The sequence below is a fragment of the Dendropsophus ebraccatus genome, chromosome 15, assembly GCF_027789765.1.
Source record: "Dendropsophus ebraccatus isolate aDenEbr1 chromosome 15, aDenEbr1.pat, whole genome shotgun sequence".
Taxonomy (NCBI): Eukaryota; Metazoa; Chordata; class Amphibia; order Anura; family Hylidae; genus Dendropsophus; species Dendropsophus ebraccatus.
The window spans coordinates 28,209,270-28,271,990 of NC_091468.1; the positions used below are offsets into that span (position 1 = coordinate 28,209,270).

General features: G+C 43.4%; 2 protein-coding genes across 2 annotated transcripts; one reads left to right on the forward strand and one right to left on the reverse strand.

The window, feature by feature from the left end:
• Positions 1 to 231: 231 nt before the first annotated feature.
• FH (fumarate hydratase) lies at positions 232 to 32,389 on the forward strand. Its single transcript, XM_069955018.1, has 10 exons — positions 232 to 400; positions 4,114 to 4,248; positions 13,142 to 13,252; positions 14,080 to 14,256; positions 14,625 to 14,807; positions 25,129 to 25,294; positions 26,104 to 26,307; positions 27,142 to 27,269; positions 30,505 to 30,658; positions 32,179 to 32,389. The coding sequence occupies exons 1-10, from the start codon at positions 296 to 298 to the stop codon at positions 32,319 to 32,321; spliced, it is 1,506 nt and encodes a 501-aa protein (XP_069811119.1). The 5' UTR covers positions 232 to 295; the 3' UTR covers positions 32,322 to 32,389.
• Positions 32,390 to 37,950: 5,561 nt separating this feature from the next.
• MAP1LC3C (microtubule associated protein 1 light chain 3 gamma) lies at positions 37,951 to 43,501 on the reverse strand. Its single transcript, XM_069954844.1, has 4 exons — positions 43,377 to 43,501; positions 42,437 to 42,492; positions 42,242 to 42,348; positions 37,951 to 38,207 (listed from the first exon to the last, which is right to left on the reverse strand). Exons 1-4 carry the CDS (start codon positions 43,429 to 43,431, stop codon positions 38,048 to 38,050), a joined length of 378 nt encoding a protein of 125 aa, XP_069810945.1. The 5' UTR covers positions 43,432 to 43,501; the 3' UTR covers positions 37,951 to 38,047.
• Positions 43,502 to 62,721: the final 19,220 nt, after the last annotated feature.

Sequence of the window (62,721 nt, forward strand, 5' to 3'; positions counted from 1 at the left end):
ACAGTGTGTGTATAGTATGGTGTGTGTGTGTGTGTGTGTGTGTGTGTGTGTGTGTGTGTGTGTGTGGTGTACAGCAGTGTGTGGTGTGGTGTGCTATGGTGCGGCGTATGAGGAGCCGCGGGTGAGCGCACACTGTACATTACGGAGCGATTTATCTGGATCCATTATCTCTCCTGGCAGAGCTGTCAGCCGTCAGTCCCGCGCGCCTGCCACTGATTGGCTGCTTGGGCGGAGGTGGGCGTGGCTGCGGCCGCTTCTCTCCTGCTGTGCGGAGGTCAGAGCTCCCAGTTTCGCCATGAATCGTTATTTCAGTTCCCTCCAGTTACTCAGACGCGTCTGCTCTCAGCGGAGGAAGCTGCTGCCTGCACTGTCCGGGGGGCCGCTGCCGCACGTCAGGATGGTAAGGAGCTCGTGTCCTGTCATGTCCCCCGGGAAGGTGACCTTCTGCTGACTGTCCCCGTGCAAGGGCGCCGGGGGTCTGCACACATGGGGACACTTAGCTGGATGTACGGGGCCTCCCGGGGGGTTCGGGGGGGCTGAGATTGCTGGGCCGCTCTTCCTCCTCTATAGCAATGGAGTGTGCGCTTCCTGCCGTCTGCGTCCTGTTCACACTGGTGTCTCCGCATACATGTCCTGGCCCAGGTGTCCCATACATACATACATACATACATGTAATAGACATACAGATAATATACATACCTAGACATACACATAATATATATACCTATACATACATATTGTCATGCACCTCCAGCTTCCTGGCTGCTGGGCTCTTTGTAGCCAGTGATTTGGGCCCATTGCCATGATAACATTGCTCCCCCCTGTGTGGCAGGCAGCAGAATAGTACATAACCCATGATAACAGTATATACTGCAGCTGGTGATACGGCAGGGTTGTGGTGTGTGACACTACAGATCCCAGCATGAAGGGTAAGACATATGCTGCCCATATGGCTTTGCATCCTTAGGGTATAAACCCACACACCGTATACACAGCGTATTTACTGCTGCGATACGCAGCGAATACGCAGCAAAAACGCAACAAATACGCAACAAAAACGCAGCAGATTAGATCTAAATAACTGAACTCAGCATTAAATCTTCACCATCAAACTGCTGCGTATTTGCTGCGTATTTGTTGCGTATTTGCTGCATATACGGTGTGTGGGTTTGTACCCTCAGGGTACAAACCCACACACCGTATACACAGCAGATACGCAACAAATACGCAGCAAATACGCAGCAGATTTGTTGGTACAGATTTGATGCTGTGTTCAGTTATTTAGATATAATCTGCTGCGTTTTTGCTGCGTATTTGCTGCGTGTTTGTTGCGTATTTGCTGCGTATCGCAGCAGTAAATACGCTGCTTATACGGTGTGTGGGTTTATACCCTTAGGGTACAAACACACACGGCATATACGCTGCGTATTTACTGCTGCGATACGCAGCAGATTAGATCTAAATAACTGAACACAGCATCAAATCTGCTGCGTATCTGCTGTGTGTGTTTGTACTCTTAGGGTACAAACCCACACACCGTATACACAGCAGATACGCAACAAATACGCAGCAAATACGCAGCAGATTTGTTGGTACAGATTTGATGCTGTGTTCAGTTATTTAGATCTAATCTGCTGCGTTTTTGCTGCGTATTTGCTGCGTGTTTGCTGCGTATCGCAGCAGTAAATACGCTGCTTATACGGTGTGTGGGTTTATACCCTTAAAGGGTTTTTAAAGCCCTACAGTCATTTCCAGTAGGTTGTAACATGTGCTCAGACCTAAGAGTGACAGAATGCCACAAATATTGGCAGAATGGCAAATCTACTCAAGAAAAAGTGAGGTTCTTATCATGTGATCAAATGTGTGTAACATCCCATTACAGTAAAGTGACCTGAGAGGGACAGACGCTGCGCTGTACGCTGGCCTCTCCTGAGCTCATCTGTCCGGCAATTTCTAAAGTCAGTCCCAGTCACTGGCTGAGCAGCCAGTCCATCAGCCAGGTTGTGACGTGTCAGCCGGAGATCCCTGAGCCCAGTGGATTTCCTGCCACTCACTGCAGGCATGGGGAGAGGTAAGTTAGCGCCCCCTACCGGCTGCAGGATTTTATAAATCACCGGACTTTTCCTTTAAAGGGGAACTCCTGATAAGAAAGGCAAAAGGGATAAGCTGGCAAAAAGATGTCAAAAAGCTATATAGATTTATAATTTACTTCTATTTCCAAAGTGCCAGTACTTATCAGCTGCTTTATGTCCTGCAGGAGCTGATAAGTACTGGAAGACTTTAATTTTTTAAATAGAAGTCATTTATTTACAAATCTATATAACTTTCTAAAACACAGTTGATTTAAAAAAAAAAAAAAAAAAATTCCCCAGGGTACCCCTTTAACCCTGTTCCGTCTTTTCTCCTCCCCCCATAATTTAAGCTTGTGTAATATTTTTCTATTCCATGAATTGGTCAGTTTGTCTGCAGCACGTCCTGACTCCCTGCCTGCTCCACTCTGTCTCCACTCCTCTGTCCTCCCCCTCCCTTCTGAGACACAGGTCACATGATCTCTGCAAGGGTATGTGCACACTATGGAATACGCACTGAAATGTCCCATAGACTTAATCATATTCTGAAGCTCCATCTGCCCAAAGATCTGTCAATTCTTTAGGCGGAGACAGTGGATTGAATTTATTTTGGGTCCATTTACACAGAAAGATTATCTGCCAAAGATTTGAAGCCAAAGCCAGGAATGGATTTGAAAAGAGCAGAAATCCCAGCCTTTCCTTTATGACCTGATCTCTGTTTATAGTCTTTCTGGCTTTGGCTTCAAATCTTTCTGTGTAAATGGACGCCCCCCCCCCCCCCCCCGCCACAGTTGACATCTACTCTTTAAAGGGACAACAGAACTTTTCTTTAGTTACAGCAGGTGTCTATGGTTCTATTCACACTAGAGTCTGGGACTTCATAAAACCCAAGAAATCGTGATGAATCCATAGAAAAGAAATTTCTACAGCAAATCTTTTTATTTGTTTTTTAGCGTACATGAATGTACTCTGTCCCAGCAAACAAGGTTACACAATACAACAAATAAGTGATCAGCCAGGTTCTAGAAAGTCAGCTGTGCCAGTTAAAGGGGTACTCCGATGGGGGGAAAAAAATAAATCAACTTGTCAAGATATATATATATATATATATATATATATATATATATATATATATATATATATATATATATATATAATTTGTACTTTACTTCTATTTAAAAATCTTAAGTCTTCCAGTACTTATCAGCTGCTGTATGTGCTACATTAAGTGGTGTATTCTTTCCAGTGTGACACAGTGCTTTCTGCTACCACCTCGGTCCATGTCAGGAACTGTCCAGAGCAGTAGCAAATCCTGATAGAAAACCTCTCCTTATTGTATGTTGCTTCAATTAAAAAAAAAAGAAAAAAAGCTTTGCAGCTACGTTCACGCTACGTAAGTTCAGTGGAAATCACGCCCGTTGTTTACACTCCGGCCGGGATCCCTAGCGGCGCCGTAGAAAACTGACATGTGAGTTTTCTGCAGCCGCTTTTCATTGAATAGCGGCCGCAGAAAACCTTGTCAGTGTACACTATGGAGCAAGCGGATCCGGCCGCACGCTCCATAATGTGCTATGGGGAGTTCTGATGCGGGCGTGCACGGATGATGGATGTGGCGGCATCAGAACTCTGCGGCACTAAAGATCATCACTGCAGTACCGGCAGGGATGATCTTTTCAGAGACCGGCTGTTCTCTTACAGTGAACGTGGCCTGCCTTAGGAGCTGTTCACACTGAGCAAATTCGGCGGAATTCCACGGCCCTCCGGTCAAAGAATTGAGATGTCAACCCTTTGAGCGAAGGAGAGAGAGCCCTCCCATAGACACACTGTTTAACACTGAGCCCCACTGTAGAATTCTGCAGAATTTGTTCAGTATGAACTGACCCTTATGCAGACCAGCCCTCTTGTTTTTTGGTTTTAACTCTATATATTATAGCTTTGCGGTGGTTGTAAAAGTAGTTCTATACATTATGTTCAGATGTCTATCCCCCTGCTTGTTTTGTATGCATTATGCTGAGTAATTTCATTTCACCTCTTTCATCCTCAGGCCAGCTCTGATTCTTATAGAATAGAATTTGACACGTTCGGCGAGCTGAAGGTTCCTAATGATAAATATTACGGAGCTCAAACGGTTCGATCAACAATGAACTTCAAGATCGGAGGAGTGACGGAGCGGATGCCTGTAAGTAGTATGGGGCCCATTTATCATTGTCTTTGCGCCATTATTTTGGCCAATTTGGTGTTTTTGTGCACAGCGTACAATTTTATCCCCTTAACGACCAAGGGCGTTTTTAAGGGTGTTCAGAGGGGGTCCATGTGGCGACTCCCCCCCCCCCCCCCTCTGAACCTGCCGCGATCCCGGGTGTTATCTGCAGCCCGGTACCGTAGCTATTAGCGGCCACAGTCTGATCGCTGTGCCCGCTATTTAGCTTTTTAAATGCAGCTGGCAAAGTTGACAGCTGCATTTAAAATGCTGCCTTTCCTGGTCCCCGGTGGTCTAGTGCACAAAAGTGCAGCGGCCATAAACTGCTCAAAAAAGGGGAAAATTGGCAATTTCTTTGATAACGTCAGAGCATCTGACCAAACTAGTCAGACTAGGCAAGGCGATTTTAGATTTGGTGTACCTACCAATTGTAAATAATGACCGGGGGAATTGCAAATGGAGCACTAGAAGGCAATTAGTGACTGAGCAGGGTACGATCACTCAGGGCACAAGCAAACGGGTTGTTGTCCCGAGTGCGGGATAACCCGTAAACCCTGAGTATATCGCACCCATTACTTGTCGCCACCCACACTGTCAGTCTTGCACTATGGCGACCGTGACCAGGGCCGCCACAAATACGATCATGGCAGAGGCGATCGTCTCATTGCGGTGCTGTCAGCTGCCGTCCCGGACGCATGATAGCCCGATAGCCGCAAGTGGATCGCACTCCGACAGTGATATCGGGTTCATTCAGACTTAACTTAAGCAGTAGCTGTATGAGTGGTAATATCACTGCATCTCATTTGTTAGCGCAAGACCCGCTGAGAGCAGCGATACCCACATGTCACTGGGACTACAACAAACGAAGGTGGAAGTAACCTCGTATTATAATATACTACAGTGTTATCATAGTCCCGCTCCCTACCCGATAGCCGTGAACAGCTCACACTCTTAACAGCGGCATATAGCTGTCAGCCACAAAGACCGCAAACGCTGCTGCAGACAAGTTGTTCTATCTCACTAATAAAGCTTGACCATAGAGAACAACAATTCTCCATAAAGACTGCAAGCATATTGAGTGAATTTACAGACATAACAATAAATGGAGGTGAAGTTAACCCTGTATTACTGTCACTCATCGCAGTCTAGCCCCTAGTGCTCACATCATACCCATAAAAGACAGCCATTGAGCTAATACATTGAAGGAGTAAATAAGGAACAAAGGATTACACAGCGGGACCTTGGTTGAAGCCGGTATTCAGAGGTCAGAGAGGTCAGTGCTGACTTCAGAGGAGATAGCCTGGTGATGTAGCTGTAAATTAACTCTTTGTTATCCTGTTTTGGTGCCTCATCTCCCTCAACCCCTCCCCTCTCCATAAGAGAACCATGAAGACGGGGGAGAGTTTCAAACTGCTTTTTCTCTCCTCACCTTCACGACGGCACCATAGGAGGATGGGTTGTACCCTAGGGACAGGAAAAAGCACGAGAGGTTAAAAGCCCCTCCCCTTCCCTCCAGCACCAGTGCTTTTTCCTGTCCTGCTAGGGCAGACACGAGAGGGGGGGATCCGCGTGAAGATGAGGAGAGATCCCCCAAGAAGAAAGAAGATTAAAGGAGAGGGGTCGATCGGGGCCTTCGGTCTCCTTCCTCCCCCGTCCTTTACCTGAGGGTCCGGCGTCTTCAGAGACCTCGCTCCCGGAATCAGGTACGGTGCGCGGCGGCTGCGGCAGCAATCGGCAGTGCGAGGGGTCCGGCGGGCCACTCTCCTACTGCTAGACGGGTCCGGCGACTTCCGGATGTAGGCCGCAATCTCGGCCTTCAGCCGGAAATACGTCAGCCGGACGACATTCCGCGCGCACACCGGAAGTGCGTCATAGCACTTCCGGTCCGGCGCCATCTTTAAAAAGACAGCGCGAGCGGACCGGATCGTCTGCATGAAGATGGATTCCTCCGCTGCAGAAAAGACTACCTCGGCGGTAACCGTGAGTAACCATATTACAGTCACGCTTCCGTGTGCCGATCTCTGCAAACCAGTGCGCTTCCAATGCCAACTCTGCATATGGGGCCTACTCGGGTTCTGGTTTACACATCACCTGGTTCACTCTGCTTACACTTAGTCACCAGGGGTTAAAGTTATATCACGTCTATCTGGGTGCATAGAGAGATTCATGAGAGATTATTCTCACATAGATTCTTGGCTCTCATATTTATCTAGGAGTCTAAAGAATCTGCTGCATCTACTTCTACAAAGAAAAAAGAATTGAAGAGTAAAACACCTGCAAAGTTATGTGTATCCTGCAATTGCAGGATTCCATCTAACTACAAAAAGAACATCTGCGCAGGATGTATTGGAGACATTATTAAAAAAGATAGATCTTCCTTTTTGGAAGACATAAGGAAAATGATGAAGGACGAAATAGCTGCGTCCTTGGCCAGAGAGCCTACCATACCCGCTCAGGAGATACCTTCTACTGCGCCGCAGACCGTTGCCCCTCCAGAATCTCTGCCAGTGGAACCTATTATCAGGGATACTTCCCCAGCTATTTCCCAACTCAGGGAACCTGTATCCTTAGCACCGGCTTCCATGGAATCTGAGTCCGCTATGTCTGTGGCGTCCTCCTCTAAAAGAAAGAGACACTCGTCAGACTCATCCTGTGAATCTGGTCAGATCCCTGAGTCTCTGGATCTGATGTCAGATGAGACAGAGTATAAAGAGGAGCATAAAAAATATATGTTTTCCTCGGATCATACTCTGCCACTTCTCAGAGCAGTGAGGAGTGCTCTTGGATTCGAAGAAATTCAAGAGGAAATACCGGCAAAAGACCAAATGTTTCAGGGGCTTAGACCAAAGAAAAGATTGGTCTTCCCCGTACATGACACACTCCAGGCCTTAATTATGGATGAATGGTCGGACCCCGAGAAAAGGTTACAGATCCCGGGTGAGATCAAAAGACGTCTCCCATTTAGTGATACAGACACAGAGAATTGGGGAGAAATCCCATTAATTGATGCCCAAATGGCCAAGGTGACAAAAAAGACCCTTCTGGCATTTGAGGATTCCTCACAGCTTAAAGACCCAATGGATCGCAAAGCCGAGAGTTTGCTTAGGAGATCCTGGGAGACGGCAGCATACTCTATTAAAAACAACATTGCATCCACATGTGTAGCAAGAGCCCTACACCTGTGGATAGGACAACTAGAGGAACACCTAAACAGTGATTGCTCTAGGGAGAGAATCATTAGTTCTCTACCACTACTAAAAGATGCAACCGCTTTCCTTTCAGATGCCACGGCAGAATCAGTAAGATTCGCTGCGAAAGACGGGGCCTTGACAAACGCGGCACGCAGGGCCCTCTGGCTAAAGAACTGGACGGGTGACTCCACATCCAAAGCTAAACTATGTGGAATCCCCTTTAAAGGGAAATACGTATTTGGTTCCGCATTGGATACAATTATTGAGAAAAGTGCGGATAAAAAGAAGGCTATTCCAGAGAATAAAACGCCCCAGAAAAAAGAACAGTTTAAAAAACCCAGATACCAGGACTCCTATAGGGGCAAAGGTAAAGGGGGTCGCTGGAGTTATCCAAAAGGGGGCAAAGGTAAAAATATTTTTTATAGCCCCAAGGCCTCCCAGGATAAGCAATGACGCTTGTCCTGTAGGGGGGAGACTGTCGGAATTTTCACAAGCCTGGGACACTATCACAGACAACAGCTGGATACTAAATATTATCAAGGAAGGGTATCAGATAGAACTAACTCACCCTCCCCCAGAAAGATTTGTCATCTCCCGACAGTCTCCAGGTCCCCTACAAACAGAAATGGTGGCAAGCGTACTAAATCTCCACCGCATGAAGGTCATTTCTCCTGTTCCCCGAGAAGAAAGGGGCTCAGGCCACTACTCAAGCCTATTCCTAGTAAAAAAAACCAAACGGTACATACCGGTTAATAATAAATCTCAAACCACTGAACAAACATGTAAAATATATAAGGTTCAAGATGGAATCGATAAAATCTACTACTCCACTCATAGCCAAAAATGCCTGGATGATCTCTCTGGATCTCCAAGACGCATACTATCATGTGCCGATTCACCCACAATCTCAGAAACTTCTGAGATTTGCACTAACAATAAACACAAAGATATGCCACTTTCAATTCAGGGCCCTTCCCTTCGGGATATCGTCGGCGCCCAGGATCTTCAGCAACATCATGTCAGAAGTCGTATCACACCTACACATACAAGGGATAAACATGGTGGCATATCTGGACGATCTGCTAATAATAGCAGAGCCGCAAGAGAGGATCTTACAAGATCTACAGACCACCCAAAATCTACTCCAGTCCCTAGGGTGGATCATAAACACAAAAAAGTCGGATTTTATACCATCCCCCCGGAAAGTTTTTCTGGGGATCCTCCTGGATTCCGACCTGCAGATGTCGTTTCTCCCAGAGGAAAAAATAGTAAAGATAATGGAGAAAATCCAGAAATTCAAAACAAAGACACTTCCTTCTGTCAGGGAGGCAATGTCCGTTCTGGGGTCTATGACAGCTTGCATCCCGGCAGTCCCCTGGAGTCAAGCCCACTCCAGATCCCTACAGGCTCAAATACTAAAAATCTGGGACAAAAAACCTACGGGCCTCGAAAGGACCTTCACTCTTACTTCCCAGGTCAGGTCTTCACTGAGCTGGTGGCTTATAAGACGGAACCTGGAAAAGGGAACAGAATGGAACCCCCAAACAAAACAAGTAATGAGGACAGACGCAAGTCAGTCGGGTTGGGGTGCTCAGGTAGGAGCGAAGATCTTTCAGGGTGTATGGGATCCAGAAACCCTGAAACAATCTTCAAATGTGAAGGAACTAAAAGCAGTCCAGACATCCTTGATATCTGCTCTAGATATCCTAAAAGGGACTCATGTGCATATCCTGTCAGACAATATGACAACGGTTGCCCACCTTCGACATCAAGGCAGCGCAAAAAACAACAGGCTATGGAAAATCTCTCAGCAAATATTCTCCTGGGCAGAGATTCATCTGTTATCCCTTTCAGCTACACACCTGAGAGGAATAGACAACATACAGGCAGATTTTCTCAGCAGGAACACAATTCACCCGGGCGAATGGTGCCTAAACAACCAACTCTTCCTGCAACTGGTGGAACGCTGGGGCAAACCGCAGATAGATCTGTTTGCCACCAGGCAAAATCGAAAAGCAGAAAAGTTTTTCTCTCTGAATCCTGCAGATCACCCTACCGGAATAGACGCACTAACACAGAGATGGTGCTTCAAGATGGCTTACGGGTTTCCACCAATCCCGCTAATTCCCAGGGTGCTCCAGAAGATACGGGAAGGGAGCCTAAAAATAATACTGGTCGTCCCGTATTGGCCGAGGAGAGGTTGGTTTGGCCTTCTAAAGTCTCTGGCCTTGGAGGAACCGATCCTTCTCCCTCAGTCTCCAGACTTGCTGTTCCAGGGCCCAATACTACACCCGGAACCTCAAAAATTCCATCTATCTGCCTGGATCCTGAAGAATCAATGTTAAGGAGCAGAGGATTATCAGAGACCGTAATCTCTACTCTGATGAAAAGCAGGAAAAGGGTAACAGCAGCTATCTACCTTAAGGTATGGAAGGTCTTTTCCTCCTGGTGTGGAACCCCTCCTCCTTTTCCAGCAGAGCCCAATATTTCTCAAATACTGGACTTTTTGCAATCAGGACTATCAAAGGGCCTCAAACCCGCTACACTAAAGGTACAGGTCTCGGCGCTCTCAGCGATCTATGATATAGATTTGGCGAATCACCGCTGGATAAAAAGATTTATTCGCGCTGCCTCGAGAATAAATCCAACAGTACAAAACATACATCCACCTTGGGATCTAAACGTTGTATTGGAAGGACTTACAGGAGCCCCATTTGAACCCCTAGATGAGACAAACCTGAAGCTCCTCTCCTACAAAACCGTCTTCCTCGTAGCTATCTGTTCAGCTAGAAGAATAGGCGAGATACAGGCTTTGACTACACGACAACCGTATTGTACGATCTCAGAGGATCGTATAGTTCTGAAGACTGATCCCTCATTTCTACCTAAAGTGGTTTCCAACTTCCACAAGTCCCAGGACGTCATACTCCCCTCTTTTTGTCCAAACCCCAAAAATCACTTAGAGAGGAAATTTCAGACCTTAGATGTCAGAAGAATAGTCCTGAAATATATCGAGACAACCGCCCCATGGCGGATAGACGAAAATCTCTTTCTACAATTTCAGGGGAGAAATAAGGGGAAGAAGTCATCCAAAAGTACCATTGCAAGATGGATAAGGAATGCCATTATACAGGCATACCAAGCGCAGAATCTTCCATCTCCTATTAATATCCGAGCCCATTCTACAAGATCAATATCAACCACCTGGGCTGAAAGAGCATCTGTTTCTATAGAACAGATTTGCAGAGCAGCGACATGGTCGTCTCCTCACACATTTTTGAAACACTACCGGCTACAACTACAAAGTAACGAAGACCTGTCCTTCGGACGCAGGGTTCTTCAGGCTGTAGTCCCTCCCTAAAGGTAATTGCTGGTATTACTCCTATGGTGCCGTCGTGAAGGTGAGGAGAGAAAATAGGATTAGTCCTTACCGGTAAGCCGGTTTCTTCGAACCTTCACGACGGCACCAGTTACCCTCCCTAGTATTATATATATAATGTATGATACTCACGTGGTGCTAAAGTTCTGTTATAAAGACACTGGTGCTGGAGGGAAGGGGAGGGGCTTTTAACCTCTCGTGCTTTTTCCTGTCCCTAGGGTACAACCCATCCTCCTATGGTGCCGTCGTGAAGGTTCGAAGAAACCGGCTTACCGGTAAGGACTAATCCTATTTTCAGGATAAAAATGCATTTTTCGTCTAATAAACCCAATTACAAAGTTTCTTAAAATCGCCTGGACTATTGATTTCTCAAAAAAATTTAAACGACAGTGACACTCTTAAGTATGCCTTCGGTATGATACATAATTGTGTGAATCTGTGTTTGATCACTGGGGACACATCTATGAGACTTGAGGAGGGATTTGCACCCTTCGTTGTCCAAACCAGGAATCGGCATTTTCCATTTTTCTAGGGAAGGCATTGGTTTCTTGGCAATTGAGGCTCGATACAAAAGTTATAAAGCACAGCCAATTTTAAAATCCAATGTAGTGTTGAGGTGAACTGGAAAAGCACTAATTTTGGCAAGGTCTGTGAGTATTTGTGCAGCATGGAGAAAGTTCAAAAGCACAAAAAAAAATAATAATTGCGCAGATAATAAATGTGCCCCTATATGTTTATGCCTATACTCTGCAGATCATATGGGCTTGGGTTTTTATACTTGTAAGGTTTCAGATAAGCAGAAGGCAGGGAATTATTGATGGGACTTATGTTATGGCTTTCAGGAGAAAGTCTTATGTTTTCTCTTTTTTTTTTTTTTTTTTTTTTATAACCTTTCATTAGTGTCACCTATTATTTTGAAGGGAACCTGCCCTCAGCCTTATGCTGCCTGAACCACAGAAAGCACAAAGCCCTGACAGCATTTCAGAGTTATACCGCTGTCTCTGAGCCATCAGGGTGCTCCTTGGCTGCTTCTTCCTGCCCCTTTAGATGCGATTAATACATCTTACCATGTATGCAAACAGAGAGAGAGAGCAGGACTACTGGGGCGGATCAATATACGGAGCGGTAGCCCAGCCCCTGGTGCACCTAAACAACTTATTAGCATAATGATTAAACCGTTAGTAGCATAAATACAGCACTGAGGCTAAAGCTAAGAAACTTCCCTTCATCCTCAGTGTAAAATACATATACCATATTTTTCGAACTATAAGGCGCACTTAAAATACTATGATTTTCTAAGGAATTGTAAGTGCGCCTTATAGTCCAATGCGCCTTATATGTGGATCGGGACAGCTCCAGCCTCCATGGCGCAGATAGGCTGCTGAGCTCACATCTCCCCGCCACACAGCGCAGCGCTCCCTCACCTGGAGTCCCGGCCCATGGCTCCGCAGGCTGTCCCGCTCTCCGCAGCCCGGATAAAGGCTCAGGCATAGGCTTCAGGCATAGACTTTCATTCAATAGCCTAGGAGGTGGCCGGAGGTTATAGAGCAACACTGTACTGTACTGAGGCTCCTAACTTTGGTAGCCATAATGCTCCATGCAGAATTCTGCCAACGGGACTCGCTGGCAGAATTCTGCCTATCCTGCATGGTGCATTATGGCCACCATAGTTAGGAGCCTCAGTACTGTGACATAGTAAGGAGCTTCAGTAAATACAGTACTGTAATCAGCAGGTGACATAGTAAGGAGCCTCAGTAAGTACTGTGATCAGCAGGTGACTTATATCTTTCGTTCGTTCAAACTTATACACTATAATGCGGTGCGCCTTATAGTCTGGTGCGCCTTATATATGAACCTAGATGGCTTAGCAGGCTAAAATTGAAGGAGCGCCTTATAGTCCGAAAAATACGGTAATTAATATTAGCAGCCCAGTTTCTCTTTCCTGTAACGGATTGTGTATTTCTCGGTCAGGCAGGTGGAATGACAAAACTACACTGATATGTAAACTGCTATGTGCCATTATCCCTAGTGCATGTTGTATGGAGGGAATATACAAGGAGCCACAAACAGTCATAGCACGAACAGTATATTCAGTAAGTAGATGCCAAGTTTGCAGGATCCAAATGAGTATATGCACAGGTGGCATCACCAGCTGGCACTACTGGATGCTGATCAGTGACAGCCAGCTTACAGTAGGATAAGTGCTATGAAGTATTCAGCATGATTTTTAGTTAACAGCTTAGGGATACTGTAGCTTTAAATGTTCTGGCATAAAATTCAGATATCATTTTATTTTTTTAAGCTGCCAGTAATAAGAGCATTTGGAATCCTAAAAAAAGCAGCAGCAGAAGTAAATAAAGACTACGGCCTTGACCCAAAAGTTGCCGAATATATTATTAAAGCTGCAGATGAGGTAAGAATGAATTAGCATATTGAAATTTATATAAATTGTGAGTAAAAAGAATAAGTGTCCATCATCACTTTCATGCTGCCTGAATCATGAGTCTATGGTGGCTTCTACCTGCCTGGTCAGCTTTCATTGAGGGGGGAGAAGCTGCTGAGGAATGCCCCGTGACTCTGTTCAGACACCATGAAAGTGATGACCGGTTTCCATTTAAGGGTGCGTTCACACGTACAGGATCAGCAGCAGATATGATGGTCCAGAATTGATTTGCTTTGATTCTGCAACATCAGATCTGCTGCGGATCCTGTATGTGTGAACGCACCCTTAAATGGAAACTGGTCATCACTTTCATGGTGTCTGAACAGAGTCATGGGGCGCACCCTAAAAGGCATCTTTAGCAGCAATGTACACCGGGAAAGGGACTTGAAAATGAACAAAATGAACTCTTGCCACAAGAGACCTGATATATATGATGGTGTAACATGTGACATTCTGACATCCCGCCTACACATTAGAGCAATTAGTTCTGATTGTCATACTGGTGGTCACGTGACCAAGCTGCAGCAGTGAAGTATATGGATGCAGCTGAGCTGGGATGAGACTGTTGGCACTGCAGGAATACTGTTGGTGGCTGTGCATTATATAAAGTTTCTTTACTCTGACAAGTATTGTAATGGAAACTGAACATTTCCAATCAGCTGAGATCATAATCTGATATAAAGAACTTGTCAAAAGTGCTATTTGTTGGTGTCGGTCCTACTTAGTTGATATTTTACAGACTTACTTTTTTTTTTTTTGCTTACCCATTTCCCGCCCCAACCTCCACCTCCCTCAAGGTTGCTGCTGGTAAACTAAATGATCATTTCCCGCTATCCGTGTGGCAAACTGGCTCTGGAACACAAACCAACATGAATGTGAATGAAGTGATAAGTAACCGAGCTATTGAGATGATGGGTGGAACACTTGGAAGTAAAGAACCTGTGCACCCAAATGACCATGTGAACAAAAGCCAGGTATGTACAAAAAAAAATAGTTAGATAAATGGGCACTGCCATTTTTTTTTGACATGTGAAAAGTTTTAATTGACCGGGGTCTTGCGGCTAAAATCCCCACCAATCAGGAAAACCAGATAGAAGTGTGCACTAGCAGTGATATCCACCCAGGCGGCTTCATTTTAAGACAGCTTGATTGACAGCAGGAGGTGCACTCCCCACTTGTTCTCATCACTGGTTCTTGCCGCAGAGACCCCCACCCATCCAAGGGCTTTGATTTTGGGATGTGTTAAAATGAACCTGACGTTTAGAACTTCTGATGGATACAATATAGAGGCATTCTCTAATATTCTTTTGTTTATTTATTTTATTTTTTTTTATTTATATAGAGTTCCAATGATACTTTCCCAACAGCGATGCATATTGCTGCCGCCACAGAGGTCCATGAAGTTTTGTTACCTGCACTGAAAAAGCTTCACGATGCTTTAGAAAACAAATCAAAAGAATTTACAAATATCATAAAGATTGGAAGAACCCACACACAGGATGCCGTGCCCCTCACCCTGGGACAGGTACAGTGTAATGAGGAGGGGGTCAGGAATCTTTATATATAATTCTTGCACTTACCAAGTGAGTGTTTTTTTTTTTTCATTCACTGTTAGTATACATCTTAGGGTGTCTTTACGCAGACAGATTTATCTGACAGATTATTGAAGCCAAAGCCTGGAATGGATTTAAAAAGAGGAGAAATCTCAGTCTTTCCTTTATGACCTCTTCCCTGTTTATAGTCTGTTCCTTGCTTTCCTTACTCTCCAGTCTCTGTGCGCGAACCCATTCATTGGATAATAGTAGAGATAAGCGAACCTCGAGCATGCTCGAGTCCATCCGAACCCGATCGTTCGGCATTTGATTACTGGTGGCTGCTGAAGTTGAATAAAGCCCTAAGGTTGTCTGGAAAACATGGATACAGCCAATGACTATATCCATGTTTCCACATAGCCTTGGGGCTTTATCCAACTTCAGCAGCCACCGCTAATCAAATGGCGAAAGCTTGGGTTCGGATGAACTCGAGCATGCTCCAGGTTCACTCATCTCTAGATAATTGTGATGGATCAAAGCCCCGTAACATGTACACATGTATTCTCTGGTCCACACTTGTTAACAGAGCTATGGATGTGTTAATGATACCCTGGGCCTCTTTCACACGTTCAGTGACTTGTCAGGACAGTATATATATTTTTTTTTAACGATATTTTATTAGTGGCTTATGTAATATTTGAACATACATATTGAAAATTCATTACATATTCAAAAAGAAAGTCGCTCACAGGCAACAAAGGATTGTATGTTTACAATATCATACAGATACAATGAGCCTTTGTAATAACCTTAAAAGACATATTATCATATACAATACAAGGTAGTCTTACCAAAAACATAGGTAGAAAAACAGTCACCTATAATATCACCTTAAAACATGGTATAGATGTCAGATATTCAAATATGCTACCAATAGAATGGAGAGAATTGTCTTTAACAGAGAAAGGGAAAAGCTTAAGATATTTGGAGTGCTCCCAGAGTTCCCTTTTGGGCGGCCATGCAATACCAATCAGTGTCCTTAAATTGATTAATGACAGAGTCTCTCTCTTCTATAGTAAAATCATGAATTAGAAATTGTGTCCATTTGGACATAAATGTTTTTGTTGATTTTTCTTTGGTGCGTAATACATCCAAAAGTTTCCAATGAAAGATCTCCTTCAGAGCGGAGATTACCTCAGAAATGTCTGGTAGAGTATCCAGTATCCAGTGTCTTAAACATTTCAGGGAAACTAATAGAGTTAAATGAATTCCTTAGAAGTAAGTAATTTAGGAGAGGGAGTAGTAGAGTCTATATCAATAAAATGAAAAAGATAACTAAGAGGGAGAAGTGGTATGGCATGGCCCCAAGTGGACAAAAGATAGAGCCGCACAGAGTCCCAAAATTCCTGAACTCGCGTGCAGGCCCAGGCACAACGAAACAAGTCTGCTTTAGGAAGTGAACATTTCGGGCAACTGTTTATGTGAGCAGTGTGGGAGTTGGAAAAAGTAATATTAACCCCTTAAGGACAGAGCCAATTTCGATTTTTGCGTTTTCGTTTTTTCCTCCTTGTGCATCAAAGGCCATAGCACTTGCATTTTTCCACCTAGAAACCCACATGAGCCCTTATTTTTTGCGTCACTAATTGTACTTTGCAATGACAGGCTGAATTTTTGCATAAAGTATACTGCGAAACCAGAAAAAAAATTCAAAGTGTGGTGAAATTGAAAAAAAAAACGCATTTTGTTTATTTGGGGGAAATGTGTTTTTACGCCATACGCCCTGGGGTAAAATTGACTTGTTATGCACGTTCCTCAAGTTGTTACGATTAAAACGATATATAACATGTATAACTTTTCAAAAATTCAAACCATTGTCAACAAATATACGTCACTTAAAACCGCTCCATTCCCAGGCTTATAGCGCTTTTATCCTTTGGTCTATGGGGCTGTGTGAGGTGTCATTTTTTGCGCCATGATGTGTTCTTTCTATCGGTACCTTGATTGCGCATATACGTCTTTTTGATCGCTTTTTATTACAATTTTTCTGGATTTGATGTGACCAAAAATGCGCAATTTTGCACTTTGGGATTTTTTTGCGCTTACGCCGTTAACCGTACGAGATCAGGAATGTGATTAATAGTTCGGGCGATTACGCACGCGGCGATAGAAAACATGTTTGTTTATTTATTTGTTTACTTTTATTTATAACCTGGGAAAAGGGGGGTGATTCAGACTTTTATTAGGGGAGGGGGCTTTTTATTGACAACAACACTATATTTTTATTTTTTTTACACATATACTAGAAGCCCCCCTAGGGGACTTCTAGTATATACACTTTGATCTCTCATTGAGATCTCTGCAGCATAGATATGCTGCAGAGATCCATGAGATAGGCAGCAGCCGGAAGTAAACGAGTGCCGAGCCGGGGACGGCGCCATCTTGGAGCGGTCCCCGGCCGGCTTCAGAAACGGAGATCGCTCCTCCGGGATAACATCCCGGAGGAGCGATCTCCGCCACTAGACACCAGGGAGACGCTGGATCCGGTAATCGGATGCAGCTGTCATGTTTGACAGCTGCATCTGATTACTGTATTAGCGGGCACGGCGATCGGACCGTGCCCGCTAATACCTACGGTCCCGGGCTACAAGCGGCACCCGGGACCACCGCGGTTCAGAGCGGGGTCGCCTTGCGGCCCCGCTCTGAACGCCCTTACCGGCAATAGGGCGTACCTATACGCCCTTTGTCGTTAAGGGGTTAAAGGCATATATAGCCTTGTGTATAAAGCGGAAATGTATTTCACGTAGAACCACATTGGGAGTGGCAGAATGCACTAGTTGAGATCCTCTCAATATTTGTTGGGTCAGATCCTCTGAAAAGATTACGGAGGACCATTTTTTAAAAAAAAATTTGTCTAGATAAATTCTTTTGAGAGCGTGATCTAAGTTCTCCATATGTATGTGATAAAGAATTATGTACCGGTGGTGTTGGGAATAGATGATCAAATTCTATATCACTTTCTGCTTCTGCTATGTCCTGTACTCTGGAAGTAAGAAATTCAATTATAGAATCGTATTGCGGTAAATGAAATGAAGACAATTTAAATCATGTTCTGACGATATCCCATGATAAGAAAGTGTTGGAATTAGTATCCAGCAGATCCCCAACAGAAGAAACGTGCACTCTGCCACTCTGAGTAGTCCAATTTGTCTGAGTCAGGTGGGTAAAGTGGTGAATGCCACAGAGGAAATCTTTTCGATAGGCAAAAGGGTAAACCATATAATTTTCGTATCGCCTTCCATGTGGCAATGGTGTCTTTAAAGATAACACTTCTCTTAATTTCTGGGGGGAGTTCTGATAATTTAGCATGTAGCGGGGTGGGTAAAGGCCAAGGTGCTGCTAAAGCTTTCTCAATTAAAATATTTGAGAAATATGACGTGTCCATAATCCAATCTTTAGCATGGCGAAAGAGAGCCGCTAAATTATATAATCTAATATCTGGTCATTGAGCGCCACCTTTAGAAGTAGGGAGACAGAGTGGAATAGGCAATACGAGGTCTCTTTGCCAAATAAATTTAGTGAAATATGATTGGAGTAGGGAAACGTCAGAATGTTTGAGTAAAAGGGGTATTGTTTGCATTGGATATAACAGTTTTCCAAAACACATCATTTTGATTAAGTGGGTACGGCCTAGAATTGACAATGGTAGAGATTCCCATCTCTGGAGATCTTGTTTTATTCTCTTAATTATAGGGCGATAGTTCAGGGAATATAGTGAGGAGGGAGTTCTGCCAATCTGGATTCCAAGATAAGTAATATAGGATTTAGCGATGGAGACCCCCGCAGGACCCGAAGTAGACCTCTTATGTGGCGTTAGGTAAAGAAGTTGACTTTTATGTATATTGATTCTATACCCAGAGAAGGAACCAAAAAATTTTTAAGGCATCTAATACTGCCGGAACATGTAGATCTGGGTTATCTAAATATATTAAAGTATCATCAGCAAAGCATGTAACTTTGATGACTTGGGAACCAACCCGTATGCCTGAGAAAAAGTCAGAAGAAATAAGATATCTAGCAAGAGGCTCCATCGCCAAATTGAACAATAGAGGGGATAGGGGGCAACCCTGTCTGGTACCTTTTTGTAAGGGAAAGCTATCTGAAAGGAAACCCGGGGTATGAATTCTAGCTTTCGGAGATGTGTATATTGTGGAAATAAAATCTTTAAATTGACCTGTGATACCAAATTTTGTTAAGGTCATGTCCAGCCACTCCCAGCTGATATTATCAAAAGCCTTTTCGGCGTCAATTGCCAACAGACCTGGAGAGTGGCTGGAACGACCCCCAGACTGGGCCGCTAGTACCGTTCTTATATTGGTGACACCAGAACGTCCTTTTATAAAGCCAACTTGATGGCTGCCTATTAGTGATGGTAGGATGTCTGCCAATCTATTGGTCATAATCTTTGCCAACAATTTTAGGTCTACATTTATTAAAGAGATTGGCCTGTATGAATTAGGAGATGTCGGATCCTTCCCCTGTTTATGTAGTATTTTGATATATGCAGTATCTCCCGAGGGGAGCATGTGATGGTCAGTCAGAATAGTTTGGAAAGTAGAAAGAAGAGTGGGGGAGATGACAGAAGACATAGATTTATAAAATTCCGCACTATAGCCGTCAGGGCCTGGGAGCTTTGTTATTTTTAAGTGTAGAGCAGGCATGTCCAAACTTTTTTCGAAGAGTGCCAAATTTGATGAAGTGAACATGTGCGAGGGCCGACCATTTTACATGCTACATGCTATATGCTTTATAACACAGGCAGATAATAGCAAGCTGGATACCTGGGGGGGCCGTAAAAGTTCGGAACGCAGGCCGCAAATGGCCCTCCGGACGGACTTTGGACATGCCTGGTGTAGAGATAGTGGCAGTAATTTCCTCCAATGTGACTGGGGCGTTGAGAGAATCAAGAGAAGGTGTATCAAGAGAAGGTAGAGTTAATGACTCTAGAAAGTTCTTACCAGCAGCTAGATCAAGCCTATCTTTGGAATATAGTGAGCGGTAAAATTGTTGTAAAAGTTGTGATATGACTTTAGGATCTTTTTGTATATTACCCGCTGTATCTTTGAGAGCAGGGATATGTGTAGTAGGTCTACGTCCTTTAGCAAGGTTAACTAACATTTTCCCTGATTTATTACCATAGCGGAATAAACGGAATATGTATTGATCTCTAATATATATATATATATATATATATATATATATATATATATATATATATATATATATATATATATATATATATATATATAGCATTGAGTTTTTCCTGTGCAATTTCGAAAGCTTGTCTAGCTGCTGTCCATTTAGATTTATTGTCATCTGTAGGGGAAGACAGGAAAAGAGTGTATGTAGAGCGCAGATCTTGGGAAAGTTGAAGATAGTTTTTACGTGCTTCACGTTTCTGGGTAGCCACATAAGAAATTATTTGGCCCCTTAGAACTGCTTTTGCAGTCTCCCAGAAAAGTATTGGGGATTGTGTATGTTGAGCATTGTTAGAATAAAAGTCTGACCACCATTTTTTTAATAGTTTGATAAATGAGTCATCATTAGCTAAATGAGAAGGAAATCTCCAAATAATATCGGATCCCTTCTGAAAAATGTCTCTTAATTGTAAACTAACAGGGGAGTGATCCGAAATTACTATATCATGAATTTCAGAGTCTTCTACTCTGCCAAGAGAGTCCGGTGACACTAAACAGTAGTCTATTCTTGACCAGGCAGTTTGGGAGTGAGAGTAAAAAGAGTATTCTCTACCATCTGGGTGTAGATGACGCCAAGAATCAGATAGGGAGGTAGAATTAAGGAAGTTGGATAAAATAATATCTGATGAAGTATATACAGTAGGGGTCTTAGTTCTTTTTCTATCTTCAGTTGTATTAAGAACAGTATTTAGATCTCCATCAGCTATTTTAAGATTATTGTCATCTTGCAGAATGAGGTTTTCCAATTTTTTTAAAAAAATCAGGTCTCTGAGTGTTGGGACCATAAACGTTATATATGCTATATTTGCCCGCTGGAGTGTCAATAAGAAGATGACATATCCTGCCTTCATCATCTTGATATTGAGATAATACCGTACAGGTTACATTTTTATGTGTAAGAATAACTACCCCGCCTTTACGGTTAATAGCTGGTGAACCATAAACAGCACCCACCCAAAAACGTTTGAGTCTAAAATAATCCGATTCAGTTAAATGTGTTTCTTGCAATAATACTATATCGGCCCTAAGTCTCTTAAGGTGTTTCAGTATAGAAGTCCTCTTAGATGGGGAACGTAGTCCCTTAACATTCCAAGTGATTAATTTCATAAAATAATAGAAGAGGAGGTGTTAAGAAGAGACCTTGGAAGCACAATAATATAGTGGGTAACCCTTTCAGGCAGAAAGAGGATAGCATGTAGCATTTTCAGACAAACTAAAGGTGATATACCTAAGAATAAAACAATTAACAATATAAACTAAGCGAATAAAGTGAGATGTGGACTTCACTTTTTTCGTATTGTCCAATGTTCGGAGCATTCGCAAACTCCACGTTATGGAGAAGAAATAAAGAGAAATAACTGGTGGAGAGGTCACATCAACCTCCGCTCCACTAAATGAGTACACAGTATATTAAAATTAAAGACATACACATCCCTACCCTCCTGAGAAATGTGTGAGTTGTCACAGGGAAGCAAATAAATAAAATAAAAGGGAGAGCCAGTATATAATGCTTAGTACTTAAAGGAGAAGTCCGGCCAAAATTAATTTTTGATATGTTGTTACTTATGAAAAGTTATACAAATTTCTAATGTACATTAATTATGGGAAATGCACATATACTGCTATTTCCCTTAATTTAGTAGATCAGGAAGTGTTAGAAATATCTCTGAAGAAGTGACGTCACGACCCAGGGTGTAATTCCTATGGAGTGTCCAGCAGGGGGCGCTCTCTATATAGAAGTCTATGGGACTTTATTGTTTCTATGGGTTTCTATGTAATGTAATGTAATGTAATGTAGTGTACAGTGCTTTATTGAATGAATACATCTATGGAATACTTTGGGGAGCAAGTGTCCTTGCTCCCCAAAGTATTGCATAAATGTATTCATTCAATACACAGTAAGCCCGCCGATCCGCCGCATTTCCGCCGAATTTCCGCCGCATTCCCGCCGATCCGCCACACGCTGATCCGCCGCATTCCCGCCGATCCGGACCATATACATTGAACTACAGCTCCCATCATCTGCTTCTGGTATGAACAGGTGATGGGAGCTGTAGCTGGGTAATGGATATGACATGCCGCCGGGCGCAGGGGGGAGCCGCTCAGTACACAGGAGCGCTCCCCCCTCCTCCTCCTTCCGTGATCACTTCCGCCTATACCAATGCTGACTCCCTGCCTGGCCGCCGCTCTCCGCTCACATATACCGGCTCCCGGCATCAGCGCGGACACCAGGATGCATCGGGAGCCGGTATGTATGGGGGGAGAGCGGAGAGCGGCGGCCAGGCAGGGAGTCAGCATTGGTATAGGCGGAAGTTATCACGGAAGGAGGAGGAGGAGGGGGGAGCGCTCCTGTGTACTGAGCGGCTCCCCCCTGCGCCCGGCGGCATGTCATATCCATTACCCAGCTACAGCTCCCATCACCTGTTCATACCAGAAGCAGATGATGGGAGCTGTAGTTCAATGTATATGGTCCGAATCGGCGGGAATGCGGCGGATCAGCGTGTGGCGGATCGGCGGGAATGCGGCGGAAATTCGGCGGAAATGCGGCGGATCGGCGGGCTTACTGTGTATTGAATGAATACATTTATGCAATACTTTGGGGAGCAAGGACACTTGCTCCCCAAAGTATTCCATAGATGTATTCATTCAATAAAGCACTGTACACTACATTACATTACATTACATTACATTACATTACATAGAAACCCATAGAAACAATAAAGTCCCATAGACTTCTATATAGAGAGCGCCCCCTGCTGGACACTCCATAGGAATTACACCCTGGGTCGTGACGTCACTTCTTCAGAGATATTTCTAACACTTCCTGATCTACTAAATTAAGGGAAATAGCAGTATATGTGCATTTCCCATAATTAATGTACATTAGAAATTTGTATAACTTTTCATAAGTAACAACATATCAAAAATTAATTTTGGCCGGACTTCTCCTTTAAAGAAGTTGTACTTAAACCTAAAACCATACAAGGTGGAATTATACATATACATACATATACACATATGTAATATATATATATTACATATATAAATACATACTTACACACACACCACCAAATGCATTACTACCTAGACTAAAGAAAATAATAATGTAGTAACAAGGTGTCCCTAATATAGTATTTGGTCAACATATATAGGGCTAAATAGAGAAAAAAATACTCAGTTTTAATGAGCAGCATAGCGTCCAACAGAATAGAGACAGAGTTCATAATCATTCCATTTTTTTCTACCGTGTCAGTAGGGCTATCCAAACGTCGTCTCTTGTGCTTGTCTTGAATAGGTGGAGTGAGACCCTTTACATCTTTAAGGGAAGAAATGGCTTCCTCAGGGGAACTGTAAAGAGAGGCTGAACCATCCGATTTGAAAACTTTCAGTATGGCAGGATAAAGAAGAGCAAATCGTATTTGATTTTTCACCAATGTTGAGCAAATGTGTGCAAAAGCTTTACGTTTTTGAACCACTGCTGTGGAGTAGTCGTTAATCATGAGGATTTTGTGGCCACGAATTGCAACATCAACTGTAGATTTTTTAAAGCTTTGTAAAATGTTGTTTTTATCATTATAATTCAGATACTTGACAATCACTTGTCGGAGTTTCTGTTCTTTTTTATTTGCATCTTGCTTTTGTTTCGCTGGTGGGGGTCCCACACAGTGAGCTCTTTCCACAGTAATGTGACCTGGGATACCCAAGGCTTGGGGAATTTCTAGAGAACATATAGCATGTAATTGCATGGCTGGAATGGATTCAGGTAAACCTATAATATGTAAATGGTTGCGCCTAGAGCGGTTCTCTAGATCATCAGTCTTTGTTTGCAATGAAGCTGTGACATTCATATTCTGTTGTAGTTTTATTTTTGTAGAATGTATTTCATCTTCTAACAGGCTGACTCTCTCCTGAAGTTCAGTAATCTGTGAGGTATGCGTTGCTATATCTCCCTGTATGGTTGCTAGGGAGGAAACTATGGTGGCCTCAAGAGAGGATTTTATGTCATTTAATATCATTTTGGACACTTGAATTGCCAGTGCCTTGCAGGACATATTTAGTCCTGGTATCATGGTGTCACAGAGGTCCGGCACTGGGGTTTGTGAGGTATGTGTTTCCTCTTTGTGTGCCTCAGCAGCAGCACCTCGTGTCGGCGCCATCTTAGGTGTCCCTGGGACAGAGCTGTGAGGTAAATGAAGGAGGGCTTATGGGGAGGTGTATTACTGGTTCCCCGCTTAATGAAGTGGTGCCTCCGACTCCTCGGCACTTAGAGAAGTCAGAGATGTGGTCCGGCAGGGCCGGTAATGTCAGGAGTCAGAGCGGGGAGCGATATTATGAGGTGGAGGAGCTCACTCACACTGCTGCCATCCCATACGCGCCGGAACCGGAAGTCCCCCAGGACAGTATATTATGTATGCAGTCCACACAAAATGTATACTTAGTGCATTAGCAATACACATTTTTTCTGGATCGCCAAATAATGGGAAGGTAATCCATGTATCATCCATATTGCCTGCAAAAAATGTGAATCCTGTTGACTTCTATTGGCTGATTTGTTCTGCAATTACGCTCAGTACTAGGACATGTCCTTTTTTGTGAATCTGTAAAATTACAGATACTAATAGCCCAATAGAAATCAATGGGCCCTAAATTTGTCAGTAACTGCCGTTCCGCACTTATAGACAAATGTACGTAGCATGTAAATGAGGCCCTAACCTTACCATAAATCCATAAATGTGTGACTAAATTGTCTCCTGGGCATTAACAATTGGGGATATATCCTACATTGTCTGGCACTGCAAACCAAATGGCCTTAGCGATGGAGTGTCGATTGCAGAATATATATATATATATATATATATATATATATATATATATATATATATATATATATATATATATATATATATATATATATATATATATATATATATTTATAATATTTATTAACAAATATATATATGTAATTTTTTTTTGTGTGTGTATATATATATATATAAAAAAAAGTTTTTGAGCTTTTTCATTTATGTATATTCTTTGCTGTGTTTTCTTCTTTTTTTAGGAGTTTAGTGCCTACGTTCAGCAGGTTAAATACGGTATTGCTAGAATTGAAGCTGCCTTGCCAAGAGTCTATGAATTGGCAGCTGGTGGCACAGCAGTCGGAACTGGATTAAATACCAGAATAGGATTTGCTGAAAAAGTTGCTGCCAAAGTATCTAAACTGACAGGTAATCTTTTCAAGACCAATCTGCCAAGTATTAATAATACCCTGATTTTTCTCTTCAAAAGTCACTAAGTTTATTATAATAGATCTGTGACCGGAATTTGCTGTATAATTTAACCGCATTCTGCCCCCTGACATAATAGAAGATTGCAGCACATAGGATTTTCCCGCAAATTATTGTTATGCTTGATGTTGTTGTTATTATTATTATTATTATTATTATATATTTATATATTTTTAAAGCACTTTTGATTCCAAAGCGCCACGGTATATTATGGTCATGCACCGGGGCCTAAAAAAAAAAGCTTTTTGTCTGCCCCCATTAAATGAGTATTCAAGAAAAATTAACCTTTCCCGTATCCACAGGATAGGGGAAAAGTAGGAGATCGCGGGTCGCTCCATAGTAATGAATAGAGCCACGACCACGGGCTGTACCCATGGCACTATTCATAATACAGAAGCTGGGGCCTAATAGGGAGATTAGCAGGGGGTACAGAGGTTGGATCACCATCTCCTTGAAAAAAAAAAAAAAAAAAAAATCATTTTTTGTGGAACACCTCCGAAACATAAAAACCTTTACTTACCTTTCTGATCCTGCACAGCCATGGTCTTGTTTACTAGTGCCCCATACATGAGCATTGCATTTAGTGGACTCTGTGGTCACAAGCCATGATGCCAGCAGTATAAAGTCAGAGCTGATACACCCCCCCCCCGCAGTCAGTGTGGAAGACATTGGGCGAAGGGATTTTTACTATCTTATAACCAGATGGTCTTGTTATACAGTATTGTGTTATATTCTGTTTGTTCTCCCAGGATTACCATTCGTCACTGCTCCAAACAAGTTTGAAGCTCTTGCAGCTCATGACGCCCTGGTCGAATTGAGTGGCGCTTTGAACACTGTTGCCTGTAGCCTTATGAAGATCGCCAATGACATCCGTTTTCTGGGCTCAGGCCCACGCTCTGGTCTTGGAGAATTGATTTTGCCAGAAAATGAACCTGGGAGTAGCATCATGCCTGGTAATACCATCATCCTTTTTTTCTTTTTTTTTTTTGTTGTCCTTAAAGGGATTACCCTTAAGCATTAGAAAAACATGGCCACTTTCTTCCAGAGACAGCACATTTCTTGTCTCCAGTTTGGGTGCAGGTTTTGCAACTCTGTTCCATTGAAGTGAATGGAACTTGCAAACCACACCGGAACTGGAGACAAGTGGAAGAAAGGGGCCATGTTTTGCTAATGCTGGATAACCCCTATACATCGGGTAAAGCTCCTGTCCTAAACAAGGATTCTATAGCCATCCTCACCAGAGCAGCCACATTGTAGTTGTATGATGACTGAGCAGGGCACTGCCACACATTGCATATGGACAGGCATCCTTGGCCAGCGGTTCATCCAGGCACTCTTACTGGCGTCCTGGTGAGGAAGGGGCAAGCCCCCCAGTGATTTAAGGGATTCTAAAGGTCAGTCTCCTATTAAGTCTTTCACTGTTGGGTTGCTGCACACTGCAGTGCTACCACATTACATTTACCTGTAATGTTGCATCAGTAGCAGTTTGAGAAAATTCTGCAGACTCTTGGTATGATTTTTTTTTTTTTAATTCTCTTAGGATATGATTTAAAGTGATATTACCATCCATATGGGTGACATCTAATCAGCAGCCTCAGAATTGTACATTTACTTTTGTCAGTGGTGTGTGTGTGTGTGTGTTTTTTTTTGTGAAATGGGGATGACTGTCACTGAGGTGGGGCTTCTCTGCCATTGAGCCAGGGGGATGGGCCCAATCCTAACAAAGCACGCTCTGGATGGAGTTGGGGAGAGCGAGCTCAACATTACCATTTATATTTTTCTTACAGGTAAAGTGAATCCTACACAGTGTGAAGCTGTCACCATGGTGGCTGCTCAAGTGATGGGGAACAACGTTGCTATAACAATAGGTGGAAGTAATGGACACTTTGAATTAAATGTTTTCAAGCCTTTAATTGTAAGTATTTATCAGTTGTTTTTTTTTTTTTTATAGTTTCTCTTCTGTTTTAAAATGTTAGAATTTGCTGATTTTTATATCATTCTCATCAGTTCACTCCCTATATCCAAGCTCTTACACGCTCCTGTCATCTACATCTCCAGAATCCGGCCATTTCTCCCCGCTCAGACTCTTGACTGTCGCCCTGATCCATTCCCGTCTTGACTACTGTAACTCCCTACTAATCGGTCTTCCTTTCTCTAAGCTTTCCCCTCTCCAGTCTGTCCTGAACGCAGCAGCCAGACTCGTCTTCCTCTCCAGCCATTATACTGACATCTCCCCCTGTGCCAGTCACTGCACTGGTTACCTATTAAATACAAAATACAGTTCAAACTCTTCACCCTCACCCATAAAGCTCTCCACAACTCTGCCCTCCATACATCTCCTCCCTCATCTCTACCTACCATCCTTCCCGTGCTCTGCGTTCTACTATTAACCTTACACTAACCTCTTCTATAATCAGAACCTCTCACTACCACATCCAAGACTTCTCTCGTGCTGCACCAGTTCCAATACTTATCAGCTGCTCTGTGTCCTGCAGGAAATGGTGCCCCCTCTGTCTCATCCAGGAACTGTCCAGAGCAGCAGCAAATCCCCATAGAAAATCTCTCCTGCTCTTGACAGAAGTAAATTGCAAATCTGTATACTATTCAAATTAATATCCAGTTAATTTGAAAGAACAAAAAATTGCTGGAGTACCCCCTTTAACCCCTTAAGGAACGCGGGCGTACATTTACGCCCCCGCTGCCTGGGCTTTAAGGCAGGAGGATGTAAATGTACGCCCTGCCGTGGTCCCGGGCTATGGAGCGGGCTCACGAGCTGAGCCCGCCCCATAACGGGTGAGGACCGGCTGCTATATGCAGCCAGGCCCTCACCCTTAAAGGCACGCGGCCGCAATTAACCCCTTAAACACCGCTACCGCAGCGTTTAAGTATAAGTGACCGGAGCATCTTCGGTCACTTAGCGATCGGGACCCCCGCAGCGTATCTGCGGGGGTCCCGATTGCATTCCCTGACTGCCGGAGGTCTTCTCCTTACCTCCGTGCAGTCTTCGGATCGGTCCTTTAATTCAGCCTGCATAGCAGGGATCAGTGTTACTAATCTAATGTATGTTAGTGATAGTTCCCTAAGGGAACTATAAAAGTGTAAAAAAATAAATAAATAAATGTTTTACAAAATGCCCCAAAGCCCCTCCCCCAATAAAAGTGAAAATCACCCCCCCCTTCCCATTTCATACATTAAACACATAAAAAGTAATAGTTAATTAACATATTATATACCGTAGCGTGCGTAATTGCCCGATCTATTAAAATAAATCAGTACTATTCCCGCACGGTGAACAGCGTTAACAAAAAGCGGTAAAAACACAGATTGCTTTTCTTAAATTACATTTTTAAAAAAAATTTTAAAAAGCGATCAATACCTTTTGATCTAGAAAAAAATGTTATTAATAAAAACTAGAGATAATGACGCATAAAATGACACCTCATACGACCCCGTAGGTGAAAAAATAAATGCGCTATAGGAGTTACAATAGGACCATTTTAAATATGCCTATTTGAAAAAAAAAAAAAAGTTTTACTGCTAATAAAAATGGTAAAATGATAGAAAACTAGGAAAATCTGCAAATCGCTGTGTTCAGACCGACCTATAGAATAAAGTAAAAATGCCAGTTTTACCGTAAAGTGCATTACGTAAACATGGAACCCCCCAAAATTTGCGGAATCGCATTCTTTGACCCAAATGCACCCCATAAATGATATTTTGGTGGTTCCGTCATTCATTTTAGGGCTGGTTGAAAGATGCCATTACAAAGTACACCTACTCCTGAAAAAAACAAGCCCTCACATGGCCCTGTAGGTGGAAGAATGAAAGAGTTATGGGTCTTAGAAGGCAAGGAGGGAAAAAAACGAAAAGCAAAAGTGACAATTGGCCCGGTCCTTAAGGCCATTTCAGGCTCTGTCCTTAAGGGGTTAAAGGAAAAGTGTGGCGATTTTTAATCTCTCAAACAGCAGGGGCAGGGGGTTATTTAATAAACAATCATTACCCACCTCACCCTGTGCCCTTGCAGCGATGGATTACCGTTCTATCTTTGCAGATGACACCAAGCTTTGTAGTACAGTCTATGGAGGATGTGAAGATGTTACAGGATGACTTAGACACTCTGAGTGTTTGGGCGTCCACTTTGCAAATGAGGTTCAATGTGGATAAATGTAAAGTTATGCACCTGGGTACTAATAACCCACATGCATCATATGTCCTGGCGGGAGTTACTCTGGGAGAGTCACTGATTGAGAAGGATCTGGGTATACTTGTAGATAATAGACTACAGAACAGCACACAATGTCAGTCAGCTGCTTCTAAGGCCAGCAGGATATTGTTATGCATTAAAACAGGCATGGACTCACGGGACAGGGATATAATATTACCGCTTTATAAAGCTTTGGTGCGGCCTCATCTGGAGTATGCCGTCCAGTTTTGGAACCCGATTCATAAAAAGGATGTTCTAGAGCTGGAGAGGGTACAAAGACGGGCAACTAAACTAATAAGGGGAATGGAGCATCTTAGTTATGAGGAGAGATTAAAAGAATTATATTTGTTTAGTCTGGAGAAGAGACGTTTAAGGGGAGATATGATTAACTTATTTAAATATATAAATGGCCCCTACAAGAAATATGGGGAAAAGATGTTCCAGGTAAAACCCCCTCAAAGGACAAGGGGGCACTGCCTCCGCCTGGAGAAAAAAAAGGTTCAATCTCCGGAGGCGACAAGCCTTCTTTACCATGAGAACTGTGAATCTGTGGAACAGTCTACCACAGGATCTGGTCACAGCAAAAACAGTAGAGGGCTTCAAAACCGTCAAAATTGGCTGAGAGGGCAATCCATCAGCTAGGTGGGCATTCTTACCCAAGTAAGAAGCCTGTGATGTGGCAGATCACAGCCATGGGGAGTAGTAGGTAATGATTGTGTAATTACTATGTTATCTCCTGCCCCTGCTAGCTGTCAGGTTTTTTTTCGAAATTGCCAGACTCCTTTAATTTAGATAACGTTCCCAGAATTGTTCAGTGCTACGAAATATAATGGCGATTATATAAATAAAATTTTGAGTTTTAACTGTTTTTAATGTAAATGTATTCAGTTTTTTATAACGCTTGTATTAAGTTACTGTATTCACAATCATTTTTGTTTCTTTTTAGATAAAAAATGTTTTAAACTCGATCAGGCTGCTCGGCGACGCTTCCGTTTCATTTACTGACAATTGCGTTGTTGGAATTGAGGCAAATACTGAGAGAATCAACAAGCTGATGAGTGAATCTTTAATGCTTGTAACAGCCCTGAATCCACACATAGGTAACAGAGTGTGTCTGTATTTCTCTGATCAGCCCCAAAGCTCACCATGTTTATTACACTGTATTTCCCAACCTCTCTATTAACATCTACATGTAGCAGAGTTTGCATATTTACCACAATAGAGAGAAATAGTATTATATGCAGATCTAACAGGGCAGCAATAATTCTCATTTAAAGGGAACAATCAGCACAATCACGGTATGTGCACTCTATGGAATATCTGCAGAGACTTCAAGCGGATTCCGCTGCGCGACTTCTAATTGAAGTTCCGCCCGTGCCATAGACTCGATAATAATTGCAGACAGTGGAATTTTCCAGCAAATGTCATTGAGTCTACAGCACGGTGGGAACTTCAAGCGGAGGCCGCGCAGCAGAATCTGCTTGAAGTCTCTGGATATTCCATAGTGTGCACATACCCTTACTGTGCAGCTTGTAGAACTTACCAGCTGTGGCAATAGCTGTACAAAACAAAGTTTTATTATGCCGGAATAGGGGAAGCAACTAGTCATCTGGACGTGGAGCCACCGTCACTAGTCACGGCTCACTGCCTGTCAGTGATCCCCACACTCGCGCTGACTGACAGTCTCGTGACTAGTTATGAATGACTAGTTTCCCCCTCTCTCTCTGCCTCACACTGCATAATAAAACTACTTTTTTTGCTTTTTACAGCTACTGCTGCAGCTGGTATGTTGCGCAAGCTGCACAATAGCTATATACTCTAGTGCTGAAAACCACATTGGCACAATCATGCTGATCTTTCCTTTATAACAATATCAGTATTTCATTGACTCTGATTTACTAGAGTTGGCAATTCACTTTAAAAAGGCCATTTAAAAGGCAATTTATAAATTGTATTGCAATTTACAGACTTTTTTTGTGTGTCTATTAAGCCTTTTCCTAGCTGAAGTGGTCTTATTATTTAGTATGCGTGGGAATTCAAATTTCTGATTTGTTTTGTTGCAACAAGAAAAAAAGGTGTACTTACCTAGCTTCGGTTGTTCAAAGCTCCCACTCTTCTCCTTCCAGTCCCTAAATTTATCTTCTTCCTACTTTTGAGACAGGCGATTAGTGTGAGGAAAAAAAAAGCTGTGTCCTGTCCCAGCCAGTGATTGGCTGAGGTAGCTGGACCTGCACCGAGTGCTTGTGTCTGAATATGATTTGGGGGGGGGGGGGGGGGGTAGGTAAGTATGGCTTTTTATTTTTATTCTATTTTCTCCTTGCCCGAGCAACATTTTGCTTTTTGTAAAATACTGGAATCGCAAATCTTGGGGGCTATCGCGGAGCCGGGTTTGTACCCTGATTTCAGACAAAAATGTCTGGCAGACGTCGGTGGGACCTGGGAGCAGTGCTTTGGAGGAACGAGGACTGGTAAGTTTACATTATTATTTTCTCACACCCTGCTGCCAACCTTCCATTTTTTATATTTGGTCGGACTTCTTTAATTGGACTGAAAACAGCAACAGGACTATAAATAAAATTATAAATAAATAAACACACTTTTTTTTTTTTTTTTTTTTCAGGGTACGATAAAGCTGCTAAAATTGCCAAAACTGCACACAAGGAAGGTGGAACATTAAAGGAAACTGCCATAAAGCTTGGAATTCTTACATCAGAGCAGTTTGATCAGTGGGTTAGACCAGACGACATGCTCGGCCCAAAATAACACTATCCATGATGGAGTCTCCAGATGTTTGTCATAATTTGTAAAATAAATGAGAATTATCACTTTAATTTCTGTGTATTGTGTGTACGGTAATCCTTTTTCTTGCTGTCTTTTATGATCAAAGGTTAAAAGCATCTCCCACCTGGGTCTGGCTGTGGTTATATGTGGAGATCTTTAAGAAAAGAAATAATAATTTCCTGAAGAGTTACTAAAATAGTTTTTGGTTTTTTTAGGTTATGAAAGTGCACAAAGCATAAAGTTAGATTTCTAGTCACAAATCCACAAAATATAAAGTAACCCATTAATTCTATTAAACTAATTATTATATTTTTAAAAAGCTAGTACATAAATATGTACCATAAAATGATACCATCAAAATACAACCCTAACAAAAAACAAACAAAACAAGCACTCATATTGCAATGTTAAATGGGTACTCCGGGCAGGAGGCTTTTGTTCAGTATCGCCGGGAGAGGGTTGATGAAGACAATGACATCCACTTACCACCTCGGCTCTAGTTCTGGGCCCTGCTGGTCAAAGACAGGATTTGAGACATGACTTCAGGCCCACTCAGCAGCAGAGACAGGGCCCTGCTACAGCCCCTCTCTGGTGATACTGAACAAAGCCCTCTCATCTGGAGTACCCCTTTTAATAAAAACTTGAAAATATTCTCTAAACTGAGTACTGTGCTGGTTCGCTTATGCTTGGTTCTCCTCAGAAAGTGGTTCTGTTTTGCTGCTCTTAGAAAGTACTGGGTTCTGACAGTGTGATGAAGGTCTGTGTCTGTAAGTGTGGTGGGTTACCTTTATTTTTCATATCCGGGCCGTAACTTTCTCCACAACTGTCAGAGGGGGAGTCGTGTCAAAAGGGGGAGTGGTGATGCCTACGTGCCACGCTTCGGCACGCTTCGCCACTACCTCCTCTCAGCTTCTCTTGAATATTCATGGCGCCCGTCCCCCCGGCGACGTCATCTTTAGTTGCCTGTGCATTGTCCGCGCTCCCGCGGCCTGATTTGCGCGTGCGCCGTAGTGTCGGACCGGCGCAGGTGCACTGAGGGCCAAAGCCTATGCCCTCAATGGCTTCGCACAGTGCCGCTCCGACGCACTACGGTGCATGCGCGAATCAGGGAGCGTGGACAATGCACAGACACAGGCAACTAAAGATGATGTCGCCGGGGGATGGGTGCCATGAATATTCAAGAGAAGCTGGGAGGAGGTAGTGGTGAGGCGGGCTGAAGTGCGGCACGAAGACATCACCACTCCCCCTCTTTGACAGTTGTGAAGACAGTTACAGCACAGATATAAAAAAATAAAGGTAACCCACCACACTAAGGCTGCATTCCCACGTTGGAATGCATGTACCGGAGTCCCCCCGCGCCCGGACAGCATCTGTAATTAGATGCTGGGAGCGGGGGAGACTATTCATAAGAGCCGCACAGTAATGAATCAGCCGCGCGGTGCTTATGCATACAGTCTCCCCTGCTCCCAGCATCTAATTACAGATGCTGTCCGGGCGCGGGGGGACTCCGGTACATGCATTCCACGTCCGTGATCCGTCAGGATCACAGAACTTGGGAATGCAGCTTTACAGACACAGACCTTCATCACACTGTCTCTCAGCACCTCAGAACAGATGCTGACAGATTCCCTTTAAAGGTAAACTCCAGCAAAAAAATTATTTCAAATTAACAGTTTTCAGAAAGTTATGTTGATTTATTTACTTCTGCTTGAAATCTCCAGGAAGGAGAAACACCCCGCACATTCTATCAACACAGCTTCATCACTTCATCAGGAGTGTAGAGATTTCAATGCGATAATTTTAATAACAAATGAATATAGGCAACCCACTAATCAGCTTACATGCGGTGTCACCTAGGAACAGTGCCATATTGGATGCAACTGAGCATGTGCTGGATGTCAGATTACTAGAGGCAAGGGATTCGTAGTGGGGCTACAGAAACATGGTGTCTCCCACACAACTAGCATTCACGTGTGTGGCCCAGCACTATATTAGATGTAACTGAGCATGTGTGATTATAGGGACACTAGAGGCAAAGGATTCATAGTGGAGCTATAGAAACATGGTGTCTCCCATGCAAATAAACCAGAGAGGGTTGTGGAGTTATAAAGCCCAGGTAGTAACCAGATTTTTAAAAGGATTATGGCGCTACAAAAACATGGCCACTTTTTCCCCTCTCTTGTCTCCAGATTGGGTGGGGTTTGGAACTCTGTCCCATTGAAGTAAATGGAGCTTAAAAGGAGTTATCCAGCGCTACAAAAACATGGCCACTTTCTTCCAGAGACAGCCCCACTTTTGTCTCCAGCTTGGGCGGGGTTTTGCTGTTCAGTTCCATTGAAGTGAATGGAGCTTAATTGCAAACCGCACCTCCAACTGGAGACAAGAGTCGTCTTGTCTCTGAAAGAAAGTGGTCATGTTTTTGTAGCACTGGATAATCCCTTTAATTGCAATCCACACCTGAACTGGAGACGAGAAAGCCATGTTTTTGTAGCACTGGATAACCCCCTGAACATGTAGCCGTACACAGACGCATATCTGGATGTCTATCCAGATGTAAGTCTAAAAACAAATAGAAAAATTAGATATTAATAAAGGAGCTCTGATCTTTAGAGGCTTTTTTTCTGCTTTTTCACCATTCAGGATTGGAAATGTGATAATTTAATAGTTCAGCCAACGTTACACACAGCTATGTAATTTTTATAATAAAAGCTTTCTGGAGAGGACTCGTGAATCTTAAGGACTGCTCTAGGCATGCTTCCTGACCTGTGCAGAGAAGGGGGAGAGGTGAACGGAGACCATCACCTATTGATTGTGGATTCTGCTTTACCTGCCACCAGGTTTTTAATAGGGTGTTAACCCATTGTAATCCTGCCTGACAATGACTGCCGTAATCTCTACAGAAGATTATGAGGCTTCTCCTATTCTTCCTTTTCTCCGATTAACGATTGCAAACAAGCACTTTGCGAATTACCTGAAATTCACCACAATACATGAAACAATAGTTTGTTATAAATCGTAATTACAACTATTTATATACACAGTTTATGAAAATCATTAAAAGGAATGAATAGACTACATACACCAAAAGATTTGCAAACATAGATTTATTAGTCGCCTCAAAAGATGCAATCAACTACAGAAAATAATTTTTGCTAGTCGCTTGATGTTGATGTTACACCAGCCTCCCCCTCCCCTGCCTTGTCAGGTGACTCAGCTTGCTCAGCTCTGATTGGCTGAACAACTGCAAGCCATCTGAGTCATGTCACTTTCTTATCTTCTCTCTGACTGACTCCCAGCACATAGACAGCCTCCCCTTATACTCTCTCCTGCTGTTGAGTGGACTTAGTGAGTGTGGGAGTCATGAGTGTGGGAGTCATGTCACTAGGAAAGATAAGCAAGTGAGATGGACTCAGATGCCGAGCAAGCTGAGTCACCTGACGAGGCAGGGGAGGGGGAGGCTGGTGTTAACAGGAGCTAGAGCAACCTTCCTGCTGATGACTCATGGTCACAAGAAGCTGCTAAAAAGAAGAGCTTGGTGACGACAGTAATTAGGTCTGTGTGAGTTTTAGGGCCCTATTCCACCAAACGATTATCGTTTGCATATCATTAACGATTAACGATCGCAAACAACCACTATTGCGAAAGACCTGAAAACGTTCACTCATGTCCATTGAACGATAATCGTTACTTATGATCGTAATTGCGATCGTTTTTTCTTCGCTATTTATTCGCTATTGCATTCGTATCTATTGCGAACGACCGAACGATGTCTTATTCAACGCGAACGATTTGCGAACGAGCAACGATAAAAATAGGTCCAGGTCTTTTAAAGCGATCAACGATTTCTCGTTCGGTCGTTAATCGTTAACTGCATTTCAACCGAACGATTATCGTTTAGATTCGAACGATTTAACAATAATCTGAACGATAATCGTCCAGTGGAATAGGGCCCTTACACTTCCTGCTGGGGAGTTGAGGAGGGAAAAGACAGGGAAGGGAAGCAGATAGGTGATTGAAGCATATTACACAGTTATGATTCTTGAAAAATGTATAGTATGGTACCGTGTTAGCCAGAAAAATCCATATCGTGGTAAATACTTGAAATCAAAGTATTTTAGGAGTGATACCTTTATTGGCCAACAAAAAAACTGTTAGAGCTGTGAGCTTTCGGGATTCACAAGATCCCTTCGTCAGACTTGTCTGACGAAGGGATCTTGTGAATCCCGAAAGCTCACAGCTCTAACAGTTTTTTTGTTGGCCAATAAAGGTATCACTCCTAAAATACTTTGATTTCAAGTATTTACCACGATATGGATTACACAGTTATATAACTTTGTAATGTGCTTCAATTACTGGGAAAAAGTTTTTCATGGAATTTGTCCTTTAAAGGAAATTTGTGTGCGCCATATTTGAAATGTTCAATCTTCTTAATAAGTCTGTCACTTTCTGTGATATATTCCACACAAATTATTTGTGCTCTCCTTTATTGATGCAAATTGAAAATAACGTCTAAAAGCCAAAAAGTACTCTTGGGCCATCAGTCCCTTGAAACAAAAAAAAAAAAAACACATAGTATACTTATTCATCTTCTGCCTCTGTTGTTGCACTCCCAAGCTCTCACTAATGGCCGCCGGTTGTCATTTCCAGCCAACATCTGGGTATGTCACATACCTGGCTCCCCCATCTATGCATTAACAGTTAACCTGTACCTGCCCAATGGTGCGTTTACACAGACAGATTTATCTGACAGATTTTTGAAGCCAAAGCCAGGAATGGCTTGGAAAAGTGGAAATCTCAGTCTTTCCTTTATGACCTGTTCCCTCGGTATAGTCTGATCCTGGTTTTGGCTTCAAAAATCTGTCAAATCTCTCAACCCTAACGCACCCTTACCCAGAGATATCAGAATGTGTAAACTTCGACATTTATGATATTGAATAAACTTATGGCCTAAGAGCATTTTTCAAAACGACACCTTTGAGTGCAGTTGATACTTTACTTTGTGATAAGGCACAGATTTACGGCACTTCCAGGGTTTCATAAAATTGACTAAAAAGGCATCTGTCATCATGGTTCTACCTTCAGATCGGCGCTCAGAAAAACAGGGACTCACCAGACGCATGCACTGTAACCCAAGCTTCTGGCATCAGCTGCAACTAGAGATAGAATTGTTGTGACATGTACCCTTAAAGGGGCTGTCCATTTGATACTTAAGCATCCTGCCGAGGCTGTGGGGGAGGTTTGTAATGTATACTTACCTGTCCCATTCCCCCAAATGCCTCGGATGGTTCCTGGGCCACCGCCCGCTCTCCGCTGCTGACAGTATCTTCATAACATATGATGATGTCCTGCTTCCACTGCAATAGCCACTCAGCATGGACTCTATGCTAGGCAGCTATTTCCTATGGGAGCATTATGAAATCAACAGCATTACTGACATGTCCCCCGCAGACCCGGCAACATGCTCAAGTATCAATTTTTCATGGACAACCACTTAAAAAAAAAAAAAGAAAAAAGTAAAAAAACGCAAACTTTTTTTTTTTTTAATCCTTTATTCTGTGTTTGCAAACAATCATAAAATGATCTACGAATCAATTAAAACTATATTCAGCTAAAACAAATCATACTGAAAAAAGATAAAATCTTAGTTTGTGATCAGGATTTACTGGGATGCAATTCTGAAAAAATAAAACCTTTAAGAAAGCACATGCTTATCCAAACATCTCATGGGATGCATAGACCACGTATAAAAATCCATCTTCATCCTTCTCATCCCTATATAATTCTGTCATGGTCCGAGACATGCTGACAAGGCTCTTCTCATTCACCAGAACATAAAATGCTTGGGTTGCTGATAAGTCCATTCTGTTTCTGTAAAAAAAACAAACACATAAAAAATAAATAAACATGGACATCCTAAGGCATAGGATTCTCAAAGTCTCAACATTCATACAGTCATTTCCAGGGCCGACTTTAGGGGTGTGCGAAAGCACACGGAGCACATCACCCCATCAATCATAGGGGTCACCAGCAAACAGAGCAGGGGCCTAATGCTATATGCGGCCTGCAGAGAAGGGGCTGTTATTGTATGGGGGTTGCATAGTGGGCCTAAAACAGTTATGAGGTCTGCAGGTCAAACCGTGCAAATTTTGATGCACAATATGGTGCAGTTTTCATATTGAAATCCACTTTGTTTGTCCATCTGAACATACCCAAAGCAGGCCTGATCGGTAAGCCGCAGCTCTGACTCAAGACACCTGCTCCTTCATAAGTGGCCGGTCAGATACCAGGGGAGTTGTTTATCACACTGGCTCAGCAGCTTCTCCCTAATGTCCTACATGATCCTGGGGTGACTTTTGAGGGAATAAGGAAAGATATAAAGCAGATTCTCCTGTGTGCGCAGTGGATGCAGCCAGTCTCCAGCCTCCATGTCCTGAACTACTCACAACTACACTAGATGGAGCAGGTAGTCTTTTTCTGCTGACAATCTTCAATGTTTCAAACTAAATATTTACCATACACAAAGATACACTGCTAACAATGCCAGATACCTGTAATATAGATGTCAGCCATAGTGATATAGAGGCCGGTCACACAGTGATATAGAGGGGTCACTGTGGGTGTGGGGGTATGCCATAGCGCACACACAGCTTGCTGCAGCCATAGTACACACACACACAGCCTGCTGCAGCCATAGCGCACACACACAGCTGCAGCCATAGAACACTGAAGAAAAACACCACACTGAGGACAGAGGTTACTGCTACACTACTTATGTCTTCTCCTCCTCCTCTATATTACACAGGATATCTTCATATTACACTGCTGCTTATTTACAGTCATCCAGCAAAAGAACAGCACAGATCCCCCCACACACACGATGGACTCTTCCAGCTCAGAAACAAGCTGCCAAATAGTGACTGACAACTTTTCCCCGACCACCCTTGTGTTATAGGGCCAGTGTCCTATTAGAATATTGCTCATAATATATATTGATGAGCAAAACTTATAAATTTTTATATCAAAACTCAAACTTTAAATGGTACATTTTTTCCAACTCCAGCCAAAACTAGTTCCGACTTCACAGCCCTGACCCAAAGGATATGAGGCATTATCCTCATAAGACACCCTTTGGGTATGCTCCTACAGACAAACCAATTCTGATATGAAAACTGCACCATATTGTGCAACAACATCTGCAGTTTCACAAAAAAAAAAAAAAAAAGGTTTAAATGGCAGCTTTTGAAATGGTACCACAATTATAAAGTTATGGTTATGTTACTACTTCTTCCATTTGATCCCACTTTACCACTGCAATTAAACTTATGGGGAATTTTAGGCTTGATTGACACTTACTGCTTTTCTTTAAAAAAAAAAAAAAAAAACAGCACCATTAAAAACTTTGTTTGCAGAATGGCTTTTTATTTGATATAAAAAAAATAAATAAAATAAAAAAAAAAGTGAGAAGATGTTAAGAGTCAATGGGGAAATATAATAATACTTTATATCCACATGGCATTTTTGGTGTTAGGCTCAATCGCAGTGTTTCAAAAGTCACAGCATGAACGGGGGAGGGGGGGGGTAAGTTTTTCCAGAAATATTAGTATTTTTTCCTCTCAGACTTCTATGGGTGGAAAGAAATGCTGTGCGTGTATGTTGGTGTTCACTCTACCAACCAAATAATTATTTTCAAACTTGTGTGAAAAAGCAAGGAAGCAATGTGGTAGCAATGTGGTAGCTGATGTGGAATGAATATTATGGCTAACATTTTAACAAAGAAATTAGTCATGTACAGTATTTAAAGGGATTGTTGAGGCTTAGAAAAACATGGCCATTTTCTTCAACAAGCCTCTGGTTTCTGGTTGGGTGAGGGGTTTTGCAGCTCAGTTCTACTGAAGTAAATGGAGCTGAGTTGTCATACTACACACAACCTGAAGACAGGGGTGGTGCTGTTTTTATGAGAATGTAGCTGTGTGTAAAATCCTGGATAACCCCTTTAAAAAGATATCCTGTACCCATCTGGGATCTTATGACAAATCTTTGGGACCCACACCTATGTTTGCATCAGGGGCTTCCTGTCCCCCCTCCAGCCTGTTTGTGGGTGGGCATAGTCCATGAGCTACAAGTTTTACGCAACTCCAGGAGAAAAAGATAGAGTGATGGCATGGACATTGAGTTCAAAGGGGTTAGCCAGCGAAAATCTTTTTTTTTTTTTTTAAATCAACTGGTTTCAGAAAGTTATATAGATTTGTAATTTACTTTTACTTAAAAATATAGTCTTCCAGTACTTATCAGTTTCTGTAGGTCCTGCAGAAAATGTTGTATTCTCTTCAGTGAGCTCTGCTGCCACCTATGTCAACGTCAGGAACTGTCCAGAGCAGTAGCAAATTCCCATAGAAAACCTTCCTTCTTTGGACAGGTCCTCACATGAACAGAGGTGGCAGCAGAAAGCAGTGTATCAAACTGAAAATACACCCACTTCCTGCAAGACATACAGCAGCTGATAAGTATGGGAAGATGAGATTTTTTAACAGAAGATACAATTTCAAGTAGCTGTGTTTTGTCTAATCCTGGATGACCCCTTTAACGAGTAACGTTATGTTAGTACCGGTATACAGATTAATTAAAATAACTTATTGAAGCCTACAATTTTTTTTAATTTTTTTTTTTTTTTTTTGGGGGGGGGGGGGGGGGGGGGGAGCTTGGCTTGGCTGTTAGTATGACTAACTACAAGGAGAAGAGAAACCACCATAGTTATAGTTACATGCCATGGTCAAGTCACCAGCACAATTCACCCAATTTGGCTTCCTTGTCACCTGATCACCATTGCTGATATGTTTCCATGGCAGCTAGAAGCCTTTTAAAAAAAGGTCCTCAGGCCGGCCACTGGATAGATTTTTAAAGCAGCATAGAAAAAAAAATGTATTTTATTAAAAAATTTTAAAATAATAAATTCAGAACATACTGTATCTGACCGGACCTAAATAATTAGAAAAATTAACAAAACAATTAAACACACCACAACATAAGGGTAAAACAGCCATCCATCCCCACAAACAACTTATATACCTATACTACTATGTACTATACACCTATATAATAACTAAATATGAGCTCCCTGCCATCGAAATCTAATTCTGCACAGAGCGCCATTTACCCTTAGGTTGGCCCCGGACGGGGAAGTTACAACCCTAGATGCAGGTTAATAATGGGCAGATATAGCGCCACTCCTTGTACAGCTTATCCTGAAGTCACCTGGTACCCTTTAAGGCCAGTATCGGACTTACCGTAACCCTACCTGTACTTATAGTCTGAGCTCTGTGTAATCTTGTAGACTGCAGCTGTCACTCAATAGCTAAAACCAATCAGTAGATCTACAGAAAATTACAGTGTATGACCATCAGTCTTTTGGTCAGTATTTTTTTTTTAACCAAAACCAGGAGTTGGACTGAGATGGCAAAATTATAATGGAATGCCCTGGAAAAGTTTGCCAAGATTTTCTTGTAATTTTAGCAAAAAACTGATGCAACATATAAATAGACCCTAAAGAAAAGAACTTATGCAAGAAAATAACCAAAAAGTGCTGGATCACATCACACACTCCACAATCATCTACAAGAGCCACATTAAAGATGATGCTGGGACATTGGGGCTATGCACCCCCCTCCTCACCAATACATGGGGGGGCATAGGAGACAGACAACCTTAAACCAGACCGAAAATTTTAACAGACCCCACCATTTACTTTCTGTTGTTGCTGCAGTCAGGCTGCTGCCACACCTGATGATAGCAAACATGGAGCCAGCATGCCGGGGGTCCCTGCAGGTTCTGTCCCATTACAAACGCCTCTCCAATACACAAGACACACTGTAGATTCATAACAGAATATAACCAGGTGAGCCTACCTGAGGATATTCACAAAGTGGGACATGGAAAGGTCCCGAGGAACCAGAAATTTGGTTTTATCAAGCAGAGGCAGGTATTTCTCCTTCTGGTATCTTTCCACAATCACCTGAAATAAAAGAACAGAATTAAAACCTCACTTATAGAATAGAGAGCAGAAGCCAAGAAACAGATGGAGAGTCTAGAAAACGCATTACCGGGATTTTAGTTGGAAACTTGGCCTTTATACCAATGACTTCTGCTTTTCTGGTTTCTGTGAGAGGTGCAAAAAAAAAAAAAAAAAAAAAAATTATATAAAAAAAACTTCACCTGCACACGTTGATTTATAGCATTATATAGTAATATAGCATATTATATCATAGTAATATAGCATAATGTAGTATAGTGATATATAGTACTATAGCATTATTTAGTAATATAGCACATTGTATTATATAGTAATATAGCATATTGTATTAGGCCATGTTCACATGGCGTAAGAGACCGGCCGTTCCAAGAACCTGCAGTACCATCCAGATGATTCGGCCCGCAGAGGTCTGATGCGGGCGCATCCGCATTAGAACTCCTCACTGCACGCTATGAGGCGTGCAGCCGCTCGCTTCATAGTGTGCACTGACACGGTTTTCTACGGCCGCTATTCACTGAATAGAGGCCACAGAAAACTGACATGTCAGTTGTTTGCGGCGCCGCTAGGGGTCCCGGCCAGAGCGTATACTATGTGTATATGCTCAGGCCGGGATCCCATTGACACCCGGCCAGCATATTTTCTCGCATTAACCACGGCCATTGTTGCAGTCGGCAACAACGGCCGTAAAAATACAAAAAATTATGTTGTGTGAATATAGCCTTATATAGTAATATAGCATATTGTAGTATAGTTATATAGCACATTGTATTGTATAGCACATTGTATTGTATAGTACTATAGCACATTGTAGTATAATATGTAGTACTATAGCACATTGTATTATATAGTCAAATAGCAAATTGTAGCATAGTAAGATAAAGTAATATAGCACATTGGATTATAGTAAAATAAAGTAACATAGCACATTGGATTATAGTAACATAAAGTAACATAGCACATTGTACTGAAGTATTACATATTATATTATTTATTCACAGCCTCATTTTTACCTAAACTCTTCCTTTGTTTAAAAGGTTTAGGTGGAGCCTTAGAAGGAGACAGCATTTTGTCCAGGACACCTGTGTATTCAGTAACACGCTGCCTTTGCTTCCCTCAGTTGTAAAGTCTGGGTTCAGCTTCCTATCAGAGGCTAAAAGCAATGTGGCAATGTGTAATTCAGGTCAGGTGATTGCAGCTTGGCTGGGATCTGGGTGTGCCGCCACCATGGTCTGTTTTTTTTTTTTTTTTTTGAGATTTCCCTCAAACGTTTGCACAGTGTATTCTAGAGCTGAGAAATGTTCACACAATGATTCTTAGGTAAAATAACAGCTTATTTCTGATTATTTATTTCATTGATCCCTACTGAAGTCTATGGAAACAACGGCCGTCAGTTCACACATTGTATTCAATGACTGACGTTGTTCGCATCGACTATCAAGTTAATATTCACAACATTTATTGGCGGCCGTTATTTTCAGTTGTTCACACACAGATTTATTCTTTTGACCGTCCATTTCCCGTCTTATAAACAACATTCAATGTAACTTTAAAAATAGCAACAACCGAAAAGTTGTTAACCCCTTCCCTCCCGGGCCACTTTTCATTTTTGAACTTTTGTTTTTTCCTCCTCGTGTTTAAAAGGCCATAGTGCTTGCATTTTTTTTACTTACAGACCTGCATGAGCTCTTATTTTTTGCGACACCAATTGTACTTTGCAATGTCAGAATTATTAAAGCAGTGAAACTGAAAAAAAAGTATTTTTTTTTTTTCATGTTTATACTGTTCACCCTATGGTAAAACTGACACGTTATCCATGTTTGTCAAGTCAGTACGATTACAATAATATGCAACTTGTATAACTTTTTTTTTTATTTGACTGCTTTTAAAAAAATTAAAACCCCTTTTTTTTTAACTAAATGTGTTTGAAATTGTTCTATTACCATCCTTACAACATTTTTATTTTTTGGTCTATGGGATGTGAGGTGTAACTTTTTGTGCCATGATCTGTACTTCCCATCGGTAGGCTATGTTCACACAACGTTTAACAGCGTCCGTTGCATAGCAGCGGACGCTGTTAAACAGCCGGACGCTTCCTGGCACGTTCTTTTTTCCCAATTGATTTGCGGGCACCGGCCGCTGTGCCCGCAAATCAATTAGCCATTCACTCCAACGCAATGTGCGGCCGCGCTGCACATTGTGTTGTGTGAACAGCCGATGTTTCCGATGGTCAGGCATATTATTCTAACGCCCGTTCTAAAGATCGGGCGTTAGAAGAACGATGTCTGAACACAGCAGGCAGCATTGCATTGACTTCAATGCAATGCCGCCCCTGCAGTAAAGAACGGACGCTGAGGCAATTGCAATCAGCGTCAGTTGTTTAATAAAAAATGACGTGTGAACATAGCCGTAGCTTGCTTGCGTATATGCGACTTTTTGATCACTTTTTATTGCAACTTTTTCCGAATTTGATGTGACTAAAAATGTAGCGAAATCCATCTGGCCATGAAGTGTAAAACCGGCCAATGAACTACAGGCAGTTTTTCCTGCTTTTTGGCGTTTTTTCCAGGAAATTTTTCACATTGTGAAATTAGGCGTTTTATCCCTTTAGCCTAAATGTGTCAGGAACAAGCTGTGAAATTATGCGCACAATGCACTGTAAATAGTGTAAAAAACATTAGTAAAATGGCAGCACACATGGACATATGATTTTAGAAGCGTCCACGTCACTGCAACATGTATCACCTCCAATGCACGGACCAGGATGTCCACAGAACTTGCTCCCTATGTTATCTTTCTCCTATCTATATTTCACCTGCTATTTCAACTGCAAATGCTGTGAAAAAAAAATCATAGTAAAAAATGACAAGTGGGTACTGCGTGGGTACACCATGTGCCAAATATGGTGTTTCAGTGATGTTTTTAAACTGTCAAGTCCAGCCTATTGTTCCACAAGACCCGTGCATCAGCAAATGGGATGGCAATATTTAAAGTGACACTGTCACCCCTTTTTTGCATTTTGATTGCACTCCAGAGGTGTAAAGGCTAAATGTTACAGCTTTCATTACTTATTTTATATCACACCTCATGGTGCTTGTTCTGGTAAAAAGTAGTTTTTATCACCTGTGGATTGGTATATGTGGGTGCCACATCGCTCTGCCCCCAGTGCCACTTAGTCCCGCCCCCATCTGTGATGTCATCGCTACATAGGCCCCGCCCCCTCAGCAGCCAATGGAAGGGCCAACCTAAAGCTCTAGGCCCCACACCCTAGATTGTCCCACACCAATGGCCGCTGAGAGGTCGGGGCCTATGCAGCAATTATGTCACGGTTGGGGGCGGGGCTAAGTGGCGCTAGGGGCAGAGCAATATGTCACATAGCCCACGAGGCCCCGCCCACATTTACCATTCCACAGGTGATAAAAATGACTTTTTACCAGAACAAGCACCATGAGGTGTGATATAAAATAAGTAATGAAAGCCGTAACATTTACCCTTTACACCTGTGGAGAGCAGTCAAGATGCAAAGAGGGGGTGACACTTTAAAAGAGGGTCAAAAAATGATCCTGAAAAATATGGGACTGTAAGCTGAACTCAACAGCACCACTTTTCATTTTGTGTTTCTGTTTTTTTCCTCCTTGCCTTCCAAGAGCCATAACTCTTTTATTTTTCCATCTATAGGGCCATATAAGGGCTTGTTTTTTTCAATCATTATTATATGTATATATATATATATATATATATATATATATATATATATATATATATATATTTTTTTTTTTATTATTATTTATTTATTTATTTTTTATTGTATTTTTTTTTTGGGGGGGGGGCCATGTTTACATAATGCACTTTACAGTAAAACCGACATGATGTTTTTATTCTATAGGTCAGTCTGAATACAGTGATATGCATGTTTATATAGCTTTTCTAATGTTTTACTGTTTTTTTAACAGTAAAACTTTTTTTTGCAAATAGGTGTGATTACAATGGTCCTATAACACTTTTATTTTTTTCATGTCCGGGACTGTATGGGGTATCATTTTGGCGCCATGATCTCTAGTTTTTATTAGTACCATATTTGTGTAGATGGGACGGATGCATTTGTTTGCATCCATTTTAATCTGTTTTTCCACTGACTTCCATTGTTAAAAAAAAAAAAAAAAAAACGGTTCAGTTTTTTAATGTACACAAAAAAGTAGTGGACCTCATTTTTGTCTGTTAAAAAAAAAACATCTGTTTTGATCCATTTTTTTTATAATGGATGTCAGGGGAAAAACGAATCAAAACAGATGCACACAAATGCATCAGTTTTTTTCATCCATTTTTTTGCAAAAAAAAACAGATGAAAAAACGGATTGCAAAAACGTGTGAACCCAGCCTTATTAATCACTTTTTATTTATTTATTTTTTTAAATATAAAATGTAATAAAAACAGCAATCCTGGCGGGTTGTTTTTTTTTTTACTGCTTTTTGTTTACATAGTTCACAGTGCGGAAAAATTATTGTTTCATTTTAATAGATAGTACAACTATGCACGCTACGGGATATAATACGTTTATTTTTATGTTTTATTTATAAAATGGGAAAGGGAGGGGCTATTGCATGTTTTTTAAAACTTTTTACAATTTTTTATTTTACACCTTTTTAAGTCCAGACTTTAACATTTTTACACTAGATCAGTAACACTGATCATTGCTATGCCATAGAATAGCATTGATCAGTGTTACCTGCCATCAATGCATAGAGCCTGCCTGTGACAGACTCACAGACTATGCATGGATCGCTGAGCTGACTGCTGGGAGGACATATCTAGTCAGTTACAACAATAACAACCCCCTCAGTCATACTACAAGAGTCCCGATCAGACAGTGACAGGAGCGGGGCCAGTGTCATCACCTGCTCCTGCCAACTATCTACTATTAATGACCTACCGTATTTTCTGGCATATGAGGCGACTGGGCGTATAAGACGACCCCTGACTTTTAAGCAGATTGTCAGGGGTTAGCCTTTTACCCCGGAAAATGTTAACTGCAACTAAATTTCAAAAAAGAAGACCTAGGACCCGCTCCCGGTGCAGGCAGTGTGACGTACAACAGGTGTAGAATGTGGCATCTTCACAAAACAGTTCGCTGAAAAATTAATGGTAGAGCACCCAAAAAAACCGTATTGGTATTGGATCCCGAAAATTCATAAGTCCATCGACCACCTGGTCAGCCGATAGTGGCTGGTCGGGAATCGGTATTTGAACCGATATCCAAATATTTGGATTGGGTGCTCCGACCATTATTGGAAAAGGTTCCCTCGTACCTCTGGGATACTAGTGAACTTTTGGAAATCATGGATACGTTTGAGTGGCAGGAGGACTTCTCCCTGGTCAGTGTGGACGTGGAGAGTCTGTACACCCGCATCCCTCAGGAGGCGGGTGTGCAGGCTATCCGTAGACACTTAGAATCCCTCAGATACTATGACACTGTCTACATTGATTTCATGTGTGATATGTTGCGACTGGTACTCTCCCATAACGCATTCCAGTTCGCTGACAGGTGGTACTGTCAGCGGGCTGGGACAGCGATGGGGACGACGGTCGCACCTACATTCGCTAATTTGTTTTTGGCAGATTTTGAAAAAGATATTTTTTCCGTAAAAAATCCATTTGCCATATACATTAAACTGTTCCTCAGATTCATTGATGACATACTGTTAGTATGGTCAGGGTGTGAGAACCAATTTAATGGTTTTTTACGATACATGAATGAGAACAATGTCAATATGCGCTTTACATCATGTTTTGGTGGTAACAACCTAGACTTCTTGGATGTAAGCTTAAAAGTACAGGATGGGACGTTGCAATTGTCAGGGTTTCGCAAACCCACAGCCACCAATTCACTGCTGCGGTTTGATAGCTATCATCCGCAGCATGTGAAAGAGGCGGTACCTTACGGACAATTTGCCCGCCTGCGCCGCATAAATAATGTGGATACAATGTTTGAGCAGCAAGCAGGGGAATTGTGTGAACGGTTACTAAAACGTGGCTATCCACAGGAATGTGTGAAAAAAGCGTTAGAAAGAGCAAGAGGACTTAACCGCAAAGATCTGATTAGTGGCAGAAAGAAGAAACGAGATAGCGTAAGTAGGTTTGTGTTCAGTTTTAAATATAGTCCCATGAATAAAGTCATTAGAACTGCGATCCATAGAAATTGGCATGTACTACGTGATGATGAATTACTGCAAAATGAAACTAGAGAACACCCAATTATAGCCTTTAAGAGGTGTAAGAATATAAGGGATGAATTGGTTTGTGGACGTGTCCGAGAAGAATTGAACAGTAGAACTTGGCTCAGCCGTGATCTACCCAAGGATAACCACAAGTGTGGTAGCTGCAATTATTGCAGCTACTTTAACAATGTACAGTGGATACGACTGGGTAGTCAAGAGATATTTGTAAGAGATTTTATAACTTGTAGAACCCCCTATGTGGTGTACACTATTACTTGTAATTGTGGATTTTTTTATATAGGCAAGACCATCAGACCCCTATACAAGCGTTTCTCTGAACACTTACGCTCGATCAGAACAGGAAAGGGATGTCCCCGGCTGATCCAGCATATGCGAGAGAAACATGAGGGCGATGTGTCACAAATGAAATTTATGGGCCTAATATGTGTAAATAATCCAAGATCAGGTGGTGATAGACATGGTATATTATTACGAAAAGAAATGGAATTGATTCTCCGTACTGAAGCTGTAGGACCATTGGGTCTAAATGATTGTACCGACTTACAAACAATAATTTGAATGTATTGTTCTGCAGTTGATGAAGCTTTATATTGTTGCATAACATTGTTTTTAGTAAGATAAGGATGTTTTATATATGTATCTTTATTGTAATGTTACTGTTTCTTTAAATGCATGTATAAAGGGGGTGGGTGTATGGGCTGACGTAGTGGCCCAGAGGAAGCGCGGTGAGAGCGCGAAACGATCGTAGCCATTTTTGTTTTGTTTGTATCCACGAGCATGTAAACAATAAAAGACACTGCTTTGCAAGACTGGATGAGTGCCACATCATCTATTCGCTTCACCTTATAGTGTGACGTACAATACCTGCACTGGCGATCGCCGAACCTCTCCCTAGCAGCTGAGCGTCTGATCTGAGAGGCTCGGAGATACTCGGCTGCCGGTAGAGCTTCGGGAGAATGAGAGAGGCTTTGGAAACTTCTGGTGCCTCTTTTATTCTCCAGAAGCTCTCCCGGCAGCCAAGCGTCTCCGAGCCTCTCCAATAAGACGCTCAGCTGCTAGGGAGAGGTTCGGCAATCTCCGTCTACGTCACACTGCCTGCGTCGGGAACGGCATCGGAGGCGTGCGGAGGCCAGGAACGGGCCCTAGGTGAGTTAAATGTTTTTTTTAATATACTGGTCGCCCCATAAGGTGGGGATTGGGCCATTTTTGAGCCCCCCCATCGTTTGGGGCGACCATATCCGGCATATAAGACGACCCCTGACTTTAACCCCGAATTTTTCGAGGTTAAAAAGTCGTCTTATACGCCAGAAAATACGGTACATCGGAGATCAATCCAATGCCAGTCATTTAGTTGTCTAGATACTGCATTCAATAGTGACTACAGCATTTATACGGGGTGTTTGTCAGTGATTGTCCAGTGGGTACTTCTATATTGTCATGGTCTTTTGAAAGCTTCTGTGACAGATCTACCATCCACAACCTGTCCCCTCCATATACGATGGGCTGCTGATAAGTCTTTGGCTTTGTGTTCTTTTTTTGTTTCAATAGAAAATAAATTACAGTGGTGCCTTGGATTACGAGCATAATTAGTTCCGGGACTGTGCTTGTAATCCAAATCCACTCTTAAACCAAAGCACATTTTCCCATAAGAAATAATTGGTTCCACACCCCAAAAATAATGATTAATTATTCTGAATAACATGTAAAACAGATGAAACAAACATTCAGAAACAGGTGAATATGTGATATTATAAGTTACTGTAGAGTATAGCAATCAGCATGTGGAGTATAATGTATAGTAACTGCATAACCCTGATAACACAGCAGCAGTTTGTAGATACAGGGTGGAACTGCAGATCCCCATAATGCAGTAGCGTAGTACAACGGGCTAGAATAGAGAAGCAGGAAAGCTGTCAGAGGTCACATGACAGCAATGGGGAAGGGGTGTTTGTTCAGCATGGGAATATGTGGGCACAGTATAGCAGCACTCTCTGTCCGAGGAGACAGGGGTTACAGCTATGAAGAGATTACCTCCACAGTCCTGTCCCCGGATGCAAGCCCCAGGTGAGGGAGACTTCCTGGGTCAGAGTACAGACCATGCCCCTCCCTAACTCACGCTCCCACCCAGTACAGGGAGCTCTTAAACCAAAGCGATGGTCTTAAACCAAGTCACAATTTTGGAAAACTGTGAGCTCTTAAACCAAAACGCTCTTAAACCAAGTTACTCTTAAACCAAGGTACCACTGTACATCACATGAAAGCCTTATGTGTCTAACATATGTTTTCAAAATTTTGTGTGTGTGGCTTATGGCAACAGTGATCTACACATGCAGGAAAAGAAAATGGTGGAGTCTAAGGTATATTCACAGCAAATGAGAGTTAAGTAGTGATACAATTCTTGTTTCTGCAAGAAAAGTCTGTGAAGGATATTCATGGTGATATGTCGCAGTTATTGGGGGATCAACTCCCTTCATATTCTACAGTTAAGGGCTGGGTTGCCAAATTTAAAATGTGCTGCTTCAGCGCCAATGATGAGGAACGTCCTGGACGACCAAGAGTGGTTGTTGTTCTGGAGTTTGTCTATGCTGTGCACAACCTCATACTGGAGAATCAGCGAATTTCAGCTAAAGGAATACCAGACATCATGGAGATTTCTCGTGAACATATTTTTGTCATTATCCATGAACATCTGAACATCTGAAGAAGCTATCTGCAAATGTGGGGGGTGTGGCTGCCTCCTGTTGGCCTGCACTCCACTCATGTCCCAAGGGTGCTATAAAAAGAGATTATTTGGATCCTTTCTGCCCAGTTGTAGGCTTGTTCAGCCCAGGAGAGGCCAGGGACCATGTCTTAGAGGACACCTTAACGTGGTGACATGGTACTCTCTGTTGATCAAATAGTTTTCTAAGATCCTCATTTTTCAATATCTACAGAGCAGGTTTTTATTTTGTGTACACCGGGGGAGTATATACGGTAAGAGCTTGCACCTGTGGGTTGTTGCATTTTGTGTATTTTTGTCTGCAAAGTGGGTCCCCAAATGTTTGACAACAGATCAGAAAAGCATGCGAGTGAAAACTTACCGGTCCATTTGTCAGCATTTCTGAACTGATAAGAACTTCCTGGATTGACTGGTCACTATGGATGAGACCATGATTTATTTGTGTGACTCTGAAACCAAAAAGCAGTCAAAAGATTGGAGGCACAGTGGTTCTTCTGGCCCAAAGAAGTTCAGGGTGCAAAAATCAGCCACTAAGGTGAAGTTGTCTGTGTTCTGGGATAAGGAGGGTATGCTGCTGGTGGACTACCTTCAAAATGGTTCCACCATCAATACAAGGTATTACTTTAAGCTTTTAGACCAATTGAAGGCAGCTCTGAAGTCCAAAAGGCACAACAAGCTGTCCAAAGGAATCGTGTTCCTGCAAGACATCCACTCACACTGCACAAGCGACCTCGGCAAAATTGGTGGAACTAGGCTTCCAGCTGGTTGACCACCCACCTTATTCACCAGATCTAGCTTCCTCAGACTATCATCTGTTTCCAAACCTGAAGAAACACCTCAAGGGTACCAAATTTCACACCATTTCCTATGCCATGGCTGCTAAGGATGGCTGGTTTGGGGCACAACTGAAATCGTTCTTTTTGAAAGGTTTACAGAACTTGGAATACCAATGTAAGAAGTGTGTTGACATCAGTGGAGAATATGTGGAATAAATGTAAAGTTTCCTATGTCGTTTCTTCCTGGGTAAAGCCAAAGACTTATCAACATCCCCTTGTATATGTGTCCTTTATCCCCTTACCGTCCCTCTCACAACCAATCACATCCTTTTGTTCTCTCGTATCTCACACAACTGCATCCAAGATTTTACCCGAGTCTCCTCCACAGTGGCGGATTATAATATGGGCGGTTTGGGCAGCCACCCGGGGCCTGAGGCTCGAGGGGGCCCACGCCATGCCGCCCACATTATAATCCGCCACTGTACTGTCCCCCGGGAGTGTTTATTGGGGACAGCATTGGGGGGGAGGGGGGCAGTAGTGGATTATAATGTGGGTGGATTGACCGGGGGGGGGGGGGCAGGTTGGGTGGACAGCCCGGGGCCTAGGGTACATTCAATCCACCACTGCTCCTCCATACTCTGGAACTCTGTACCCTGACCCATCAGGCTCCTCCTCACCATCAAGACTTTCAAAAGCAACTGGAAACCCCACTTTAAATCCACATAAAACCTCTTTAAATTAGGCTACATTGTACAATAACTCTTTACCACACTGTAACTAGCTGCCCTTTACCTTCAGTTTCTCTCCTCTTGCCTTGTAGATTGCAAGCCCTCGGGGACAGGGTCCTCTATCCCTATGTACCAGTCTGCCATTTACCTTATTCATATAACGAGTTTTGATTTTGTAATGTTCTGTTCGTTACCCCCTATCGCTTGTATAGCGCTCTGGAATAAAGGGGGCTTTAAAAAACAATAATAATGATCTGCTGGTACAGCTGTATTAGCATTTTTTTGACTTTACAAAATATATACACTCACCGGCCACTTTATTAGGTACACCTGTCCAACTGCACGTTACCACTTAATTTCTAATCAGCCAATCACATGGCGGCAACTCAGTGCATTTAGGCATGTAGACATGGTCAAGACAATCTCCTGCAGTTCAAACCAAGCATCAGTATGGGGAAGAAAGGTGATTTGAGTGCCTTTGAACGTGGCATGGTTGTTGGTGCCAGAAGGGCTGGTCTTAGTATTTCAGAAACTGATGATCTACTGGGATTTTCACGCACAACCATCTCTAGGGTTTACAGAGAATGGTCCGAAAAAGAAAAAACATCCAGTGAGCGGCAGTTCTGTGGGCGGAAATGCCTTGTTGATGCCAGAGGTCAGAGGAGAATGGGCAGACTGGTTCGAGCTGATAGAAAGGCAACAGTGACTCAAATAGCCAACCGTTACAAACAAGGTAGGCAGAAGAGCATCTCTGAACGCACAGTACGTCGAACTTTGAGGCAGATGGGCTACAGCAGCAGAAGACCACCCGTTACTAGCATGGTGTACCTAATAAAGTGGCCGGTGAGTGTATATAAGCAAGCAAATGATTTCCTATTAAAGTCCTATTAAAGTCCTAGGGGGACTGAAAGAGGGTAAATTGGGGTGTGGCCTGGCTGCCTAACTGCATGGTAACATAGTCCAGGAGCTCTGGTTCTGATAAACCGACTGCATGTCTTATCTTTTCCACCCCATTTGTTTTCGACATTCTGCCCTTAGGACACAAGAGGGCTGCGGAGAGAGCCGAAAAACCTCATAAATCCCTAATTTAACACAGAACCTGCGGGCTCCCAAGATGGCACCGACAGCATTCCAGCTAGCCCTGCTGCGCACTCACTGCCACTGCTAAAGATTATGCCGCTTCTGCTGCAGATAATCACAGGAGATCAAACTTCAATCCCCTCACTTCATAGCGCGGCACAGGAGACAGGTCCACAAGACGGAGGTATGCCCCGTGCTCTCACAACACAGAAGACCTGTTCCTAGCCCTTCTGACACCATCTTCCCCACGCGACAGGCGTCTTCACAGCCATTCTCTCCTGCAAACAGGCCTGCTAAGAAGAGACCCAGGAAGAGACCCAGGAAGAGACCCAGGCTCTCACCGCACATCTCAGGCATTGCTACTCAAAGGGAGGAGGACACAGTGAGACCGCAGACAAGCTCTGATGCCCTAGCAGACCTCCCTACCCCACAGAAAGCTGCGTCTGAAGCAACAATGAAAGAAATGCTCTTGGCACTCCATCAGTCCTTAGACAGGAGCTACATGAGTCCGCTTCAATCAACTGTGGATGAGCTAGGGGAGAGAGTGGATTATTGTTAAAGTGAAATGGGGACTATCACTAACTCTTACAATTCATGGATTGATGCCCACTGTGATTTAGAAAGTGAGGTACATGTGCTCTGATTCAAAATGGCGGATAAGGAAGACAAACTACGAGGAGTGCCTAAAACAGTTCCCCCTGCAGAATTAGTCTCATATGTGCAATTCTTGACTAAACTGCCTTACCCACCTGTTCCTCTAAGGAACTGGAGATTGACAGGGTTCACCGTGTACCGCGGCCAAAACATCTTGCTGATGATATTGACTTACACTTTTAGGCCATGTTCACACAACGTAAGTTTTATATTAATCACGGCCGTTGTTGCCTATTCGCAACAACGGCCGTGATTGATTCAGAACTTAAGTGCAGTGCAGGCTTAGGGAATCCCAGGCAGAGTGTATACACATAGGGGGACATTTTTGAAGTCTGGTGTTTTTTTACGCTGGGCTTACAAATATCCCCGCAGCTCCGGGGATTTATGTACGGAGCACGGATCCCGTCTGTACAAATATTTTGAAACCTACGCCAGCTCAGACTGGAGTAGGTTTCAGTATCATTTTTCCACCGTAAAAAATGATAAATGTAGCGCACGCAGAAGCAGATGCAAATATTTTTACGCCGATCTGCGCCTAAAAAAGGCATTTACGCCTTTTCATACATGTCCCCCATAGTATTCACTCCGGCCGGGATCCCTAGCAGCCGCACTAAAAACTCACATATCAAAGCCTGACAAGTCACACAATGGAGCGTGCGGCACACGGATGCGCCTGCATCCCAATTCAGCACAAAGGAAGATCATCCTGCAGTGACGGCCGGGAAGATCTACACAAACACCAGCTGTTCTGTGACCCGGTCGGGTCAAAGAATGGCTGTTGTTTTACGACTTGTAAACGGCTAATGGAATTTTTTCAGAAAAAATGGAGGACTGCCAGCTCATTTTCAAAAAAATCATGTTGTATGCAGATTTATCCGGAGCCACAATGAAACTCCGCAAGGCAACTGCTGCCTATCACTACAGCCTTGAGACAACAGAAAATTCTATATAGATGGGGTTTCCCTGTTAGGCTTCTGATCAGAGGAAACTCCTACAGAAATCCCGCTTCCTTTACTCAATAAGGTTCCACCAAAGTACAGAGATATCCTGGATGAAAACCTCTTCCAGAGTGCTGTGGACCTCAGACTGGGTCGAAGGTTTACCTTCAAACAAGACAATGACCCTAAGCACACAGCTTAAATAACAAAACAGCGGCTTCACAACAACTCTGTGACCATTTTTGACTGGCCCAGCCAGAGCCCTGACCTAAACCCAATTGAGCATCTCTGGAGAGACTTGAAAATGGCGTCCACCAAAGTTCACCATCCAACCTGAGGGAACTGGAGAGGATCTGCAAGGAAGAATGGCAAAGGGGTGAAAAACTTGTATCATTCCCAAGAAAACTCATAGCTGTACTAGCTCAAAAATGAGGGGGCTTCTACAAAATGCTGAGCAAGGGGTCAGAATACTTATGACCATGTGATATTTCAGCTTTTCTTGTTTTAATAAATTTGCAAAAATATCTACTTTTTTTTTTTCTGGAAAGACAGGGTGCAGATTGTATAGTGAGCAAAAGCATGAACTTTTTTGAACTTACTAAATGGCTGCAATGAAACAAAAAGAGAAAAATTTTAAAGAGGTTGTCTGAATACTTTTTATACACACTGTATTACGTTGTTATGCAGTCTAAATGAAATCAAGTTTACGTTGATTTCTCTATCAAGGGACAGTTGGGATTCATTACTAAAATGTCAGCACTTGCAAAAAAAACAATCATATGGTAAGATTCTGGTTTGTGGAGACTTTAATTTGACATCAAATCCTACTATTGCCCCAGGACCGGACCGGCTCTAGCTACTCACCTAGAAAACTTTTTCCAACAAAGTATACAATCTGTCAACTTCCTGGAACAAAAACTCCAAACCTTGATCGTCACTATTCCCAAGCCAGGAAAATCTCCAGATGTACCCTAAAATTTTAGGCCAATTTCTTAATTCCAATTTTACACTTTAAATTTATGCCAAGCCTAGCCTAGCCTCCCTTCTCCTGACTCTGATTGCCCCGGAACCAAGTAGGGTTTGTTAAGTGCTGACAAGCTTTCAACAATTCCTGACTATAAAAAAATGTATAGTATGGTACCGTGTTAGCCAGAAAAATCCATATCGTGGTAAATAAAGTATCAAAGTATTTTAGGAGTGATACCTTTATTGGCCAAAATTGTTGAGTTGTGAGCTTTCGGGATTCACAAGATCCCTTCGTCAGACAAGTTCACAAATGAATGACTTACAGAAACAGCACAACATTTTAGGGATGTTACAAGCAAGAAAAGAGAGACATCTGTGAATAAGGGGGTGGGGGATGAAGGGGTAAATACATCACATAGATAAGCCAGGGCAATAAAAAGGACTTGTTGTAAAATAAAGCTTATTTGGAAGTCCAAGATTCTTGGTCAGTTCAGTCTTATCTGTGGAGCGTGTCCATATAGTGGGTCATAAATCCAGGTGCCAGGTTCAGTCCATTTAGTGGGTCATAAATCCAGGTGCCAGGTTTAGTCCATGTAGTGGGTCATAAATCCAGGTGCCAGGTTTAGTCCATGTAGTGCAGGCATGTCCAAACTTTTTTCGAAGAGTGCCAAATTTGCTGAAGTGAACATGTGCGGGGGCCGACCATTTTGCTTGACATTCTTTGGACCATTAAAATGAATGCAAATAAACTTTTTTTTTTACAAAGTTTATTGAAAACGGCATACTTTTTATAATTAAAAAATCCCGGGGCACACCACCAACCAAAATGGCACAAAATGACACTAAAGCAGGACATATTATACATAATAATAATAATATAGATTCTAAATGTATTTATACTCACTCAGTGTGAAACCTGGGCCTGTTTCGAAAAACACAAAAGGGATATCCCCATGTTTCTCTCCCCCCTGCTTCTCCCCCATCCCCATGTTTCTCTCCCCCCTGCTTCTCCCCATCCCCATGTTTCTCTCCCCCCTGCTTCTCCCCCATCCCCATGTTTCTCTCCCCCCTGCTTCTCCCCCATCCCCCTGCTTCTCTCCCCTGTTTCTCCCCCATCCCCATGTTTCTCTCCTCCCTGCTTCTCCCCCATCCCCCTGCTTCTCTCCCCTGTTTCTCCCCCATCCCCATGTTTCTCTCCTCCCTGCTTCTCCCCCATCCCCATGTTTCTCTCCCCCCTGCTTCTCCCCCATCCCCATGTTTCTCTCCCCCCTGCTTCTCCCCCATCCCCATGTTTCTCTCCCTCCTGCTTCTCCCCCATCCCCATGTTTCTCTCCCCCCTGCTTCTCCCCCATCCCCATGTTTCTCTCCCCCCTGCTTCTCCCCCATCCTCATGTTTCTCTCCCCCCTGCTTCTCCCCATCCCCATGTTTCTCTCCCCCCTGCTTCTCCCCCATCCCCATGTTTCTCTCCCCCCTGCTTCTCCCCCATCCCCCTGCTTCTCTCCCCTGTTTCTCCCCCATCCCCATGTTTCTCTCCCCCCTGCTTCTCCCCATCCCCATGTTTCTCTCCCCCCTGCTTCTCCCCCATCCCCATGTTTCTCTCCTCCCTGCTTCTCCCCCATCCCCCTGCTTCTCTCCCCTGTTTCTCTCCCATCCCCATGTTTCTCTCCCCCCTGCTTCTCCCCCATCCCCATGCTTCTCTCCCCCCTGCTTCTCCCCCATCCCCATGTTTCTCTCCCTCCTGCTTCTCCCCCATCCCCATGTTTCTCTCCCCCCTGCTTCTCCCCCATCCCCATGTTTCTCTCCCCCCTGCTTCTCCCCCATCCTCATGTTTCTCTCCCCCCTGCTTCTCCCCATCCCCATGTTTCTCTCCCCCCTGCTTCTCCCCCATCCTCATGTTTCTCTCCCCCCTGCTTCTCCCCTGTTTCTCCCCCATCCCTGCTCACCTTCCTTGAGATGCTCGCCGCGGGCGCCGTCCCCCTCACCTACTGGCCCGGACGTGCTCCTCCAATCAGGGGAGACCCCTGATTGGAGGAGCACGTCCGGGCCAGTAGGTGAGGGGGACGGCGCCCGCGGCACACTGGTTGGAAAACACTGCTCTAGTGCACGGGAAAGGAAAGCCGAAATCTCGGACATCGCGAGATTTCGGCTTTCCTTTTCTGTGCACTAGAGCAGTGTTGCTGCCGGATACCTGGGGGGCCGCAAAAGTTCGGAACGCGGGCCGCAAATGGCCCGCGGGCCGGACTTTGGACATGCCTGATGTAGTGGGTCATAAATCCAGGTGCCAGGTTTAATCCATGTGTTAATGACTGGAATGTTTTTATCAATTTGAATTCCCACACTTTCCTCTCTCTGTCACTCTGGAAGTGACCTTTGAGGACCATAACCTTTAAATCTGTTATTCTATGGTCCAGTCCTGAGAAATGTTGGCCTAAAGGGGTGTTGAGACTTTTTTTTATTGTATGTCTATGTAAGTTCATTCTAGTTTGTAATTTCTGTTTTGTTTCCCCAATGTAAATCCCTGTGGGGCATCGTGTACACTTTATCATGTAGACCACATTGGAGGATGTACATGAGAAAGCATTGGTGACTGTATAGTCCCGCTGTGTATAGGGGATGCGGATTGTGTTTGTTTGTAGTATGTGGGGCAGGGGCGTAGCTAGGGGTTCAGCCTAGGGGGGGCGAGTGAGGCTGAGTGGGCCCCCAACCAACGTTACCCATAGGGAACCCCAGCAGGTGACAAGGATTTTTTTGAATAATAAAGGGAATATTCTTCTACATTTCTTATAGTGAATAAGGATACAGAGCCGTGTAAGAGGCTTCTACATCTGGAATATAGAACCACAAAAAAAGTAAAAGGGCTTAACATTAGAAAAATATAGCTGCCTTCTTCCACAGACAGCACCACTCTTGTCCTCAGTTTGATTCTCCTGGTGGCTGCAACCTGTGGGTGACAACCATCAGCCCTGAAGTTCCAGCAATACATCTGTCTACAGCGTCAGTTATCGGAGGATTGTACTACTGTACTACAACTCCCAGCATACCCTGAGGGCTGCAGACTGTCAACCTGGAGCCCCCCTTCCTCGACCAAGTGCATGCTACTGGTATATATATATGGTATTACCAATAATACCAGTATACAAGGGGGAAATATCGCCACAACCACTACCATCACCACCATATTGTTACTGACTAAATCCTCTATACTAAATCCAATAAAACACAGTACCAGATTACAAGTAACAAATAACACCACTACTTACTGACTAATACCAGCACATACCGACTAATACCAGCACATACCGACTAATACCAGCACATACCGACTAATACCACCACATACCGACTAATACCAGCACATACTGACTAACACCACTGCTGCAACTGAATAATCCACTGTACACAGAGCAATATCACCTCTTCAAGTCATTTAGCAGTAGCCCCAGCTCTACACAGGCTCTACACACCATATACATTACAGTGCAGATATATTTAGTGACTCACAGGTGGCGTCTTCTCTGATCGGAGTTCTTCCCTTTTCATTTTCTCCTCCATCCGTCCTGGGCCGTTATGAGAACTTCTCCGAGCCACGAATCCACAGAATCTGCCAGACAGACATATTAGGCTCCACACTCTTGACACCATCTCCATCTCTCTACACACTGCACATCTGTATTGGCCCCTTTACACCCTTGTTTAGTGGGTAGCCCTGACTCTTATAGATGGCTCCCCCCTGTATTGCCCCCTTATAGATGCCCCCCCTGTATTACCCCCTTATAGATGGCTACCCCTGTATCCCCCCCCCCCTTATAGATGGCTCCCCTCCCCTGTATCCCCCCCTTATAGATGGCTTCCCTCCCCTGTATCCCCCCTTATAGATGACTCCTCCTGTATTCCCCCCTTATAGATGGCTCCCCCCCCCTGTATCCCCCCCCTTATAGATGGCTTCCCTCCCCTGTATTCCCCCTTATAGATGGCTCCCCCCCTGTATCCCCCCTTATAGATGGCTCCTCCCCTGTATCCCCCCCCTTATAGATGGCTCCCCTCCCCTGTATCCCTCCCTTATAGATGGCTCCCCCCCTGTATCCCCCCTTATAGATGGCTCCCCTCCCCTGTATCCCTCCCTTATAGATGGCTCCCCCCCTGTATCCCCCCTTATAGATAGCTTCCCTCCCCTGTATTCCCCCCTTGTAGATGGCTCCCCCCCTGTATCCCCCCTTATAGTTTGCGCCCTGCACAGCAGATTAAAAAAAACTAACACACAACTCACCTACCAGCGCTCCCCCGTCGCTGCTGTCCTCTCTTTTTCTGCCCCCGGCTGATGCGTCCCTCCCTGGGGGATTCCCGGGCAGCGCACACATCCGGAAGCTGAGTGTGCGCCCAGGCCGGGACTTCCGGTACAGGAAGTCCCAGCGACGCGCACTAAGGTTCCTGATACGTGCGCTCCCTGGGAATCCCCCAGGGAGCGACGCATCAGACAGGGGCAAGATTGCCTCTTGCGGCCGCAAGCAAGACCGTGCTTGCGGTCGCAAGAGAGGCATAAAGGAGGGGGTGGGCTCGGCGGTTCGGGGGGCGTGTGCGGATGCGGAGCGCAGCCTCTTGTGGCTGGAGGCATAACGCTGCCTCCGGCCACAAGAATGATTGACACAGCCAGGAGCCAATGGCTCCTGATGCTGTGTCAATCACATCCTGGCCCAGTCGGAACTGTATGCGCTCATTAGGAGTGCGAGCGCATACAGTTCCGGCCACTACTGACGTGTTAATGCTGTCTGCAAAAGCAATAGCTTTTGCAGACAGCATTAACTGTCTAAGACCTCAGTGGGCCCCTGTCTGAGTGGGCCCGGGGGCGACCGCCCCCCTTGCCCCCCACCAAATTTCGCTACTGATGTGGGGACATGTGCTGCATTTTCTGTTGTTACAAGGGAAGGTGCCAGTCTCTGTTGTTGATGTCAGAGCACTTTTTACAAGGAGGTTTCTTAAATTCGGGGGCTGTTTGAATTAAAGAAGAGGTAAATCTGGGAAAATCTCTTTCAGTCTGTTGTCTTTCTGGAATATTGGTTGCAGTTCAGCAGCAATCTTTTTTAGGATCTTCATATTAGGGTTATAGGTGACCACTAGGGATGGTCAGAACCTGGTTCGGACGGGGTTCGTACGAACCCAAACCCTCCGCAATAATTACCGCTGTCTGCCCGCTCCGTGCAGCAGGCGGATCCAGCGGGAGGAACGCCTGGAAAACTGGGATACAGCCATAGCCATAGGCTGTATCCCAGTTTTCCAGGCGGTCCTCCCGCTGTACAGAGCGGGCAGACAGCGGGAATCCAATGCCGAGCGTTTGGGTTCAGCCGAACCCGAACCTCGGTGGGTTCGGACCATCCCTAGTGACCACCAATGGTACCCGGCTGTTCTCCTCCTTCTGCTGATATTCCAGGAGGCTTTGTCTTGGAATTCTTTTGGCTCTGTGGATCTGTTCATCAATGGTTATTGGGTGGTAGCCTTGTTTTAGGAATGTCTCTCTTAAACATGATAGGTGGTGTTCTCTATCTTTATCATCAGAACAAATACTAATGTATCTGAGGGCTTGGCTATAGATGATGGATTTTTTTGTGTGGTTTTGATGAAAGCTGTTCCATTTTAAGTATGCTGGGTGGCCTGTAGGTTTTTTGTAGATCGATGTTTGTATGGTGTTGTTCTCTATAGATATGGTTGTGTCCAGGAAATGGATTTTGGATTTTAAGTAGCTGAGTGTAAGTCTGATGGTGGGATGGAAATTATTAAAGTTGCTGTGGAAGGTAAGCAGTTCCTCTTCCGATGCTGTCCAAATTATGAGTAAATCAGCAATGTACCGGAAATATGCTAGAGGTTTGATCATACAAGTATTTAGGAACTCCTCCTCCAATTTGGCCATGAAGAGATTGGCATATTGAGGAGACATTTTGCTTCCCATAGCACTTCCCATACATTGCAGATACATGTCTTCCCCAAAACAAAAATAGTTATGGGTAAGCACAAACCTGATGAGTTGTGTTGTTGGTTCCATGGATTTGTTGTGTTTCTGAAGGAAGTGTTGGCAGGCAGCAATGCCATCCTCATGGGGGATGTTTGAACACAGAGATTCTACATCCACGGTGGCCAATATTGTGTCCTGTGGTAATGGGCCCAGGGCTGACAGTTTGTAGAGAATGTTGGTGGTGTCCTGGACATAACTGGGTGTTTGCTTCACCAAAGGATTTAAAATATTTTCAACCCAGCCAGAAAGGGCTTC

Bases quoted from the DNA above. Each gene is read 5' to 3' on its own strand.
- FH (XM_069955018.1), top strand. From the start codon at position 296: ATGAATCGTTATTTCAGTTCCCTCCAGTTACTCAGACGCGTCTGCTCT. The intron at 14,257-14,624 runs GTATGTACAAAA...TTATTTATATAG, and splicing joins ACCATGTGAACAAAAGCCAG to AGTTCCAATGATACTTTCCC. The intron at 26,308-27,141 runs GTAATACCATCA...TTTTTCTTACAG, and splicing joins TGGGAGTAGCATCATGCCTG to GTAAAGTGAATCCTACACAG.
- MAP1LC3C (XM_069954844.1), bottom strand. From the start codon at position 43,431: ATGCTGTCTCCTTCTAAGGCTCCACCTAAACCTTTTAAACAAAGGAAG. The intron at 42,349-42,436 runs GTAATGCGTTTT...CTTTTATTTCAG, and splicing joins AGTTTCCAACTAAAATCCCG to GTGATTGTGGAAAGATACCA. The intron at 38,208-42,241 runs GTAGGCTCACCT...TTTTTTTTACAG, and splicing joins CACTTTGTGAATATCCTCAG to AAACAGAATGGACTTATCAG.